The sequence below is a fragment of the Lactuca serriola genome, chromosome 6 (genome assembly GCF_051521515.1).
Source record: "Lactuca serriola cultivar US96UC23 chromosome 6, Lser_US96UC23_V15, whole genome shotgun sequence".
Classification (NCBI taxonomy): domain Eukaryota; kingdom Viridiplantae; phylum Streptophyta; class Magnoliopsida; order Asterales; family Asteraceae; genus Lactuca; species Lactuca serriola.
The window spans coordinates 74,815,903-74,887,991 of record NC_136413.1 but is presented as its reverse complement, the minus strand read 5'-3'; the positions used below and the strand labels follow the sequence as shown (position 1 = coordinate 74,887,991).

The following is a 72,089-nucleotide window of genomic DNA, read 5'->3' as shown; positions in this document are numbered from 1 at the left end:
ATTAGACAACAAAATCACCTTTCAATCGTTCTTGTGAAAAAGGTGAAGGTTTGTTGCACTTCATACACAAATGTGTGTGGGCCCTTCAAATCCACCGCAAGGGCTGCTAATCGATTTTATGTGACTTTTACTAATGGTTTTAGCAAATATGGTTATATCTACTTAATCAAGCATAAGTTAGAAACGATTGAAAAGTTCAAGGAGTTTAAGCATGACACCTCCTAGGACACCACAACCTATTGGTGTGGCTGAGGGGCACAACCGAACCTTATTAGACATGGTTCGTTCCATGATGAGTCGAGTTTCTCCTATAATTTCATTCTTGGGTATGCCTTAGAGATTGTTGCCTATATTCTCAATCTTTTCCTAACTAAGAAGGTTGCCAAAACACTTCACAAGATGTAGACAGGGAAAGTTCCCTCATTAGCGCATATGAAGGTTTAGGGTTGTGAAGGTTTTGTTAGACAATAGACTCACGACAAGATTGAACCTCGAAGTGAGAGATGTATTTTCATCGGCTATCCAAAAAACTCCTTTGGATATTTGTTCTACAAACCTAGTGAGAATGTAGTCTTTGTAGCACGAAGGGGAGTCTTGAGAGAGAGAGAGAGAGAGAGAGTGAGAGAGAGAGAGAGATCATATGCAAATAGGACAGTGGGAGTACAATTAATCTTGAAGAGATTCAAGAATCAAAATGATGAAGGAACCTCTAAAGACGATTGGGTCAACCAGAGGAAGAAATTTCAGTTAAACCAGTTGACAAGTCATTACCTCTTAGGAATTCTAGTAGATTTAGAATGCCAACTGAATTCTATGGTTTCCATATAACTTTAAATCGTGATATGTTAATCAGTTATAATAGATTGGTAAATTTGGATGAACAGACTAACTACAAGGAAGGATGGAAGGCCTTGAGGCAGCCTAATGGAAAGAGCCAAGGGACAACGAGATCAAGTCCATGTATGAAAACCGAGTTTGGAATTTGGTTGATAATGTACTAGCTCGTAAGACAGTTGGGTGCAAATGGATCTTCAAGATGAAGACCGACATGGATGGAAAGGTACACACTTTTAAGGCTCGTCTGGTTGAGAAGGGCTATACTTAAACCCATAGGTTGACTATGATGATACTTTTTCACCAGTGGCGAAGATAAAATCTATTAGGATAATGGTTGCCATAGTTGCATTTTATGACTGCTTTCCTTAATGGGAAGTTGACTGAGGATATTTACATGAGTCAGCCAGATGGTTATATTGATGCAAAGGTTCCCAATAGAGCGTGTAAGATTGAGAAATCAATCTATGGTTCAAAACAAGCTTCTTGTAGATGGGATCTTGGCTTTGGCGAGATGGTCAAGGAGTTTGGCTTCTATTGAACTACAAATAGGTCCTATATATATGTCAAATCAAGTGGGAGTATAGTAACCTTCCTGGTATTGTATATTTATGACATACTTAATATAGGAAACGATATTCCAACTTTTCTAGAGGTTATGTCTTGGCTTGGAAAGTGTTTTTCCATTGAAGGATATGGGAGAGGCTGCTTATATTTTGGGGATAAGCATTCTTAGAGATATGAGTAAATGACTAATTAGACTCAGTCAGAGTACATACTTCGAAAAGGTGGTAAAACGTTTTAACATGGAGAATTCAAAGAAAGGAGAACTGCCTATGCAGAGTAATACTAAATCGAGTAAGACTCAAAGCCCGAGTACTGATGTTGAGAGAGCAGAAATGATTAAAGATCCATACGCTTCCGCCGTTAGATCTATCATGTATACTATGAAATCTACTCGCCCCGATGTGGCCTTTGCTTTGAGCATGGTTAGTCGTTATCAGGTAATTATAGGTAGAGCTCATTGGATAGCATTTAAGAATATTCTCATGTATCTGCGATGGACTAAGGACTGGCTCCTAGTACTTCATGGCATCGATACTGTAACGCCCGTAGATCCGGGCTAGTCACTTTAGAGACAATGAGCATCAAAAATGACTTTTTAATGCAACATTATTTACAATAAATAATCATAACCAAGTTATAGTATATGTCACAAAGGTTCTGTACATATAAAGAACGCCGAAATCCGAGTTATAACGAAAAACTTATGATCTGTTGAAGTTTTATGGCAAAACCGGCGTGACACCGAGAATCGTAAAAAAAGTGAATTTACGGCAAAATACTTTTAGACTTAGCGAGCTAGATGAAATTTGTATTATATGTTAAACTCAAAGCGTGCATAAAAAGAACGTTTAAATCTGACTTCGTATGAGGAAGTTATGATTTTTTTAAGATTTAGCATAGTAGTGAACAACCAGAAATTCGAATTTTAGATTGGTCGATTTTCAGTCAAAATAATCTAAAAGAGAAATGAAGATATCATTAATAGGAGTTAAACGATAAAAAGACAGATGAAAATGGAGGTCGTATGCTAAAGATATGGACGAAGCTTAGTCTCTACTCTTTGAGCGCAGTGAATTCGATACATTTTTGTAATTTCGAGATAGACTGAGAATTAACCAACGATGTCTAAATGAAAGTTGTAGTACTCATAAATACAAACATGTGGATATAAATAACGTTGAAAATGAAGCTCGTATGCAAAATATGGACGAAGCTTAGTCTCTACTTTTCGAGCGCGACAAATTCGAATACAGTTTTTTAAATCTAAGATACAATGAGAATTAGCCGACAGGGTCTGAATGAAAGTTGTAGTACTCGTAAATACTACCGCATGGATATAAATAACGTAGAAAACAAAGCTCGTACGTGGAAGATATGGACGAAGCTTAGAGACTACTCTATGATAAAATCGCTATAAATAAAGGATGCATCCTTCATATTTTCTTCACACTATAACCTCTCTTTCTCTCTCTAACTTTTTTCTGGCCCCCATAAACTCCTCCCAAATCTTGGGAACTTCGCTAGCACGAGAAGGAAGCCCCGGAGAGCCCGACGGCTCCGAGAAGAAAAGTGTTTGACTCGGAAATGTGGCTCCAGTAAATCCCCGTTTTTTAATAAAAATTCGATGTTTCGTCGAAGAAAATTATATTGTTAAGAAGTGAAGCGTTGTCCGAGTTTGGAATCATCACTTTAACAAGTGAATGCATGGTCCATTTCATCTTACACATAGATACGAAGTATTTAATATATACTACGTGTTGTGTGTGCATAGTTACTTTCATCTTACACAAAGATATGAAGTATTTTATATAAATTACGTGCCATGTCTGCATTTTATCTAGATACTTGCTGTCTATGTTGGATGAATGATTTTATATATGTTTTAAATGATTTAAACTATATATTTATTTTATATCTACAAATATGTTGGGATAAAACATGGGTAGATGAAATAGTTGATGTGTGATGAAATAAAGTGATGAGAGATAGGTGATGATAATTAGGTGAGGATAGATAGGTGATGATGAATCGGTGATGTAGGATGAAAGATACTATAACCCTGTCCGGCAATATGGAGATGTAGTCATCTACCAGAGTATAGATGGCGACCATGGACTATTATAGAAAACCCCATGGAAACACCAGTGGGCTCATAACTTGTCGGTGATCAATTACGAGTTCAGGAGATGTTGTAACTACGTATTCATATGATGATACTCTGACCCCTTACTATGAATTACGAGTTTAGGAGATGTTGTAACTACGTATTCATGCAATGATACCCTAACCCTTCTTGGGCAAGTATTGAGGGAGTAATCCCTGAATCAATATTGTCTATGCGATGTAGCCGATGATCCTTAGGGAGAGTCCTTAAGAACAAACATATAAGGAAATGCGATGTAAGGAGATGAGAGGTAAATATGATGTAGGAGACGACGCTTAGGATAAATCCTTAGGGAAGGTACTTATGAATAAAGAAGATAATGGGGATGAGTAATTGGGTTAATTGTTTGATGATTACACATAATAATTATATTATTGTGGATTGAAAACCCTATGTACTCACCAGGTTTGCCAACTTGATCCACACAATTTACTTGTATCACAGGTGACGATGTGAAGTTACATTACACTGAGAGATTAAGGAGGTATAAATCACTAGTGTAAATGAATATAAGTTCTGTTTATGCTTATGTTTCTGTATTGACAATGACATCCCAAATGTTTTAAAAGGAATAAAAATACGTTTCTTTGGAACTGCTCTGATAATGAAATTATCATGTTTTTCTGGGAACAAATTCTGCAACGTTTTTATTGAAAGAGATACTATGATTTTTATAAAGCATAAAAAAGACCGATCTTTTCTTGCTGTGAAAATGGGGATATCATAGTTGGTATCAGAGCGTTAGTTAAAGCGAACTAGGAATATGAATTTATTTCTAGAGTTAAACTTAGAATGCTAAGCAATGATTGTGAGGAGTGTGTCTTAGGTAATACACTTGAATAGACACAAGCACTAGCTTATTTAGGGAAAAATGCCTAACATGCTTTTATGTGCTAAATGATTTATGATATGCATTATATGATTGGATCTACGGTCTATTGCCGACCGGATCTGGAAACTTTATGTGTTCAGGTTTCTAAACATTTAATTACGGTATTAGAACTGACATATAACTTTCTGGGGAGATAAGGGGATTTATACGTCAATCATAGATAAAATATTCCATATTTTAATTCTCGTCATTACACACCGACCATCTGATTTGGTGTATATATCGAAAACGAAAGAACCCAAAGTTGAGTCAGGAAATCGAATGGAAATAGGAATCAACAACCCCCAGTGATTGAACAAATACCTGTTGTAGTAACCGCACCTAAGCCAATCACCATGGTCGGGGTACAAGCGATGATCCAAATGATGTTGGATCATCAAATGGAGGAAACAAGGCATTTACCTCAACAAAATCGAGAGAAACTTATGATGCCTATTAAACAACCCGAGATGAATGATGGGCAGTCAAAAGAAGGGAACTACAGTGGGACGGTTGGTCAAGACAACCCACCGATAGTTAGACGAAACAATCAGGATGGAGGAAATGATGAACGTGGATGCAAGTACAAGGATTTCATGGCATCCAAACCCCTGAGTCTTTCTGGAAGCCCATCATCAGTGGAAGTTATGGATTGGATCTCCGAGATGGAGACAATGTTTGAGTGTTGCGAGTGTAGCAACCAACAAAAGACCGCCCTTGCGGTCCTTCTATTAAATTCTGGAGTACTGAGCTGGTGGAAGCTACTAGCTAACACGATGCCCAAGAGAAGAAAGCAAGATGTCTTGGGAAGATTTCCTAGTGCAATTAAAGATGCAGTACAACTCTGAGCAGGATCTTCTAGAGATCTACAAAGAATTCCAGAATCTGAAGAAGGGGAGGACGAGTGACACCGAGTATGCTGCAAGTTTTACGGAGAATATGAAGCTCTTTCCTTATCTAGTTCCAACTGAGCTCTCCAAGGTCAACAAGTTTGCCCATAAATTACCAACAGACTTTGATCCAATGGTCAAGCAACCAACCACTCTGAAAGCCGCCATATGGGCTGCTAAGAATGTGGAGACCCAGATAAGTGAAAAGGGTTTGGAGAGAGCTGAAGTTGGCGAGAAAAGGAAGCATGAAGGGTCTTCAAGGTCCAACAAGGATAGAAAATTCCCGAAGTCTGGAGGAGGAGGAGGTGAAGCAATATGGTGTGAGAAGTGCAAAAAGAATCACTTCGAAAGATGTGATGGAGAAGTGACGTGCTATAAATGTGGTAGGACCGGTCACTATTCCAGAGATTATACATTCGACAACAATAAGTGCTAAGAATGTGGAAATGATGGGCATATTTTGAAGAACTATCCAAAGAAGAACGAAGCTACAAGGCAAAATGTGCCGCTAAAGCCAAAAGCAAGAGCATTCCAAATGATCGTTGACGAAGTAGATGGCAATGCAATGAATCAGGAGTGAGGATGGATATCTGAGGATCAAGTTATAAAGAAGCCAAGTGGATAGTATCAGGAGGTGTAGCCTATTAGAGGCATAGTATTAGTTGAACTTGAACACCTATGTAATCGTTACAAGGAATAATATAAAACCTTCGTTTCGTTATCTGATGTGTCAATTTGATATGTGATTTTTTTATGGTTAATTGGAAAACTGCGAGACAATACTTGGGATGAGTATGAGTAGGTGTGAAAGGTAGTAGATGAATATACTACCGGAAGCACAGGACTCACGCTTGGATGAGGAGAAGTCACAAGGTTACCAAGAAGCTAGTAATTGAGTCCATTTTATTCAAGTATGTCGTTACTACTATTTCGGTAATGACTAAAAAGATGATTGTTATTCCGACCCTAGTGGTCATATCAAATTGAGTTCGACTAAGAGGAGTATGTTAGATGTTTCAGAGAACCAAGTCCGATGTAGCATCTGACTTAAGATCGAAGCTAGAAGGGAAATACAATCAAAGCGATTAGTAGAGGTATTGCGATAGTTGCTTGTAGCTAGGAATACTACCTTCTAATATGTGATTATATCACATTAGAACATGAAGGAAGGTATATGACACATCAATCCATTGTAGTAACATAAGAACTTATCTTAAGTTTGTTAAGAAGAAGAAGGAGTCTCCACTAAAGATCGAGATTGTGACTTGTAGGTCATAATTTGGAGTCTAACGTGAGATAGGGAGCAGGTGCAAGATCGAGCACTGCCTACAGTCTGGGAGTCCAAGAGTTAGATACTCGTTCTAAGCGACATAGAAGTTACGGTTATTACCTAAGATGAAGAGATAATGTATGGAGTCATTATACAACCCTATTTCGTTGATGATTCCGGGACGTAATCATCCTAAGGGGGAGATAATTGTAACTCCTGTAGATCCGGGCTAGTCACTTTAGAGACAATGAGTGTCAAAAATGACTTTTTGATAGAACATTATTTAGAATAAATAATCTTAACCTAGTAATAGTATATGTCACAAAGGTTCTGTACATATAAAGAATGCTGAAATCCGAGTTATAACGAAGAAGCTATGACCCATCGAAGTTTTACGGCAAAACTGACGCGACACTAAGAATCGTAAAAAATGTGAATTTACGACATAATACTTTCTAGCCTTAGCGATCTAGACGAAAGTTGTAGTATATACTAAATTGAGCGTGTGCATAAAAAGAACGTCCAAATCTGATTTCGTATGAGGCAGTTATGATTTTTCTAAGATTTAGCATAGCAGTGCAAAGCCCGGGATTCGAATTTTAGATCGGTCGATTTTTAGCCAAAATAATCTAAATGAGAAATGAAGATATCATTAATAGGAGTTAAACGATAAAAAGACAGATGAAACCGGAGCGTGTATGCGAAAGATATGGACGAAGCTTAGTCTCTACTCTTCGAGCACGGCGAATTCGATATAGTTTTATAAATCCGAGATAGAATGAGAATTAGCCAACGATGTCTAAATGAAAGTTGTAGTATTCGTAAATACCAACACGTGGATATAAATATCGTTGAAAACGAAGCTCGTATGTGAAAGATATGGAAGAAACTTAGTCTCTACATTTCGAGAGCGGCGAATTCGAATACAGTTTTGTAAATATAACATACAAATGAAAGTTTTAGTACTCGTAAATCCCAACGTGTGGATATAAATAACGTAGAAAATGCAGCTCATACACAGAAGATACGAACGAAGCTTAGAGACTACTTTACGATAAAATCGCTATAAATAAAGGATGAATCCTTCATATTTTCTTCACACCATAACCTCTTTTTCTATCTCTAACTTCTCTCTAGCCTCCTTAAACCCCTCCCAAGTCTAGGGAGCCTCGCTAGCACGATAAGGAAGCCCCGGAGCTCCTGACGGCTCCGAGAAGAAAAGTTTTCGGCTCGAAAACGTTGCTCTAGCGAAACCCGGTTTTTTAATAAAAATCTGATGTTTCGTCGAAGGAAATTATATTGTTAAGAAGCGAAGCGCTGTCCGAGTTTGGAATCATCACTTTAACAAGTGAATGCATGGTCCATTTCATTTTACACATAGATCTGAAGTATTTTATATAAATTATGTGCCATGTGTGCATATTACCTAGATACTTGTTGTCTATGCTGGATGAATAATTTTACACATGTTTTAAATGACTTAAACTATATGTTTATTTTATATCTACAAATATGTTGGGATAAAACATGGGTAGATGAAATAGTTTATGTGGGATGAAATAAAGTGATGAGAGATAGGTGATGATAATTAGGTGAGGATAATTAGGTGATGATGAATCAGCGACGTAGGATGAAAGATACTATAACCTTGTCCGACAATATGGAGATGTAGTCATCTACCAGAGTATAGATGGCGACCACGAACTATTATAGACAACCCCGTGGAAACACCAATAGGCTCATAACCTGTAGGTGATAAATTATGAGTTCAAGTAATGTTATCACTATGTATCCATGCGATGATACTCTAACCTTCTACTATGAATTATGAGTTCAGGCGATGTTGTAACTACATATTCAGGCGATGATACCCTAACCCTTGTTAGGTACGTATTGAGGGAGTAATCCCTAAATCAATATTGTCTATGCGATGTAGGCAATGATCCTTAGGGAGAGTCCTTAGGAACACACATATAAGGAAATGCGATGTAAGGAGATGAGAGGTAAATATGATGTAGGAGACGACCCTTAGGGTAAATCGTTAGGGAAGGTACTTAGGAATAAAGAAGATAATGGGGATGGATAATTGGCTTAATTGTTTGATGATTAAACATAATAATTATATTATTGTGGGTTGAAAATTCTATGTACTCACCAGGTTTGCCAACCTAACGCACTCAATTTACTTGTATCACAAGTGACGATGTGAAGTTACATTACACTGAGAGATTAAGGAGGTATAGATCAGTAGTGTAAATGAATGTAAGTTTTGTTTATGCTTATGTTTCTGTATTGACAATGACATCCCAAATGTTTTAAAAAGAATAAAAATACATTTCTTTGGAAATGCTCTGATAATGAAATTATCATGTTTTTCTGGGAACAAATTCTGCAACGTTTTTATCGAAAGAGATACTCTGATTTTTATAAATCAAAAACAGAATCGGTCTTTTCTGGCCGTGAAAATGGGGATGTCACAGATACATTAAGAGTCTCTGTTTATAATGATGCCAATTTTCGAACAGACCTAGATAACTTCCATTCCTAATCTGGCTCGGTGCTTACCTTAAACGTGTCACACCCCCAAACCAAGGATGGTAGAAACGTCCGGGGGTGGAGGACTTCATGTATAGTATCACAACAACGAGTATAATAACACTTAAAGTAATTACAACCATTATAAATATAATCGAGAAATTTACATGATTTCACAAGTTACATGTTTCGAAATCAACTACAATATAATGACAATATTTGGATTTACGCTGAGGCATTCCATCCTCAAAAGTTGGTAGTCATCAATTTCTATTGATTACCTGAGAATACAAGTAAATTTTGAAAGAGTGTCAACAATTAACTTGGTGAGTGCATAAGCTTTTATATATAGAGTAGATATCCTTTCTTTGAAAATGTAAAGTATGCACAAGAAAAATACCATATTTTCCTTATAAAATGGTTTGTAGCCTTAATACCCAAAGGCTGAAATGTACAAGTATTTCACCATAGTTATAGTAGTATATGCAGTTTTCTAAAATAAAACCGCTTTTTAAATTCGGAAATTCCCATAAACTATATGTGTCGTTATCTCCTTATGTGAGTCATTATAATCATACTATGAAATAGTAGAGCTGCTGCGACGTTCTTCAGGTGTCAGAAACTGTTATGAAATTTGTCATCTCCGACAGGCCGGTCGGGCTGTTGCAAGCTGTTTGGGTGTGGGCTATCAATCCCAATATAGATCTATATACAACTATCATGCTCTCCCTACAAGAGTCTCTGGTTATAACTTATAGTATTTTTAACCCGTACTCTAAGAGTACAACGGAGTAGTGTCTCAAAAATTATGTTAACGAGTTTACGTGTAGAGTGAATGAAAAACCTTTTTCTGTAGTGTAACTGAACCCCTTTCATTAGTGTATTTGTAGTGTAAGGAAACATAAACTGTAACTATTATACTTTATCGTGAGAGTTTGTGGTAATGAAAAACCTATTTGAAGTGTGATTTGGACCTTTTCTTAGAGAATGACATTGTAGCAACTCATGAACTATACACGATATAGTTCATCTTGTATGTTTGTAATGACTAATAACCCATGTAATGAATGTATATTTCTGTTATTTAGATGGAACTTAACCGAAAACATAAGTAAATAAGTAGTCATCTTAGATAAATACTTTGCTGAACACATTACAAAGTGTAAATAACTTAAAAACTATTGGTTATAAATTTTTACGTTTGTCCACGTTTTTGTAAAAGTCATAGAAAAATCACAGTTTTTATTATGATTTTTAATGATTTCTAACTGGTGTCAAAATGACCATTTTCACTGGCTGGTCCGAAATCTTAGGTACAGTGATAGACAGTTTTGTAAAAATAACCATATATTGTAGAAAACTCGTATGAACATGTACAAGTAGTCATTTTAAAGGTATTAGCCTATGTATTTGCATATTGAACAGTATTGTAAGTTATGGAGCTTAAAATGGCCAAAACAGTTCGTGATTGAGTCATAACGTTTCTGTTGAATGATGTCATTTGAGTTTAAGCATGTTTTTGATGTTGTGACTTCTATTCTCCCCTATAAAACAAGATAAAACATGAAAGGAAGGGGGTATGAACTCACTTTGAGAGATTTCCAAAGATGGATGGTTGGAGAAAAGGGGGTTTCCAAGTCAAGAACACTTGGAGAATACTTAAGGATTTGATGCTCCTAAAAACAAATATGACGATATTTGTATATGACATCCATGTTTTGAGTTAAAGAGTGAAGAATATTTAGGAGTAATAATGAAAACATACCAAGACTGAAAGAAGAACTCAAAACTTGTTGGAAGTTTGAGTTACATAGAGAAGGGAAATGGAAGAAACAGAGAGAATGTTTGAGTTTCTGATAAAGCAATTGAGACTTTCTTGGGTGGATTGATTTAAGGAAATCCTAATGGAGTGTTGAGATGGGTTGAAAAAGGACAATGATTTGACTAGGTAAGGTGTGAATAGTGGCGTAAAGTGGGTGATTACCTTATGAATAAAATAATGAGTCTTAGACATTATTCATAAAAAAATGTGATCTAACTCCTCAAGGTTGGCATAAAATAGGAATTTAGAGGGTTTTAGCCACAATACAGACGAGTTTGAGGGTGTTTCCAACGTCAAATACTCCTAAAAGTGCTAAAAGGTCCGGAATATTCAATATTCGAAATAGGTTTCGGACATGCGAGGGTTCCGGAGTCAAAAACTCCTTTCCGGGGAAAAAAGGGAGGAGTTTTGTATTCAGTCTACAACTTCCGGAGTCAATTAGCTAATTTTGGAGTCAAAAACAAAAATTCTGAAGCTCATCCTCAGTTCCGGAGTGGAGGTGCGGAGTCAGCAGCTTCCGTAGTGGCCTTAGTCTTCCGAGTCTGTGAAGCTCGTCTGGTGTGAATCCTTTCGGTTCTACTAGACTTTCTGGAGCTGGGAGGGCTTCCAGAGTAGGCGAGATTTCTTGGTTCTTCTTAGATGATCCAAAGTCAAACATGTTCGGAACTTAAAAGGCTTCGGACCAAGAGGGTCCTTTTGGGTTTTCTCTTTTAATTTTGTGTTGTTTTCAATAAACAAAAGGGTTGGGATGGTACGGATGTTTAACAAAAAGTTTAAATAGATCTGAGAGAGATTTGGGAGAGATTTGGGAGAGATTTGGGAGAGATTTGAGATATAACGAGATACTTGGAAGAGAGATAGAGTTTGAGAGATTGAGAGAGACTTTGTTTGTGACCTTTTATTGTGTATGGCCCTGTAATGCAAGGTTTGTAAACCCCATTATGGCTCGCAATGAGTGTTTTATGCACCTGAATGGTGTGCAATGGTGCTTTATAGAGTCGTTACATCACTCAGCCTGGTTAGGGTTAGAATTTCTAAACAATTGAAACTTTTGAGTGATACTTTGTATGATGATAGAAATTTGTACATAAGAACACTTGGAATATACCCCTATCATACAAGCACTAAATGAGTTTATCAATTTGACATGTTGACTTTCGTTGACTTTGGCTTGACCAGAATTTGACGGTTGTCACATCATCCCCCCGTTAGTAGGAATTTTGTCCCAAAATTAGTGTTTTGATTGGGACTTCAAGAGTTAGGGAAAAGATGCTGCTATTTTTGTTTCATCTGGTCTTTGCGCTCATAGGTGAACTCTGGTCCTCGCTTAGAATTCCATCAGACCTTCACAATAGGGGTGCAAGTTTCTTTTGTTCTTTTGATATCTCGGTCCATGATTTCTACCGGTTCCTCCACGAAGTGTAGACTCTCGTTGATTTCAATTTTTTCAAGAGGGGTAACAAGAGTCTCATCGGACAAGCAATTCTTTAAGTTGGACACATAGAAGGTAGGATGTACGTTTTTGAGTTCTTTCACTAGTCGAAACTTGTATGCTATCGGGCCAATCCTAGCGAGGATCTTGAATGGCCCGATGTACCTCAGATTCAGTTTCCCTCGTTTACCGAAACATATCAAGGCTTTCCAAGGCGAGACCTTTAACAACAATCGATCTCAGACTTGGAATTCCAAAGGTTTTTGTCTGTTATCTGTGTAACTTTTCTGTCTGTCTCTAGAAGCATTTAACCATTCCCGGATTTGGGAAATCATTTTGGTAGTTTTTCTTATGATTTCCGGGCCAGTGAAGGTGCTGTTAGGAACTTGCCACTTTGCTAGTTTCATGTCACCAACTTCAACCTAGCACAACAGTGATCTGCACTTCCGACCATAGAGGGCTTCAAATGGGGCGACCTAATGCTAGTGTGATAATTGTTATTGTATGAGAATTCGATAAGTGATAAATGGGTATCCCAAGCTTTACCAAAGTCTATCACACATGTTCTAAGCATGTCTTCTAGCTTTTAAATTGTCCTCTCACTTTACCCATCGGTTTGTGGGTGATAAGCTGTACTCATGTCCAACCTACTTCCCAAACATTTTTGGAGTGACTTCCAGAACCGTGAGGTAAATCGACTATCCCTGTCCGAGATAATTGACTTTAGCACCCCATGCAACCACACAATTTCCTTGATGTATATCTTGCTTAGCTTCTCCTTTTTGTAGGTCTCCTTCATTGGTAGGAAATGTGCGGACTTGGTTAGCCTGTCAACGATCACCCAAATGGTATTGAGACCACCCGTTGTCTTAGGAAGTTTGGTTATGATGTCCATTGTGATCCGTTCCCATTTCCACTTGGGTATTTCCATTTGTTGCAACAGACCCGATGGTTTTTTGTATTCGACCTTGACTTTGGTGCTAGTCAGGCACTTACTCACGAAGGCAGCAATTTTGGCTTTTATGTTCAGGCACCCATAGAGTTTCTTGAGGTCCAGGTACATCTTGTCTGAACCGGGATGAACGGAGTAGCGAGTTTTGTGTGCTTCGTTCATGACGACGTCCCTGAATCCCCCAAACTTGGGTGTCCAGATGCGATACATGAAATAGCATATTTTGTTGCCCTTGATTTCTAGGTTCTTATCCATTCCTCTTAGGACTTCACCTGTTACGTTTTCTGGTTTCAGGACTTCTAGTTGAGCCTCTTTAATTTGCATAGACATGTGTGAATGGATTGACATGGTTTATGACCTTACTCGACGGCCCGAGTTCCCTTCGGCTGAGGGCGTCAACTACTACATTGGCTTTGCCCGGGTGATAACAAATTTCACATTCGTAGTCATTTAGTAGCTCCACCCATCGTCTCTGTCTCATGTTGAGCTCCTTTGGATTGAGGATGTGCTGAAGGCTTTTATGATCGATGAAGATGGTACACTTCGTCTTGTAGAGGTTGTGTCTCCAGATCTTTAGAGCAAACACCACTGCCCCCAGTTCGAGGTCATGCATGGCATAGTTGACCTCGTGTGTTTTTAGCTATCTTGATGTGTAGGCTACGAACTTTCCTCTTTGCATCAACACACACCCGAGTCCTTGGTTTGATGTATTGCAGAATACCATGAAGTCTTCGTTTCGTTCTGGTAGGGATAGAATTGGAGCACTGCATAGAGCCTACTTTAGTGTTTGTAACGCAACTTCTTGCTTTTCTCCCCACTAGAAGGTTACTCCCTTCTGAGTCAAGGTGGTAAGCAGTTTAGCGATTTTGCAGAAGCTTTAGATGAACCTCCTATAGTAGCTGGCGAGGCCTAAGAACTGACGAATTTCTGTGGGCATCCTTGGTGCCGACCAGTTTTCAATTGCCTTAAATTTGGAAGGATCCACGTGTATCCCTTCCTTGCTAATAGCATGACCGATGAAACTCACCTCTCGAATCTAGAACTTGCACTTTGAAAATTTCGCATACAGTTTCTCTGCCCTTAGAGTCTCCAATACTTGTCGTAGGTGTTGTCCGTGTTCTTCCTTACTCCTCGGGTAGACCAAGATGTCATCTATGAAGACAATTGTGAACTTGTCTAAGTAAGGCCGACACACCCGGTTCATTAAATCCATGAACACATCGAGTGTGTTTGTTAGTCCGAAGGGCATCACTACGAACTCGTAGTGACCGTACCGGGTTCTAAACGTCGTTTTATGAATATCCTCCTCCTGGACTCGTAGTTGATGGTATCCCGACCTCAGATCGATCTTTGAGAAGTATGTCGCTCCTTGAAGTTGGTCGAACAAGTCGTCGATTCGGGGCAGAGGGTATCGGTTTTTGATGGTAAGTTTGTTCAACTCGCGATAATCGATGCACATGCGGAACAATCCATCCTTCTTATTAATGAACATGACTGGTGCTCCCCAAGGCGAGAAACTCGGTCGGATGAATCCTTTGCTTAGCAATCCGTTTAGTTGACTGGACAGTTCCTGCATCACGGCTGGCGCTAAGCGGTATGGCGCCTTGGCTACGAGGCTAGCCCCAGGGATTAAATCGATTCAGAAATCAACCTGTCGTGCAGGTGGGACTCCGGGAAGGTATTCTGGAAATACGTCAGAGAAGTTACAGACCTCCGAAATGTCGTTGATGTCTTTCTCCTCTTGCTCTTTATCGACTACGTGGGATAAGAAAGCGTGGTATTCCTTGCGGAGGTACTTTTGTTCTTTAACGTAAGAGATGATTTGTAAGTTCTCACTAGGTTTGCCGTCGTAGACGAAGAGAGTTTCGCCACTTGGCAGATTAAGGTGAATGACCCTTTCGTAGCACATAATGTCAGCATGATTTAAGCTTAACCAATCCATGCCAACGATGATGTTAAAGCCTTTTGTTGAGACCGACAATAGATCGATCTTGAATGAGTGATTTTATAGAGTGAGGGTACACCCTGAGTATATGTCGTTAGTGCTTTCTGTCTTTCCATTTTCCATTTCTATGACGTATGTATCTTTTTGTGATTGGGGATTTTGTTTTAATAATTGTTTGAATTTGTGGCTAACGAAACTCCTCTCTGCTCCACTATCGAGAAATATGCATGCATATGAGTTATTAAGGAGAAACGTATTGGTAACCACCGTGGGATCTTCCATTACTTCCCTTTGCCCTAAGGCCAAAACCCTTCCAACACCGCCAGTGTTTGTGTTTCTAGATTTTGGGCAGTCCCTCTTGTAGTGCCCACTTTCCCTGTAGCTGTAATAGGTTCGACTTGCTCCAGCGTTGGCAGATGGGTTTGCTTGTTGGGCAGTCACCCTGTAGAAACGGGCTGTATGCCCTTTCTTGTTACAGTGGTTGCAGTGCATCTCACGAAAAGGGCCAATGTGATGAAAGTTGCGCTTGTTTCATTTGGGGAGATTTCTAGCGTACTGCCTCAGGAGAGTTGGAGCGGCGCTGGTAGTGGTAGCACGAACCGCCACTACCTGATGCTTCTTGGTAGGTTCCTTGGTCGGTTGATTTTTCTTATTGTTGTAGAATTTCCTTTGTTGTTTCCCCTTTTTGCTTGCTCAGAGGTGGCCACCAGTGTGCGTTGGCTGGCATGGTGGTCGATGAGTTGTTGTACTAATTGCTTGGCACTGTCAAAAGTAGTCGGCGTTGATGCCAACACATTTCCTTGAACCTGGGGTGTTAATCCCCAAATGAATTTTTCCACCTTTTTGCTTTCCAGGGTGACCAAACCGGGACATAGTATGGCCAGATCGTTGAATCTGGCTGTGTAGGATGCGATTTCAGATCCCGTCATTTTATGCCCCAAAGTTCTTGTTCCAATTTTTTAATTTCTCCCCATGGGCAATATTACGCTATCATATGGACCTTCAGATCATCCCATCTCATTGCATACACTATCAAGAGAGTTAAAGATTTCACATGACTGTTACACCAGGTAAGGGCTCGGTCAGTGAAGGTGCAAGCTGCAAATTTAACTTTGCTTGCTTTAGGACAAGCACATATTTCGAAGACTTATTCAGTCTTCTCAAGCCACTGCATAAGAGCGATGATGCCCCCGGTTCCGTTGAAAGATTTGGGTTTGCCATTCGAAAAATCTTTATAGGAACACTCCTTCGAACTTCCCTAACTGTCCCCCTGATTGGAGGTAGTAACACCATTTCATGAACCACCGGCGCCGTTTATACCAATTTGTGACATGGCACAAATTGCCGAGGGGTTAAACAGTGGAGGTGCTAGTGGAGATGGTGGCAGAGGGGGTGGTATGTTGTGAGACGGCCTGGGATTTTTCCGCGGAGGCATAATTCTGCCATAAATTTGAAAATTTTGGTAAGTCTTTAATAGTAGTGAATAGTCGATTTTTATTGAACTAAGAATTGTCTGCGTTATAATTCGCTTGCTAAACTAATTGTAAGTAACTCATGTTGGAGAGTTCATATGATTTTGATCCCATGAATTTAGTAGTGTCTGAGTGCAAAATTGTGACTTGATCCATGCCAGTTTGTCACACCCCGCTAAAGCAGAAACACGAGGCGTGGCAGTATAAAGGGTTTCATAGCAAAACTTTAAAGACAACACCAACCATAGTATTAAAAATCATTATAAATTTACAATGGATTGGAACAACTTTTAAATGAAATTACAATTTAAATTGAAATAAAACACATGCGAATGCTCCTAAAAGTGATGTGTCCCTAAGTGTCACTTACTCGATGATTCCTAAAAAAACATGTAAAACGAGCGTCAACTTTAAAAATAGTTGGTGAGTACTCAGATATTAAAAATAATATTGGTTTCAAGAATCGAAATAAATGATTTGATAAAAGTTTCCATAAATAAAAGTATATGCTAAAATGAGTTTTCAAGAATCGAAATAAAATTTTTGATAAAAGTTTCCATAAATAAAAGTATATTACTAAAACGAGTTTTCAAGAATCGAAATAATATTCGTTGTTACCAGGAGCAAACAATTTCATTGCTAAAACAAGTATATAAGTTTTCAGTAATAAAGGTTCGTTGCTATAATGAGAAACAAAGTTCATTGCTATAATAAGCATAAAAGTTTTGTTGCTAAAATAATGTATTCAAGTTTCATTGCTAAAATAAGTATACAAGTGTCGTTGCTAACATGAGAATACAAGTTTCAAATGTGCATAAAGATTCCATTCATGAGTTCACAACCCAAGCCTAATGACCGAATCGTGCACTATTGACTACTATGTGTATCGCAAACATAGTGTATAAAATGGTAAAATGCACTCAAACGAATCATGCGAGTGAGGAGTTGTCTACCTCCTGATAGCGTAATGAGTTGTGTCAAGAGATTCTAGGGACTTAACCGCGATAAAACTCTCATGAATTAAAGTAACATACACATACATACAAAATATAACAACAAAGTTTCATACGAGTCAAAATAAATAAAACGAACATAAATAGTTTAGGACATGCTTTTCCACCCCAAAACAGTAAAAAACCGAAAATAAGGGGAGTCGTGAATACTCACAATATGCATTGAGATGATGCAATTGCTGCCTTGAACTACGCTCCACTCGTACCACTATCGATTCCTACAATAATGGTATTTGCTAGTGAGTCTCTAATCGAAATGTAACACTAGTATACTTACTACTAACATAGAATTATGCCAATGTTTTGTCAAAATTAAATATTGATAAGTTACAAACATTTTTCATAAATGGTGAAATTTTATAGCTCATGGGATTAAGATAATTTTGGATATAAATTTCTAGATTTTTCTAATCTTAATTGAGGGTATTTCAACACATTTAAAAGTGTTTTAAGCTCCTAAAAATCTAAAATATCATCAAAAAGTTTCCAAAAACTATCGAACTGTGGATTTTCATTCTAAATACAATAGAGTTCTTCGAGACATTTTCCCTTGAATTTTTGATGTGATTAATTATTTTTCTAAATTTTTAAGCCTTCATAACAATATAAATTCATGAAAACTAGCATTCAAAGGATAAAAATTCCCAAACTTTTTATAATACTGCCATTAGATATACTTCAGTTGGGAAAAATATAAAAAAGGTCTTCTAAAATGTTTAACCTAATTTTATTATTTTTGTGTATTTATTCTAATAAAAATTGAAATAAATAGAAAAGAGTTTCCAAAATTACCCAAACTTTTTGTATTACTGTTATTAAACATTATTAAGCTGGGAAAATTATAAGAATAGATTTTGAAACTGTTTAACCCAATATTATGATTTTTGTGCATTTATTCTAATAAAAATTGGGTTTAAGTGTATTTAATCTTGGGAAAATAGAAGAAAAATAGTATACAGAAGAGAAAATGCATAAAATTTTTTTTGTAGCCTCTTAACGTACTAGAAGGTGTTCTGGTAAATTTTCATGAATTGTGGATGAGCGGAACTAATGTTTATGTTTTTAGGCTATTATAAATACACAAATCGGGGAAAATAGGAATACATTATGAAAAATTCTGAAAATATGTTTCTGAGACTTACACATCTGTTAGAAACTGCAAAAATTGTTAGATATCATTTTCAACTTCACTATAAGGGTTTTATAATTTATTGTGACTAAACAAAAAGAAGATTCAAAACCACACTAAAAAGTAACAAAAGTAGATGAAACTTAGTGAGAGATCATTATGTAGCATAGGGATCATCCACGAGGGTACCTAGGATTTATAGACCTCATAAAGTATTTTATATGATTTATTGCCCTATTTTCTTTCATTAATTATAATAATTCGAGATAAATGAATTATTTTCTGGAAATTTACAGATCATCTTATTTTGTTGATGGGAATCTGGGAAAAATCGGATTTATTAGAAAAGGAGTTTTAGATACTTATTTGGAAATAAATCATTCATGAACATATTTGAAAGACTTTAACAACAAACTTTGATCATCAAACATCTAAGCTTTAATATCATCACATGCATGTTGGTTTGAAAACCAATCATTTGTTTGAAATGTTCAAAAGTCGTTTTTAAAAGAAAACTTAGAGTGCATGTGGTGTTTTTCGACCAAAACGTGTAGAAAAGTGCATTTCCATGGTTTTGACTTAGGTTTAGGTCATGGATCTTCACCATTTTGTAACATGCAAGGTTTTTTGGTGAAAATCTACCACCATCATCATCAAAACTGAAGTGAATGAATATTCACACAAATTTTCTAAGAGAAAGGTCTAGAAGAAGAAGGAAATGCAAGAAAAACCTTGAAAACTTGAAGGAAAATGAAAGGAAATCATGTTCTACCTTAATAAACACCACTAGATGATGAATATTTTGAGTTTGTGGTGTGTTCTTGGACTTATTTTTTGGAAAATTTTGTGGGTATATAGAGAGGAAGAGAGAAAATGGAATGGTGAAGGTAGAGAGAAATGAGAGAGTAAGTGGAGTGTGAGAGAGAAAGAAGTGATTATGTGTTTTGGGAAGAGGGGAGTGTCTTGGGAAGAGGGTGGCCGATTTTGGGGGATAAGAAAGGGCTCCCCTCTCTTCTATTTCATAAAATTCAAATCTTTTATAAAAATATGAAAATCTTTTATAAAATGTACACTAAATTCAAGTTTTTATTCATAAACGTTAATTTTTTATTCATAAATTAAGGGTAAATGTAAATGAGTTAAATTTTATTATTTTCTTGAATGCATTTTCATAATTCTAATTATTATAAGAACATATTATAAGGTTCATAACTATTTTTATAGACTTTTTAAGGTTAAATTTTATAAATTTAGGTTTTTGGGCATTTAAGGGTTTTTGAGAGTTTGTAAATCTTTGGATATCAAAATAAATCGAATCTTTGAGACTTAATTTTTTTTTTTTGAGTTTCATAACTTTTATTCAAATTAGAAATAATGTTTCTAATTTATTTTTACCGATTTATTGGCATTCTATGTAGTGTTTCCGAGATTCAAGCAAAATTGAGGAATCAAGTATACTAGTCCTAGTCTTCAACTTTGACTTAAGTTTCTATGAGACTTTGACCTAACTTCAACTTCTACGTCAAGTGCATGATGTGTGTATATGATTCATGAAAAGGAGTTCGAGTCAAAGAGTGACCCAAATATGGATAGTCACTACAATTAAGTAGTAGTACAATTCACATATCAATGTGAAATCTAAGTACACTATCCTTCAATTCTACTTGTTTCCGAGTTTCTAGTACATTATAATTTAGCTTCTAGTTACAAAGTCTAGTATGTGTCGTACCTATATGTGAAACTAAGTTTAGTTAAATCTAGAACCGACTCGAATTTTGGTGGTAGTTACACAGGTCCTTTTACATCTGCTTGGAGTATGCTTGTTATATGCAATTAAGATAGGATAGATCATTGAATCTAATAGGTCTGCCCTAAGTCCACAACCAAACAAGGAACAGGACCTAAAGCGCAACCACCATTTCTAAACCGATAGAATCTTAATCGTATACAACTTTATTGCCTACACCTAGTAGCTTTAGACTCACCATAAGCAACGACATGTATTGTTTATGAATTTAGTGATAACATTGCCAATGAAATATAATATCCATGCTAATTTTTAATTGATATGATTTTGTACATATAATTTGGAAAAATTGACCTTGACGCAGGTCAACATGACATCATTAAAAAAAGAAGTTTTTGAAGGCATTAAGCTTCTTCGATCAGTGTAACCACATAATCGAAGGGTTGTACATACACATAGAAGAGAGTAGCAACAACGCATACTCATAAACCTAACTTGTAAATATTTGTGAGTAGTGTGGACAATACTTACGGCGACTAGTCCCTTGCGGGCCTTGAGATGAGGTTGAGGCTCCTTGTAGCTCTGCTAATCGAGGCTCGGCTATGATTACTCTCTCCTTGAGAGCTAGCTTCCTTTCTTGATATTCCCTTACCTCCACTAGTGCGGTGGCAAGGTCCTCCATAAGTCGGTCCCTGGGATAGTTGTCCGCTTCCAAGTTTCAAGTGAACACGTTGGCAACTTCTACAGTGACAGTCAACTCCGAAACACAGTTGGCAGATTCCCTGTTCTATTTCCCAAGGTTCGTGACTTGTTGGATCACGACTGGGGGGGGGGGGGGCTTGTCAGTCGGTCCTCCATGGTTGAGGTCGTGGTAACCTTGTTGATCGCCAAATGATGACCGTTGTTGCTGTTGCTGACTCCACCTTTCGATTTCTGTTGCCCAATAGGGCTGAGGTCTGTTGTAACCAAATCAGTTTGCGGGAACCCTGGATATGTAAAGAGGTTTGATGACCTCCGGTTCCTCCTCCGACTCCTCCTCACCTTCTTCGTCCCCCAATTTTGCTTCGAGTTCTTCTTCGTCAATTTCTTATTCTTCTTTGGCCTCTATGGGGTCTTCCTTAGGTTCCTCCTCAAACACTTCTTCGGGATCTTCTTTCGGGTCTTCTTCTATCCAACCACCTTTTCCTTGATTCGGAAAGTAGGGGTCTCCAGGTAAATGAAATCCTGTCATGACGTCTGTACGAGAATGGGAGTGTAAGAGGCATATAATGAATCTAGAGGTATTGTATTATAGTAACATAAATACTCCTATAGTATTTTAAATGTTTTATTTGATTCTTAATGTAGTTATTGTATGAGTGTTGGTAGGTTGATTGACTTGTTTCCCACAACAACTATCCCCTGACATATGCTAGTTACTTCTCGGACGAATATAGTTGATCAAGCTATATTCCTCCCAGACTTGGTTACATATCCCAAGGCATAATGTTTGTGTATAACTCATCCATTTTTACTTTTCGTGATTTTCCTAGATATGACACTATACCAGTATGCATGTATATACTTATACTTTTCATAAAATAATGTTTTTTTTAAAGTATAATTGTATGAAAACGGTTTAATCAGAGAACCTTAGTCCCATTTGATGTATAGTTTGTATATCTTATATGATTTAATATACTGAGTTCACTACAAACAATGCTCTGATACTAATCTGTCACACCCCCAAACCAAAGATGGAGGAAACATCCGGGGGCGGAGGACTTCATGTATAGTATCACAACAACGAGTATAATAGTGCTCAAAGTAATTACAACCATTATAAATATAATCGAGAAAGTTACATGATTTCACAAGTTACATGTTTCAAAATTGATTACAATATAATGAAAAAATGTTTTGATTTACGTCGAAGCGCTCCATCCTCAAAAGCGGGTAGTCACCAATTTCTATTGATTACCTGAGAATACAAGTAAATTTTGAAAGAGTGTCAACAATTAAGTTGGTGAGTGCATAAGCTTTAGTATATAGAGTAGAAATCATTTCTTTTAAAATGTAAAGTATGCACAAGAAAATTTCCATATATTACTTATAAAATCGTTTGTAGCCTTATACCCAAAGGCTGAAATGTACAAGTATTTTACCATACTTATAATAGTGTATGCAGTTTTATAAAATAAAACCCCTTTTAAAATATGAAAATTCAGTAAACAATATGTGTCGGTATCTCCCTATGTGATTCGTTATAACCATACTATGACATAGTAGACCTGCTGTGACGTTCTTCAGGTGTCAGAAACTGTTATGACATTTGTCACCCCTGACAGGCCGGTCGGGCTATTGCAAGCTGCTTGGGTGTGGGTTGTCAATCCCAATATAGATATATATACAACTATCATGCTCTCCCTACAAGAGACTCTGGTTATAACTTATAGGATTTTTAACTCGTACTCTAAGAGTACAACGAAGTAGTGTCTCACAAATTACGTTAACGAGTTTACGTGTAGAGTGAATGAAAAACCTTATTATGTAGTGTAACTGAAACCCTTTTATTAATGTATTTGTAATGTAAGGAAACATAAACTATACCTATTATAGTTTAGCGTGAAAGTGTGTGATAATGAAAAACCCATTTGTAGTGTGATTTGAACATTCTCTTAAAGAATGACATTGTAGCATGTCATGAACTATACATCATATAATTCATCTATTATGTTTGTAATGACTAATAACCCATGTACTGAATGTATATTTCTGTTATTTAGATGCAACTGAACATAAAGCATAAGTAAATATGTAGTCATCTTAGATAAACACTTTGCTCAACACATTATAAAGTGTTAATAACTTGAAAACTGTTGGTTATAAATTTTTACGTTTCTTTCCCTGTTTTTCTAGAAATCACAGAAAAATCGTCGTGAGTCGAAATATAAATCCGTAGACTCTGGAAGTTCAGAAATATGTCTAGTATACTCAAAATTTTTATTATGAGTTTTAATGATTTCTAACTAGTGTCAAAATGACCATTTTAACTGACTGGTTCGAAATCTTAGCTGCAATGATAGACAGTTTTTGTAAAAATCACCATAAATTGTAGAAAAATCATATCAATATGTACAAGTAGTCATTTTAAAGGTATAAAACCGAGATATTGGCATATTGAACAATATTGAGAATTATGGAGTTTAATATGGTCAAAACAGTTCGTGATTGAGCCATAACTTTTCTGTTGAAAGCCATCATTTGAGTTTAAGCATGTTTTTGATGTTGTGATTTGTATTCTCCCCCATAAAACTAGATAAAAACGTGAAAAGAAGTGGGTATGAACTCACATTGAGAGATTTCATGAGATGGATGGTTGTTGAAAAATGGTTTCCAAGTCAAGAACATTTGAAGAATGCTTAAGGATTTGATGGTTATAAGAACAAATATGACGATATTTGTATAATAAATCCATGTTTTGAGTGAAGGAGTGAAGAATATTTAGGAGTAATAATGAAAACTTACCAACAGTGAAAGAAGAACTCAAAATCCATTGGAAGTTTGAGTTATAGATAGAAAGAAAATGGAAGAGATAAAGAATGTTTAAGTTTATGACAAAGCAATTGAGACTTTCTTGGGTGGATAGGGTTAAGGACAATGATTTGAATAGGTAAGGTGTGAATAGTGTCATAAAGTGGGTAAGTACCTTATGAATAAAATAATGAGTCTTAGAAATTAATCATAAAAAAAATGTTATCTAACTCCTCAAGGTTCACATAAAATAGGAGTTTAGAGGGTTTTAGCCATGAGAAATATGAGTTTGAGGGTGTTTCCGGTGTCAAATACTCCTAAAATTGCTAAAAGGTCTGGAATAGTTAATATCCGAAATGGGTTTCGGACCTGCTAGGCTTCCAGAGTGAAGAAGTCCTTTCCGGGGCAAAAAAGGAGGTGTTCCGAAGTCAGTCTTCAACTTCCAGAGTCAATCATCCAATTCCAGAGTCAAAAATAAAAATTATGAAGCTCATCCTCAATTCCGAATTGGAGGTGCGGAGTTAGCAGCTTTCGAAGTGGCTTTGTTCTTCCGAGACTGCGAAGCTCGTCTGGTGCGAATCCTTCTGGAGATGCAAGACTTTCCGAAGCTTGGAGGGATTCCGGAGTAGACGAGATTTCCCGGTTCTCCTTATATGATCCAAAGTCAAACATGTTAGGGACTTAGAAGGATTCGGACTAAGAGGGTCCATTGATTATGTTTGGCCCCGTAATGCAAGGTTTGTAAACCCCATTATGGCTCACTATGAGTGTTTTATGCACCCGAAGGGTGTGTAATGGAGCTTTATAGATTCGTTAGATCACTCACCCTGGTTAGGGTTAGAATTTCTAAACATTTGAAACTTTTGAGTGATACTTTATAAGATGATAGAAAGTAGTACATAAGAACACTTAGAATATAACCTATCATACAAGCACTAAACGATTTATTTATTTGACCTGTTGACTTTCGTTGACTTTCGCTTCACCAGAATTTGACAGTTGTCAGAAAACATAGGAGCGGTAACCTAGAAAACTTCCAGTCAAGTGATAATGGCTTAGTCTATCTGTGAATCAGAGTACATAGTGGCAAATGAAGCATCAAAGGAGGCAATTTGGTTTAAGAGCTTCATTAGAGACCTTAGATTTGTTCCAGCTATCAAGGAGCTATTGGAAATTTTCTATAATCACGAAGGAGTAGTTGTATTGACAAAGGAACCAAGAGATCATGGCAGATCAGGACATATCGACATAAAATACCATTTCGTCAGACATAAAGTAGAAGAAGGTCACCTCGTAGTGAATAGGGTATCATCAGAAGTGAATCCTATAAATCCTCTAACAAAGGGTCTGAGTAGGGTTAAACATATTTAGCATGCGAAGAGGATTAGTCTGAGAGATGATATTAGTTTTAGTAGTTAGACAGTTAGTTGAAACTTGTAACAAAGTAAATGCAATTGACTTTTGCTGATTAAATAACAGAGAATTATTTATTACTTTGTTTACTACATTTTGTCAATTGTTTATTATTGTGTTTTCATTTTTGTATGTTTTACGTCTCTGAATAATTCGATTATTCAAACTCCATAGTCGATTATACTTTTGGAAGTAGTGAATTAAGAGTATCATGCATAGATTGCAGATTGACTAAAGAGTTTTAGACATAGTGATGGTATTGCTGTAATGTTCATGAGTACTTTAAAAATGGAGATTTTAGTATCGGTTTAACCCACACTCAAAGAATTACTTCATGTAATTTATCACATTTAATTATGTGATGACAACATATTATAATCTTGAAACGGAAATATATGAGTTCTGGTTTATGAATCAGTTGTGCGCTGATGATATGAAAACACATCAGTAAAATAAAGTTATAAAACGTATTTTTGTGCATGCTTTGATGAGTAAATGGTGCAAGAATATATGTCAAACTTTATTCATTCCTTTTACCATAACAAGAAAAAGCGATATCTTTGGGACCCTCGGTGATTTGGTGTTGACTTATTGTGGAAAGTTCCAACCAGGACTAAATTGATGTGTTTTATTAGAAGTTCTATGTCACTACAAATCAAAAATCAAGAAACAAAGTATTGGAAAATGATATTGATTCTATTCCATGTCTCGTGTCCGGATGATATCTTGCAAAACAAAGGATTATATTAGCACTTATCTTAGGACACGTAACTGACTGGGTCAGAGTTAGCCAATAGATTTTGGAAGCCATAATTTGCTGATCAGTTTAGAAGTTATACTGCCAATTATATTACAAACTTATCCAAGTGAGAGACTGTTAGGTTAAGTGGCTAAGCCGATAACTATAATTGGTATAAACTTGAATTAATGGTAGCACGGTCCTTTTGGGTTGCCCATCAAACCTAGAAATTGGACATGATATATTTGAAAGAAAGGTTGATTTATTATTTGCTTAATAATTAACATAAATAATGTATTAATATATTATGAAAATATTAGTTTAATTAGAAATAGTGATATTTAATTAATATTTAATCATAAATTAATAGAAATTAATATTGTGATTAAAAAATTAACTAAAAGCGTAGGGACTAAAGTGTGATTGTTCAATTGTTTAACAAGATGCATTCTAGAACATTCCTAAAGCCTTCGACGATTTTAGGAGGGTTTTAGGAGTTTTGGAATTATCCTTGGAGGATAATCAGGAAGTCGGATAATTATCGATTCAAGATAATATTATTATATTGGGTTTGGGCTTATTTAGGGTTTTTTGAGGGCACTATATAAAGGCTCCGAGGCCTTTCATTTTAGGAACTCATTCCTTATAAGAGCTAGGCCGAAATTCTGATCTCCTCCCTCCTCTCTCCTCTATATCCTTCTTGCTTTTGCAGGGTGGAACCACTAGAGACACGACGCTTATGGTGAATGCTTCCAAAAGATCAACAAAAGGATTCTTGGTTGTTTACTTCAACAATCAATAAGGTATGTATTCGTACTAATGAATTCAAGTTTGAATATAAAAATTGTAGTTTGATGGTTCATAGGATGTTGCCTTTATGTGAAAGACATAAATCCTTCTTAGGTTGCATCTGCCCTAATTATTTAATTGTTAAATATTTTTCTTCATAGAGAATTCTTTTTGTAACATCCATTACCTATTACCCCATTGGTGCCAGTCAACTACTGCATGAATACCATTAAATGCCACATAACCCATGCAACACTCTAACCGTTGGATTCAGACAAGAGCTACACAATAGGACCAAATCCTCCACTCTAAATTTTTTTTAACCCATGCAACATGTGAGTTAACATATTCAGTTAACTGTTACTTCACACCCCAAATATTCCTACAACAATAAGCAAGAGGGCTCTATTGGAAATAAGGCATCATACATAAGGCAATTCAATCATGCAATTCTTGAAAATCCCTATCCTACAACTAGCATGCTCTTCTACCATATCATAACAAATAACAGTGTTGGTAACTTGGGGTATACTTTCTTGCTTCGGCTGATAGTACATATCACACCCTTCCTTGATTGTTTTTTAAAACAACATTTTTTTTTGTTTTTAGAAAACGATTTAAAAACTTTTGCAGTTCCCTAGTTTGAGTCTGGATTCACACAAATGTTCATCCAAGTCTTTGAAAACAAGGCTCTGATACAAACTTGTAACACTCCAAAAATAAAAGAAATTTAAAATTTTCAAAATCAACCATTGACCAACATTGTTTAAAAAATAGTAATTGTTCCAAAAGCATTATTTCAAAATTAGAGTTTTCCTAAGACCCAGTGACATAAAACCCGAAGATGTGGACGATCACGCCTTTGCTTTCCCACGATCCTCAGATGTATCTGAAATGATGAACTGAAAACTATAAGCCATGCTTAGAGAGTTTTCCCAAAGTACCAACACACCTCATAGCAAACCAGCGTACAAATATGTTCAACTAGCCTGACACGACCGCCTCCTAAAGTTTACAACCTATATGGACCGCTCTACAGGCTACCGGCCTGACTAAACCACCTTGCATGGACTATAGCCTACCTTGTCATCCCTAGGTGTCTTGGCCTATAGCAAAAAGTAGGACTGCCTCAAGCCAACATAACATTTCGACATATACAACAGAGCTAACAAATATAGATAATCACATGAATCTACTGAACAACTACAAAGTATCATAACATTATATTGACCTGGATAAATAATCTAGTGGGCTGACATTAGTGCCTTCGACCCACGGGTACAATGAGGAAAACTCATATTGCAATATGATAAATAGTTGAACAATACAATACTTCGAATATCGACTCAACAAGTCACACATTCAACAGATAGAGACCAAGGCTTAAGTATAGCTCAAAATACCTAAAATACCCTTAAGTCAAACTTGGTCAACCATTATCAAAGTGAAAGTTATCGGTTATGTTCCAAAAGTCAATATTCATTCCTTGCGGAGTACACCCTGCGTACCAAGAGAGTATGCCCAACATACTTTGATGTTAAACAAGAGCAGGGCACTGACTGCGTACGTGTAACGTACCTCCAAGTACGCCCGACGTACGTTGCCTAGTCCTAAAACTCCATAAAGAGCTTATTCCATCAAGCCCTTCCATCAAAAACTCAGTCCCAAGCCTAAAATGATGTCATAAGTCATAAAGTTTCCAACTTTATGACTTTGCATGGCTATAAAGTGCTTAATGTCCAAAACCCAATGTTCTTAACCCAAGAAGTCCATCTAACATATTCAAGGGTTGCATCCAACACTCAAGATCATATTTTTATGCACAACAACACTCTAAAATCTCTAAAAGGACGACTGAAATGACTTAGAGTAGCCCATACTCAAAATGCCAAGCTAATGGGACCAAAATGTTCACAACTTCAAGGCTGACAAGATCTTAAACAAAGCATCATCATGTTCAGAGCTTTTTACCTTAAAATGATGCCAAATGGTGATGAGAGTCTAGATCTAAGGTGCTTCACTTTTCCAAGGTGGCCCTTTCTGCTTCTTATTCCTTCGTAATAACCAAAAGTACCCACAAAAGCTCAAGAACACTCTCAAAGTGTAATAGGTTTTAGTTGGAGAAAATGGCAAGTGGGGGATAAATAAGGAATGAGAAAAGAGGAGTTAATGAGGTTTATATATGACCAAACCATAAAAGTTAGGGTTTGAGGATCCTTCACATATGCCTTGCGTACGCGGTGTACACCTAGCATACCAAGACCCGTGCATGTATGCCTAACGTACACAACGTACGCCCAGCGTACTCACCCGTAGCCTGATTTTATGAATATGCCACTATAGGCCATCTTGCAAGATTTCTCATACACAAGTGTTAAAAATCATAAACCTTCATACTTAAGAGCTCATTTAGAAATTCATTGTCAGGATGCTACACATTTCACATACAAATATACTTATAAAAAATATTCACATTCAATTTTTCATACATACAAATATATGTCATATACGAATACTGTAACAACCATAAATTTTACGCCAAATTTAAACTTTTTCAATCATAAATAAAAACCACATAGCATTGTTTACAAAATGTTTTCAAATCATTTTCCATCAGAGTGTCCCAAAGATCATAACATAAGGATGAGGAGCGATATGGTCACGCCTTCACCTTTCCACGATCTCCTGAAGTACCTGAAACAATAAGCTGAAAACTGTAAGCCCAAGGGCTTAGTGAGCTACCCCCAAAATACCAATACCACACTGACAATGCAACAACAGAAATAATCTATTCAATCAACATGCATATACCTACATTTCATATACATATACCTACATTTCATATACATACATTTTCACATGCATTTTTTCATATATATATATATATATATATATAGGCAAGTATTTGACCCGGTTGCGCATGGTCCTTTTAGGTTGCCTTCACCATAGCAACTTGATAGGATGATTTATTAAGAGAGAGTAAATATTATTAGTATATTATGAGAATAATATATTGTTATTTGATTAATATAAGTCATAGAATTAATTGGAATTAATTTGGTGACTTACAGAGATTAATTAAATAAGAGGGTATGAACTGTCAATTGTTTGATAGTTAAACTTTAGACTGTAAATCCATATAGATATGGATTGGGCGGATTCTAGGAGCTAAAGGATAGCTCAAATCGTCCAATACTTATCTAAGGAATGGATTTGGATAGCCTTAAGAGAAGACTATCCAATTAGGGTTTAGGTTGTAACCCTTAAGGAGTCTACAAGTATAAATAGACCCTATGGCTAAAGGAAATCGGTACTTCACCAAAAGTAGAGAAGCCCTGGCCAAATTCCTCCCCTCTCCTCTCTCCCAAATCATCCTCCTTGCTATTTGGTGTTTGTAAGCCATTAGAGGAGTGACAATTGTGACTCTAGAAGCTCCAAGACAACAAAATCAACAAGGAATTCAAAGGTATGATTCTAGATCTGGTTTATCATTGTTCTTACTCCTAAATAGTCATTAGATGTCTTGGATTCAAAGCATGTTTAATTAGAAAGCCTAGATCCAAGCATTAGGGTTTTGCATGCGCACATAGGAAAGTTCTTATGGCTAAAACCCATCAGCGGTATCAGAGCCTAGCTTGGTTTTCATTAAATTGTTGCTTAATTGTCTGAAACTAAACTGCAAAATTCGATTTTTGTGTTTCTGAGTCATGGACTCGGCGAGTTCCAAAGTGGAATCGGCGAGTTGATCTGACTCGGCGAGTCCCTTTGTGCACTCGGCGAGTCCAAGCGTCAGGAATGGCCAGATTCGGGATTTCTTCATAATTATCTTATGGAAACTTACCTTAATCATATTAGATCAACCCTAATCCGATTTTTTGATATATATGACTATAATCTTAATCTAATTAAAGATATTTATCAACTAATAAAATATTTAATTTCCTTATATGATAATTAATTAATTATTTTGATTATTTTGGTAATTATCTTAAAAGAAATCTTGAATAAATCAAATATAGATAATGAGGAAATTAATTGTTAATTGAAATTATTTGTTATTTGATCCTACATGTTTTAAAATGTTTAAAACTTGTCCTCAAGTTTTGAAATTTATATTTTGTGATTAAAAGTTTTAATTTAGACAACTTAAATTTCAAACCCTCGATTTTAAAAGGTTTAAAATGCAACCCTATACTAATATAATATTACAAGAGTAATATATATATATATATATATATATATATATATATATATATATATATATGTATAACTAAAATGCTAGTCTTACCGTTAGTAGGCCTCATTCACGAAGCCGATCTATAAGGTGGGTATAAGGTTGCGGCCTATAAAATGGCGCTTAATGGGTGTACACTCACACCCACCGCTTGCTTGATCAGTGGAGGGTCGTTAGCCGAACGGGTAGGATAGGGCAACCTCATCCTCTCATTAAAAGTATAATAAGTAATACAAAGTAACTACACATTTTTAAAACTTCCCAATCTTAGTTACTTTAGGAAAAGTGAATTGATGCAATCCCATGAAATTACACTTTGCACCCTTGCTAAGAAGTTAGTGGAGCGTGTGTGGTTTACCGGCACACTAATTGGTTCTAAGCAAAGGTGGAAAAGGGTGATTCATTGTTTATCATAGTTCGATGGAGCATGTGTGGTTTACCGGCACATCGAATAGGTGATCGTTACAATGAAGGCACCATGTGAATTTGCATGGTAATTCACACCCGCTTTGTGATCCTCGGTATCCCAGTCACAAACAAGAGGGGCATATCGAGATTTAAACATGCCATTGAATAGTTTCAATGAATCTCATCCGAACCTATGAATTCTCAATACATTTAGGACTAATAGTTAAGTTTTTGAAATGGAGAATTAGTGAATCGTCATTCACTTACCTTCAATTTATTTGCATGTTGGATTACGGCATCCCTTTTCTAATATGTAAATGTTATTGTTGGATCTTAGCCCTAATTTTTCTTATTAGGTGATAATTAGGGATTCTTATTCTATTCTATCTTTGTCCTTTCTTCTTTTGTAGATGTCGAACGCAAACAACGCTGCTGCTAGTTCTTTCACGTTGATGAGCCTTTTCCAAAAGGTCGCCTTCGATGGAACGAACTTTAGCGAATGGATAAGATACATTCGCACCATTCTTACTATGAGGATAAGGAGTATGTCCTCGATGAGAAGCTCGAGAAGATCAACCCTAAAATCGCTACTCCGGCTGAAATTACCACTTTTGAAACTCATGAGCGAGATGCAACGAAGGTACATTGCATCATGATAACCACCATGAACTCCGAATTCCAAAAGTCCTACGAGGACATGTACCCGTACGAGATGCATCAAGACTTATTGGAGAGATACCACCAGAACGCGAGACAAGAGCGTTATGAGATTTTCACCAACATGATTTCCGCTATGATGAGTCATGGATAATCTCTTACCGTGCACCTGCAAAAGATGCAAAGGTATGTCGACCGCCTTCGCAAGTTAAATGTTGACTTTGGGGAAGACTTGGCGATCGACATGGTGCTTCACTCTTTGCCTCCGATGTACAATCAATTTAGGATGACCTACCACATGAACAAAGAGGAGGTCACCTTAAGCAAACTCCAAGGTCTATTGAGGGTCGCTGAGAGCAACTTCAAAGACAAGTCTATTGCACCAACTCCCAATCCACCTGATGCTCCTGTCTTGGCTATTGGTTAAGGAAAGGGAAAGAAGAGGAAGGCTTCGTCTAAGAACTATCGCAAGGTTAAAGCCCGAGATGGTGCCTCTTCTAGTGGGACCAAAGTTGATCCCGCTAAGCCCTGCCCTAAGCCTAAGGAGGCAGAGTGCCACCACTGCCACAAGATAGGACATTGGAAAAGAAGGTGCCCAGAGTACCTGCAAGCAATCAAAGAGGGAAAGATCGAGCCATCTTTCGCAGGTATATATATACAATTAAATCTAACGATTCTAATCATGCTATTTCTTGGGTTCTTGATACCGGTTGTGGTTACCACATTTGTTCTAATGTGCAGGGACTAAGAAGAAGTAGGGATGTGGAGCAAGGAAGGATTAATCTAATCATGGAGAATAGAAGATCATCGCCTGTAACCAAGATTGGAGTGTATTCTTTAGTGCTTAGGAATAACTTGTGTTTAGATTTGAACAATTGTTGCTATTCGCCAGAAATGGCTAGAAACATCATTTCATTTCATGGTTTCTTTAGACAAGGTTTTAGATTTTTTTTTAATAATGAGAATGGTTCTATTTTGGCTTATCTAAATGGTGTCTTTTACTTTGAAGCTATACCATGTAATGGAATTTATGAAACTGTTATGATTGTTGATAACTTAGGAAATGATGTTTTGAATATAAATTCTTCCACTAGTATGGATAAAGCATCCTTGTGGCATTGTCGTCTTGGACATGTCAACAAGAAACGCATAGCCCAACTCCAAAAGGATGGAGTGTTGGAGTCATTCGACCTTAGGGAAGATGACACATGCGAGTCTTGTTTACTTGGAAGGATGACTAAGTCACCCTTCACGAGTACGTGTGAAAGGGGTGAGGGTCTATTGGACTTAATACATACCGATGTATGTGGACCATTTAGATAAACCACGAAGGATGGTAACCGCTTCTACATGACTTTTACCAATGATTATAGTAGATATGGGTATATCTATTTAATCAAGCAAAAGTCAGAAACCTTTGAAAAGTTCAAAGAGTTCAAGAATGAAGTGGAGAATCAATTAGGAAGGAAAATCAAGAAGCTTCGATCCGATCGAGGAGGAGAGTACCTAAGTCTTGAATTCCACAATTATCTCAAGGAGTGTGGAATAGTTTCGCAATTGACGCCTCCTAGGACACCGCAGTTGAATGGTGTGGCAGAAAGGCGTAATCGAACCCTATTGGATATGGTTCGCTCTATGATGAGTCGTGCTTCACTACCTATCTCTTTTTGGGGGTATGCCTTAGAGACTGCCACCCATATCCTTAACCGAGTCCCTACTAAGAAGGTTGCCAAAACGCCTCACGAGATGTGGATAGGGAAAGCTCCCTCGTTGGCACATATCAAGGTTTGGGGTTGCGAGGCTTTCGTAAGACGAGATACTCACGAAAAGCTCGAACCTCGAAGTGAGCGATGTATTTTCATCGGCTACCCGCAGACATCCTTTGGATATCTCTTCTATAGACCGAAGGACAATGTTGTCTTTGTTGGAAGGAGAGGAGTTTTCCGAGAACGAGAACTCATAGGCCAAGGAGACAGTGGGAGGAAAATCGAGCTTGAAGAGATTCAAGAGTCGATAGATGAAGGAACCTCTACTGCTGACACTCAACCCAAGGAGGAAACTCCGGTTGAACCGATTGACGAATCCTTACCTCTTAGATGTTCCGATAGAGTTAGAGTTCATCCCCAGTTTTATGGTTTTCATATTACTACCGAAGGGGACACGTATATTAGTTATCATACACTAATAAATCTTGATGAACCTAATAGCTATAAGGAAGCCATGGCAGGCCCGGAGTCTGCGAAATGGAAAGAGGCAATGGATAGCGAGATCCAATCCATGTATGATAACCAAGTTTGGAATTTGGTTGATTATGTGCCTAGACGTAAGACCGTTGGGTGCAAATGGATCTTCAAGAAGAAGGCCGACGTGGATGGAAACGTACACACATATAAAGCGCGATTGGTTGCGAAGGGCTTTACTCAAACTCCCGGAGTTAACTATGATGAGACCTTCTCACCAGTTGGAAAGATAAAATCTATTAGAGTGATGCTAGCTATTGCCGCATTTCATGATTATGAGATTTGGCAAATGGATGTCAAGACCGCTTTCCTTAACGGAAAGTTGGCTGAGGATGTTTACATAGCTCAGCCAGAGGGGTTTGTGGATCCGAAGCATCCGAATAGAGTGTGTAAGCTTGAGAAGTCCATTTATGGACTTAAGCAAGCGTCTCGCAGATGGAATCTTTGCTTCGATGAGAAAGTCAAAGAGTTTGGATTTGTACGAAGCGAAGATGAATCATGTGTATATGTCAAAGCCAGTGGGAGTGTAGTTAGCTTCCTCGTTCTATATGTCGATGACATATTACTCATAGGAAACGACATCCCGACTCTGCAGGAGGTTAAGACCTGGCTTGGGAAGTGCTTCGCTATGAAGGACCTCAGAGAGGCTTCTTACATTTTGGGAATAAGGATAGTAAGAGAAAGAAGTAAGAGACTAATTGGACTTAGTCAGAATACTTACTTAGAGAAGGTACTGAAACGTTTTAGTATGGAAAACTCAAAGAAGGGAGAATTACCGATACAAAGTAATGCCAAGTTGAGTAAGACTCAAAGTCGAGTACCAAAGCTGAGATAGCAGAAATGAGCCGAGTACCATACGCTTCCGCAGTTGGCTCAATCATGTACGCTATGACTTGTACTCGCCCTGATGTAGCCTTCGCTTTGAGCATGGTTAGCAGATATCAAGGGAATCCTAGCAGAGCACATTGGATTGCGGTGAAGAATATCCTTAAGTACCTTCGGAGGACGAAGGAATGGTTCTTAGTCCTCGGAGGGAGTGATGACTTGAAGGTGCGAGGGTATAGTGACGCCAGTTTTCAGACCGACAGGGACAACTACCGTTCGCAGTCGGGCTGGGTTTTTACCCTAAATGGAGGAGCAGTGACATGGAAGAGTTCCAAGTAGGAAACCATAGCTGATTCAACGTGCGAATCAGAGTACGTTGCAGCGAGCGAAGCGTCGAAGGAGGCAATATGGCTGAAGAACTTCATCGGTGATCTTGGAGTTGTACCTGTCATAAAGGAGCCCATGGAGATTTTCTGTGATAATGAAGGAGCGGTTGCCTTGACCAAGGAACCGAGGGATCATGGTAGATCAAGACATATCGACAGAAAATATCACTTCATTAGACATCGTGAAGAAGAAGGACAACTCGTAGTGAAGAGGATATCATAAGAAGATAACCCAGCAGATCCGCTTACGAAGGGACTGAGTAGGGTTAAGCACTTGCAGCATGCTAGGAGTATTGGGCTGAAGGATGATATTAGCATAGATTAGATAGTATTAGAAATGTGTAATAGATAAATGTAATTAACATTTGATGATTCAATAAAGGAGTTTTATTTATGAGTAATGTTACTATCTTATGTTAATTGTTTAACTATTGTTTCACTTTGCATGTTTTGACTTCCAAAATAATTCAGTTTATTAGGAATAATCGAATTGTTCAAATTGTCCATAATCGTTCATATGTTGGAAGTAGATATGAATGAAGATTGTCATGAATTGGTGAGTAGATTGTCTAAATGGTGTTACACATAGCAAAGGGTTGCTGCAATGTTCATGAGTGCTTATGAACTAGTTTTGAGCATTGGAACAAACCCGCGCTTGCTGGAATCACCTTATGGAATATGATATAAAAGGGTGATCGCAAGACGATAATATCATATAGTCTTAAAACCTAGATATATGGTTTGTTATTTGTTAATTGATTGTACATTGATAATGCGAAAACGCATCAGTAACTCGGTGTTATAAAACGCATTGTTGTGTATAGTTGGTTAATGAATAAGTAAATGCATATAAGTCGAAGTTTATCTGTAACTTTTATCTAAGAAGGTAAAAGCGATATCTCGGCCGCTCGATGATTTGATTTGACTTATGTGTCGGGCCCGGTCAGAATTGAATTGATGTGTTCGATTAAGTTCTATGTCAAATAAATCAGAGATTGAGAAACCTAAATGCTTGACTAACAATTCCATAGGATTGTCAGCATGATATCTAACAGAGGACCGTACGATCCCTTATCTAAAGGGCAAAGTTGATTAGATCAGAGTTTGATAGCGTCTTTGAGAGCTACGATTGCAAACCGAATTGTACTTGTGCATATAGTTACTAGACTTATCCAAGTGGGAGACTGTTGGAATAGTGTCTAAGGCTGCAACTACATTAGACAAGTATTTGACCCGGTTGTGCATGGTCCTTTTGGGTTGCCTTCACCATAGCAACTTGATAGGATGATTTATTAAGAGAGAGTAAATATTATTAGTATATTATGAGAATAATATAAAGAATAATATATTGTTATTTGATTAATATAAGTCATAGAATTAATTGGAATTAATTTGGTGACTTAAAGAGATTAATTAAATAAGAGGGTATAAATTGTCAATTGTTTGATAGTTAAACTTTAGACTGTAAATCCATATATATATATATATATATATATATATATATATATATATATATATATATATGGATTGGGGGGATTCTAGGAGCTAAAGGATAGCTCAAATCGTCCAAGACTTATCTAAGGAATGGATTTGGATAGCATTAAGAGAAGATTATCCAATTATGGTTTAGGTTGTAACGCTTAAGGAGTCTACAAGTATAAATAGACCCTATGGCTAAAGGAAATCGGTACTTCACCAAAAGTAGAGAAGCCCTGGCCGAAATCCTCCCCTCTCCTCTCTCCCAAATAATCCTCCTTGCTATTTGGTGTTTGTAAGCCATTAGAAGAGTGACAATTGTGACTCTAGAAGCTCCAAGACAACAAGATCAACAAGGAATTCAAAGGTACGATTCTAGATCTGGTTTATCATTGTTCTTACTCCTAAATAGTCATTAGAAGTCTTGGATTCAAAGCATGTTTAATTAGAAAGCCTAGATCCAAGCATTAGGGTTTTGCATGCGCACATAGGAAAGTTCTTAGCCTTTAGTGGCAACACTAGGGAACAACGACATCAGGGAGGAAAACATACATGCCTTCTGCCGTGATTATTAACCGTCATATCCCAAAATAATCGGGCGGCCAAGATGTCGTTCATGCGGATCGCCATCATTAGTGATGACATGTCGTCACAATTGGGGTCGCCTCTTTTACTTGCTACAAGACTAAACCCTAACCAATGGATTAGTTTAAAAGCAAACGGTCATGATACAATTTCGTGTGGGACCACACGATCGCCGGTGAATCCTTTAGCAATGTCGGCTTTAGCGACGTCAGGCACCTTTAGCAGCAACAAAAGGCGTGTTTGTCGGATGTCATCACTAAATGTGTGTCTTCGCCAGGGGGTGTCGCTATGGGCTTATTTCTTTTTTGTAACCAACTTTTACTCTTGAACCAAAAGAAATATTATATCATGAGTTGTTGCTAACAGGATGACGAATGTGTCATTAAAAATAGAAACAGAAAATGAAATGTACCTAACCGTTGTTGAAATATTTGAATATAAGGTTTCACACGGTTTTGACTTTCGGATGATAAGGAAAAAATATGGATCATATATATATATATATATATATATATATATATATATATATATATATATATATATATATATATATATATATATATATATAAAATAAATTTTACATTTTTTATTTGTTTAATTTAAGCCATCGCTTGGGCTTTAAATCCTGCAGAGTGATTTTGTTTGATGGTATTCACATTCACTATTTTCAAAATATGACAGACCTCGGCGACCAGGGTTCATCACGGTGGTCGGAACTGCTGGGCAGCAACAAAGATCACCTTACTCTTGCAGTAGTTGCCACCATTTCAGTAATGAGCCTTGCTATTTTATGGCGGAGATGGAAGTCTTCAAACTCTTCAGGTGCACCATCATTGCCACCAGGTCCTCGTTCCTTGCCAATTGTAGGCTACCTTCCATTTCTTGGTCGTGACTTACACAAACAATTCCGTAACATGGCTCACACTTACGGACCGATTTTCAAGTTTCACTTGGGAAGCAAACTTCATGTCGTCATAAATACACCTGACCTCGTAAAGGCTGTGGTCCGTGAGCAAGATGACATATTTGCTAACCGCAATCCAACAGTAGCTGCCTTAGCAACTTCCTATGGAGGCGTAGATGTAGTATGGTCTGATAACAGCTCATATTGGCGTAACCTTCGTAAGATATTTGCCCATGAAGTTCTAAGTAACAAGAATCTTGAGGCGTGCAGGTTTTTTCGAAGGGATGAAGTTAGGAAAACTATAAAAAACATTTATAGTAAAATTGGGACGGCAATTGACATTAGCGAGATTGCTTTCTCAACAGAGGCTAACGTCCTGACAAGCATGGTTTGGGAAAACACTTCAGATCCAAACGCAAAAGGTAGCCATTTTGGAGCAGAGTTGAAGAGGATTTCTTCAAATATCGTTGAGACTCTCGGACAGCCGAATCTCTCTGATATCTTCCCTAGTCTTGCATGGCTTGATCTACAGGGCATCTTAAGGAAGTCGAAGAGGCACCTACATCAGTTGGATCAAATTTTCACAAGCATTATCGACGATCGGATCATATCTAACTCCAAAAAGCCGAAGGATTCAGTTGGGCATGAAGGAAAGAAAGATCTTTTGCAGATCTTATTAGAGCTTGAGGACCAAAAAGATGCATCATCGATTAGCATCACCCAGATTAAGGCGTTTCTCCTGGTAATTAATATTCTTTAAAATTACTTCGAAAGGTAGGTTTAATACTTTTCCGAATAATTTTGCATTGCTCATATATCTAGGTCAAACCTAGCCAGGAATTAAGAAAGATCCATCTAAATGAATACGAAATAGCTTGAGGATTTTCCTTTATGTTAGACTGCAAAAATTACAATTTGGTTGAACTTTTGTTGTATCAGGACATTATGGTTGCAGGAACAGAAACAACGACAACGCTGATAGAATGGGCAATGGCAGAGATCATGCAAAATCATGACATAATGAAAAGGATTCAAAAAGAATTAGCAGATATTGTGGGAGTTGATAACATTGTCGAAGAATCTCATCTCCCCAAACTACAATACCTAGATGCAACAATTAAAGAAACATTTCGGTTGCACCCTGTAGTCCCTCTCATACTCCCAAGATCACCAAGCCAGGATTGTATAGTCGGTGGATACACGATTCCAAAAGGTTGTACCGTGTTTCTGAATGTTTGGTCAATCCATCGGGACCCTCTGTATTGGGACAATCCGTTAGAATTCAGTCCACAAAGGTTCTTAACAAACAAATATGATTTCAAAGGAAGCAATTTACACTTCATCCCATTTGGGGCAGGAAGGAGATTATGTCCAGGTGTTCCATTGGCGGAGAAAATGCAAATGTATATCTTGGCATCCCTCTTACACTCATTCGACTGGCGCTTGCCGGAGGGTGAAAAGCATGACCTCTCTGAAAAATTTGGAATTACACTAAAGAAAAGAAAACCACTCATCGTTGTTCCTTCACAAAGGTTGCCAAACGAGAACCTCTATATGTGATATAAGTTTGAATTCCGCTCTTGAACGGTTTGTTGGTGACATTTCATATATGGTTCCTTCAGAAAGAGCATATGTATATTTATTGTTATGTTGATCGAATGTGTATGAATTTCTAGTTTGAGCAATTTTTGCGTTTATGACTTAATTAGGTAACGTTTGGTATTGTACTGTAAGTCTATAGACCTAAAATTAATGATAATCTAATCTACAATTAGACAAATTTTTCTAAATGTGTTAGGTAATGTCGATGATATAACCTTAGAGGACGTTACAATTACCAAATTATCTTTAATACAGAATAACCAAAATCATTTCGATCTATTGAAAATTGTAAAAAAAATGTCTTCAATATATAATATACATATAACATAATTGCCCTCCAAGAAAAAGACCTTGTAAAAAAAACCTTTTTTTTTTCTTTTTTTAAGTATTATCCCAAAAAATTTAGAACTATTGTTTTGATATGAAGCAGTTACTTCCAAAAGTTATTTATGAAATTATTAGGTTTATGGTATAGTTGATTAATCTATTGCTAAAGTACAATGATGAAATGGTAAAGTACAATGTTGAAATTGATTAAATGTTAATGAAATGGTCCGATGCAAAGTATAATACTATAACGATAAAGGCAAATGATCCATATTTACATTGCTGAAATTGGTTAAATGTTAATGCAATTGGTCTAATGCAAAATACAATGCTCTAATGACAAAGACAAATAATCCATAAGTACAAAGCCGAAATTGGTAAATGTTAATGCAAATGGTCGAATGCAAAGTATAATGTTGTAATGATAAAGGAAAATGAACCATAATATAAACATAACAAACATACCATAATCTAAAGATAATATACCATAATGGGGGGGATTTAATACATCATCCAAGGTCCATTACAAAAGATTATATAATAAATGATAAACTAACTGTACCATCCATCCATTTGTACCAAATTCCTTGAACTATATTTCAGAAAGGAAACCCCAACGGTACATGAGAATAACTGGATTAAACGTGCACTTAGTGGCAATGTGAATTGAGATGTACAAAATGTACCAAAAAGGCATTCCTATATAAATGTCTAAGTGTACTTCCCCACCTGACCCCTACACCAACCTAACTACTTCAAAATCACTAGATTTGAACATGTGGAACCACCCACATCTTTGTCAAACATTGTCTTTTTATGCTTCAGTTTACTGATCCTCTCAGAAGGATTTCTTTTCCTCATCTTAGGCATTACCAGATGACCTTCATCATTAGCCTCATTACCATCATTTAGAACATTACATTCTCTATCTTTCAGAACATCATGTACTCCATTATTTACAACATCACCTTCACCTTCAATTACAACATCACATTCAACCTTTTGTAAGAACAACACCTTTCACCGTCACCATCATTTAGAACACCTTCACCTTCACTGCCATTTAAAATGTCATTAATAGTCACCTTTAACTTCATTTTCATTAAGTTCAGGCTCCTCGAAAAGAACATCATCAGCATACCCAACATATGAAAGTTTTCGAAACTTATTTAACTCCTTTAGCAAGGAATAAGAAACATATATTAAAAGACAAAACATAAACTAAAGAAAGCAACAATTTCCAACTCATACACTGTAACAACCCAAAAATTAAGATACAGATTTTCATTTAATAATTAGAAAATATCATTCATATTTGTTTTTACAAAATTCCATTACATAAACACATTGCTCAAAAGATTAGAGTGTCCAAAACACCTAGTGTGAAAATACTAGAGAGTTCACGCTACGTCATCAAGTCGGGCTCTTGGCCTTACAATCTGAAGTACCTAAAACACCCAACAAAATTGTAAGCACACACTTAGTGAGTTTCCCAAAATACACAAAACACATAATCACATAAAGTCATGCACATATATACATAGATTCGCCATGGACTCCCTCCATGGTATTTAATGGGAATACCATGGGCTACCCCCATGGTTTTACATCCAAGAGTCATGGGCTCCCCTCATGGTCTTAGCAAGTGTCATGCCCCCCCTGGTCTTCACATTAGCCAATACATATAAAATCACAAAACCATTATATTTTCAACTATTAACATCTCATATCAAGTAATGGGCTGGCATTGGTGCCTTCGACCCATTGATATAGTGAAAAGACTTACCTCAGTCTACTGAAAACAATCATTACTCAACTACCAACTAAAATCTTCACTGGAAAAATATACAAATACCCTAATTAGGATTATAACTCAACCTAATGAAATAGCCCAGAAATCTAAGTCCAAGTCCCTCCATAAGGGCCCAAAGGTTATTCCTTCACTAATGGGCCCAACATCAAAGTCCTACTCTATATTGGGCCGTAAGGCCCAATAGGCCCAAACATTCCAACATTGGTCCAAAGATCAATTCAGGCCCAAGCACCAGCAAGTCCAGGCCCAAAATCCTTAGGGCCCAAAGGTCCGAAGTTCGCCAAGGCCCACAGTTTCCTGAGAGGGTATGTCCGGCCTACCCCTTCTCTACGCTTATTGTACTGGGCTAAGGAGATGTACGTGCAGCGTAGAACATAGTACGCCCAACGTATAAACCGATCATGCACAAAAATCCATTAAATGCTTAATGCATGTAGGCTCTTCACTCAAAATCAAGATCTTGGTCAATTTAATGATCGTAAGGCAGAAAGTTGGCAACCTTTTGCCTTTGCATGCTATATAATATCCCAAGAACTTAATCTACCACATTAAGACCTTTCCAAAGGTCTTGACTCTTCCATGGAGCCATAGAAGACATCAAGTTTCTATTTTTGTACTATAAACAAGTCCAAGATTCTCAGATCCAACCTTCCTAACCTCTGGAGTTGTCCAAACTCCCTAGAGATGATTTATGGACACAAAAGTGGTCTCTAGAAAATCATAACTCAACAAGCAAGGAGGATAGACAAGATGTAAGCTTTTTACATTCAAAAGCTCTCCAAGATGCTCTAGATGCAGGATCCAAAGGCTCCTTTCTTGATCAATAATTTAACACCACCTGCTTCTTCTTATACACCCTCTTGAAAGACTAATAAACACACCTTTAATGTCAAATCTCACACTTTCTTGCAAAAATAGAGTTTAAGGACGAAATGAGGCTATAGAGGCTGATTTGGGTTTTTTCCAAGTGATATAAGGTTGTTTAAATAGGGTGAAAGTCATGAAATTAGGGCTTTTGATCTATGGCGTCGTACGCCCCGTGTACATGCTCGTACGCCCCGCATACAAGGCTCAACTCTACGATGCATTCCTAAGCGGACACATATTTATGCCCAACATACAGAAGGTCCTCATTTTCCAAAAAGAAATACTTCAAGGGTTAAAATGGAATACCTAGATTAGAGTGTTACAACTCTCCCCCACTTGAACTAGACTTCGTCCTCGAAGTCCACTATCGCAAATAGATCTGGATAATGCTCTCGTATCTCATCCTCCGGCTCCCAAGTCCATTCAGAGCGCTTCCGGTGCTGCCATTTTACCTTCACTAGTTTCACCACCATGTTACAAAGAGCATTAGTTTTTCTATCCAAGACTACAATGGGCTTCTTTACATAGTTCAGGCTCCTATCCACTTGAATATCATCAAAAAAATTTAATTTTGGCTTCATCTGCCATACACTTCCGGAGATGAGATACGTGGAAGGTGTTATGGATCTGACTAAGCTCATATAGAAGATCCAACTGATAAGAAACCCTACCAAATCAGGAAAAAACCCTAAATGGACCAATGAAACAGGGACCCAACTTGCCCTCTTCAGAAACTAGATGACACCTTTCCAAGGTGACACCTTCAGTAAAACAAAATCTCCCACCTAAAACTTGAGATTCGATCGGCGCCGGTCAGCAGAGCTTTTCTGACAGCCATTCGCAATCCGCATCTATCACACACTTGTTGAATCAATTCAGTGGTCCTAAGAATCACTTCGATGCTTCCCATAATTCAATGGCCAGCCTCCCCCCAACAAATCGGAGTCCTATAACTCCACCTATACAACATCTTGAATGGAGGTCGGTTAATACTAGCATGGTAACTATTGCTGTAAGAGAACTCTGCTAGTGAAGGTAAGTATCCCAACTCCCTCCAAAGTCTAAAACATATTCCCGAAGCATAACCTCAAGCTTCTGGGTCGTCCGCTCGCTCTACCAATCATTCGGGGGGGGGGGGGGGGTAAGTTATGCTGAAAAGTAGCTGAGTACCCAACTACTCATGGAACTTCCTCCAGATCCTGTAAGTGAATCGTACATCGCGGTCCGAGACCATAGATACCAGTATTCTGTGCCTAACCACCACCTACCACACATAAATATCAGCTAATTTCTTGGCAGAGATACCCTCGGAAATTGAAATAAAATTAGTACTCTTGGTCAACCTCTCCATAATAACCCGAATGGAATCAACACCCCGCGCTGTCCTAGGAAACTTCATGATAAATTCCATGATGATCTCCTCCCATTTCCAGATGGGGATGGGTAATGGTTGAACCTTGTCATGAGGCATCTGATGCTCGACTTTGACCTTCATTCAAGTCGAACACCGCTAAACAAAATAAGCAACTTCCCACTACATGCAGGGGGAAATTGCTCGATCTCAGGTCTAAGTAAATCTTCGCGGCCACCAGATGGATAGAAAACTTAGATTTATATGCCTCCTCCAAAATCTTTTATCCTCACTCCCTAAAGCGCAGAACACAAACTTTGCCATACTAAGTCACTAACCTCCGACTGTCTCGAACAAACAACGAAATCTGCCCTCGAATGCGCTCAGTCTTCTAATTCTCCTTTTTCAATCCCTCCACATGTGCCTCCTTGATCAAATCCATCAAATGTGAGGTAATCGTCATCCTCAAGCAAACATCTCGGATCGGAGCGTCTGCCATCTTACAGCTCAAAGCATCGGCCACCACATTGGCCTTCTTCGGATGATATAGAATCTCGCAGTCATATCTTTCACCACATCTAACCATTTCCTTAGCAGCATATTCAGATTTAACTGATCCATAAAATATTTCAAACTCTTGTGATCAGTGAAAATGGTGCATTGAACCCAATATAAGTAATGCCTCCAAATCTTGAGCGAAAACACAACCGCCCCCAATTCCAAGTCATGAATGGGGTAATTTGCCTCATGAGGCTTCAGCTGCCTCGAGGTGTAAGCAATCACATGACCCCTCTAAATCAGAACGGATCCCAAACCCGAAATAGATGTGTCACAATACACCACAAAATCATCTAATCCCTCGGGTAGTGCCAGAATCGTGGCTTCGCGTAATTTTTGTTTCAAAGTCTCAAATGCCATTTGCTAATTTGAGCCCCACCGAAAGGTCACACTCTTCTTGGTCAAGCGGGTCAAAGGTACAACAATGTTGGAGAAATCTTGGATAAATCTCCGATAGTACCCCGCTAGACCCAAAAAACTCTAGATCTCGGATGCTTTCTTCGGAAGCTCCCAATGCATTACCGCCTCAATCTTGGCCGGATCCAGCAAGATACCCTTTTGATTGATGATGTGTCCCAGAAACTGCACCTTATACAACCAAAGCTCACATTTGGAAAATTTGGCATATAGCCACTCCCTCCTCAACGTCTCCAACACATCCCTCAAATACTTCTTCTGCTGCTCCTTGGTCATAGAATAGACCAAAATATATTCAGTCAAAACAATCATAGACCGATCCAGTATCATTCTGTAAACCCGGTTTATGAGATCCATAAACATTGCTAGAGCATTGGTGAGCCCAAATGGCATGACCAGAAACTTGTAATGACCATAACAAATTCTGAAAGCCGTCTTCAGTATATCCTCATCCTTGATAGTTATCTGATGTGTGAGTACTAGAATCAATGCGCAAGGACAAGGTTTTAAAACTCAAACCTTGAGTTAATATTAAAGATCATTGTTTGCTCTTAATTGAGGTTCCAGTCAAGTCTGGTAAAACCAATCAAAACTTGAAGTTAATATTTAACAAACTACACAAGTATTAAATGAAGAAACTATAAGTATGATAAATGAACAAGAGGAATGTAGTGAAGGTTTTGACATGAGAGAAAGGTGAGAGAAAGTTACAAGAAATATTTGCTGTCTTTGGAAGTACAATCCATAGTCTTTCTTGTCAATAAATCACTCCTTATATAGGAAAAAGAGGTACATCGTATAAGCCACATTTCGTTCTTAGGACTGGATAATAAATATCTTCTGACAACTGATTATCCAATTGATACAAAAAGCTAAGTCCTATGAAACGTTACATCATACAAAAGAAAAAAAAATGTATAAGTAGACTGTCAATATAAGATCTTTGCTCCATCTCAGAATTGTCTTCACCCCAGACTCCATCTTACTTCGGAACATACTAACTTTGGATCTTCAATACTTGTGAATTCTTGAGGTTCACTTTCAGGTTCCAATAATCTCCGCTAAGTGAACTTCGCAATCTAGTAAGCTAGTTAGCTTCTTCTTGAATAAACACATGAGTTATTAACAACCAATCTTAGACTTCAAGATACCATTGAAGTTGGCTTATGAAATAAAGCTAGATTGGTGGTTCGCGGGTTTCGACAAGTCGAGGGTCTTGATTACACTGAGGTTTATGCTCCAGTAGCTCACTTGGAGGCTATTCGTATCTTCCTGGCATATGCCTCTTACATGAACTTCACTGTTTACCAAATGGACGTCAAGACAGCCTTCTTGTATGGAAAGGTGAAGGAAGAAATCTATGTTGATCAGCCCCATGGGTTCGTTGACTCGAAGTTTCCTAATCATGTCTACAAGTTGGACAAGGCATTGTATGGGTTACATCAACCTCCTCGAGCATGGTATGCGACTCTAGTAAAGCATTTGCTCGAGCATGAATACTCTCGTGGAACTATCGATCAAACTTTGTTTACCAAGCATGTCGGTAATGATCAGATTCTAGTTCAAATCTATGTTAACGACATTATTTTTGGGTCGACCAGTCCGCAGCTTTGCAAAGAATTCGAAGGTGTTATGAAAAAGAGGTTCGAGATGAGTTCGTTGGGGGAAATGCCCATGTTTTTGGGGCTTCAAGTCAAACAAAATTCAATCGGAATCCTGCTACATCAAGCCAAGTATGTGGAAGATATTTTTGAGAAGTTCGGGTTTCACGACGCGAAATCTGCATCGACGCCAATGGTTGAAAGACCTCTTCTGGCTCCAGATACTGATGGCGATTCCGTAGATCAGACTCTCTATAGATCGATGATCGGATCGCTGATGTATCTTACTGCAAGCCGTCCAGACATCATGTTTGCAATTTGTCTATGCGCACGTTATCAGGCTAATCCTAAACTTTCACATCTTATTGCTGTCAAAAGAAAATTTCGATATATCAAAGGCAGCCCAAAATTGGGTCTTTGGTATCCAAAGAATTCAGAATTTGATTTATATGCTTTTGCTGACAGTAATTATGGAGGCTGTGAGCTTGGACAGGAAATCTACTTCAGGAGGGTGTCAATATCTTGGTGATAGGCTTGTGTCATGGCAGTGCAAGAAGCAACACCCTGTCTGAACCTCAACAACGAAGGCAGAATACTTTGCTGCATCTGCCTGTTGTTCTCAAGTTATCTGGATCCAACATCAGCTGTTGGACTACATTTTAAATTACATAGAAACCCCCATTTACTGTGATAATGAGGCCGCAATTAAAATTGCCAAAAATCCTGTCCAACATTCTAAAACCAAGCATATCGATATTAAAAGTCATTTCATCATATATTGTTATAAACGTTCACTTATCCGACTGGAGCAGGTTCCCACTACTAATAATGTGGCGGATCTGTTCACTAAGCCTTTTAACAAAGTTCACTTCGATGTGCTTGTGGGATTTCTAAAAATGATTCGTTTTGAGGATTAAGTTTTTCAGTTTTATTTTTTTAAGTTTTCTTAATTCTCCTTAATTTTTTTAAATTTGTTTTTGTTTTTATAGGTAGGTTAGTTTAAATTTGTGCATCTTATTTCATTTTATTTTCATTCTCACCCATGTACAAATTTAGGTGGAGAAAAATCCAAAAATCCAAAAACAATAAAAAATCCAAAAATCCAAAAACAATAAAAATCCAGAAAATAAAAAATTGCTGACAGTTTTGATTGTAGGTGTTGTGACAGGAAATGATATTATTAAGTGATAACGGACAATCTAAATATGCGTAACGTACCTAAATTGAATTGTCTATGCTCTGTGTTCAATGCGATGGTAGGCACGAAAGATTTTAAATGGACTTGACTAGGAAGAGTTGGACTTAAGGAATTCAAGGACTTGACAAACATTGACCTAGTTAGACCTGTTTAGTCAGACATTACGACGCTCGGATAGGTTGAGCAGGGAGATATACGTGAGAATCTACCGGTCACATTAAAAGACTGTGGATTAACTTTTCCTCAATGTGCGGATTTTGTCCTTAATTCCAGTTTTGATGGGGTGACTGGGGAATTCTGATAAACTAGGTCTGTAGACGGTTATTTTCTTGCTTTCTGTCTGTTAGTCATATGTTGCCTCCTCTGCGTGATCGAGAGATCCGACCTGGACTATAACATATGCAACTCTATCTCTCTGCATCTTCTCTTGATGCAATTCTTTCTATCTGTTAGCCACATACTATCTCCTCTGCGTGACTCATAATCCGACCTGGTACACAGTATATGCAAAATTCTCTTCTCAATCCCTCTAAAACTTCAGTTAGTCATATGTTTCATCCTCTGCGTGATTGGAAGAGATCCAACCTGGATGTATAGCATATGTATTCTAAATCTATCTTTTCTCTTAATAATTGTCTGCTCACCCGGTGTAAGGAGTATTCTAGAAGTCCTTGATGGATGGTGCATATCAGGAAGCGAGAAACACGTTCTAGTACAATTTAAAATTGAACACATACAGATTGTCTGTAGACCTCGCTGCTCAATTTAGGTGGACAACAATATCCCTGGTTATAGTCAGTTAAATGATCACAAGGAAATTTATTTAAGAGTAAGGCTAAAAATGTCATGTCATTGGTAAATTGTCCAAATTCTGTCACAAATGTTTCGTGCTTAAGTGGACCACAATACTGGCGGTCGATCAGACGAAGACGTGAAAATAAGGGTACTGACAAGTGGAATATAAATTTTTAAGTTGTATATTTTATTTGATTTGATTTTTATTTTTATTTTTATTTTTATTTTTATTTTTATTTTTAAATTTTAAATTTTATTTTTTATTAATTGTTAAAATTTAACTGTTAATTTTAATTTTTAGGTTTTGCAGATTAATTTTATTTTATTTTATTTTATTTTATTTCAGCTTTAATTTTAATCCTCAAAAGGTTTTGTTTTTGAAAAATTTTGAAAAATTGGATTGTGCCTTATACTGTGTGGTCAGCAGGTAAAAGGATTGAGGGTATTTAAGGAGTTTACAGCCGGAATCCTCCTCATTTCTCTATTTCCGGCCGCAAACTCTCCTCCTCTCTCTCTCTCTCCTCGAAATTTTTTTCGTGTTGTTTTTTGCGAAATTATTCCGATAGCTTTGAAGGTATCACATTTTCGACCAGGGATATGAGTTTGTTTCAGCAATTAGATGATTTTTGAGCCTAAAATCGACGAAAAAGGGTTTCTCGGAGTTTACGGCCCAAGCTTACAGCCGTGAAGAGTTTACGGCCATAAACTCCGTTTTCCGCCATAAGCTTACGGTCACGAGTTTACGGCCGTAAACACTCGTTGACCGCAAACTCCATTTTCACTTAAGATTTAATTTTAATAATTTATTAATTCATATTTGGGCTCAAAGTTAAATCATTAAAATATTACTTGCTCAATTTTCTCTCTTGTTTTACTTGGTATGTTTTAGTGCAGATAAAATGGTGGCTTTAAAATTTGCAGATATACACAACCTGGCGATGGTTCTTGCTGATCCTCCAGTGGCTCATGCTGACTTCAATTCATGGATTCATGGATTACGAGAATGCTATTTGGCCTCTGCAATCACTATGAACACCGCTGTATACCAAAAAAAATCATACATGACTTCAGGCAGACTACCAAAATGACGAGAGATGACGATGGAGCTATGACTGTGGACGCAACTGTTAAAGGATGCAAAATTGTGATCAATGAGTAGTTCATCAGAGAAACATTGCTGATCAACGACCTTCCGAGCTTTCCCTCGGAGATTGGTATTGAAGATGCTCAGAAGATATTAAAGAAGATGAGGTATGAAGGTGATTCTCCTCCTACTATGAAGAAGCTTATGCCGCCCTATCGGAAATTCTAGCCCATGTGTTCGTGAGCTGCATCTCCAGCAAAAGGTCCGGTGCAGATGAAATATCCCTGCGAAACACTAGGGCTATTGTTTCTCTTTCTGCGGGGACTGGCTTCAATTTTTCTAGGTTTATCCTAGACTAGTTTGTGGTCAACATTAATGCCACCACTCGGGATACCTTCCTAATGTACGCTCACTTCGTTCAGCTCTTCATCAATAAACAATTTCCTGACTTGGTAAAGGAGGGAGAAATGCTCGATATGAAGTCCTTGGGCCCGCACACTATTGGGCTCATTAAACAAAACCGTAAAGGGAAGGTGATCATTCAAGGACTGTGTTCTTTGGTTAAATTCGGATGATTCACTAAGCAGGATGAAGCAACAGAGTCCCACGAATCTTCGGATAAGATATCATCAGAGCACACTTCGTCAGAAAAGGTGATCTCGGAAGGAGATGTGATCACCGTATCAGATCAAGAAGGGGAAGAGACTGTTGCTCCTGCTATATCAGTAGTTGAGGAGTGTGACCCACAAACAGTCCAAGCTGAAAGAGATTACAATGAAGGGTCTTCCAAGAATACTGTTGAGCCTGATCAATATGAAGACCTTGATCTCACAGGTTTCGATAGAGATGAGATTCAAACTAATTTTGGAACTAATGATGACTTTCTGTCAAATGTCAACCTCAACTCGCTGCTTGATAATCTCAGTGAAGTTGCTCAGACGACAATGGAGAGAAGGAATACAGAAGACGTTCTTGACTCAACATCCATCTCTAAAGAGTAAGTGGTTGGTTCTACGACTCCTATGGTGATAATGTCAGGGATTCCTCCCCTTGACAGTGCTTCGCCTACTTCTGAACCACTTCAGGGTAATCACTCAACAGACCAGACCTTGCAGCCTCCATCCAAAAGAAGACGACGAGATCCTAGGTTCGGGCCTATGGATTCTAGCTTGTCTCAGGGCTTTCCAATTTCTACAACTACAACTCCTGCTATTGTAACTATAGAACCTTTGTGTGAAGGCCGTAGCACCAATTTTGAAACCGGTGGCTCCTCTGTTCCACCAAGATTTTCTCCTCCAAGGACAGATCTTGATGAGGCCTCTATGTGTTTGGCCTTGCATCTTGCTCAAGAACAAACCGCTGCACCTTCTTCTAAGGGCAAAGGAATTGCTTTTAGGGAAGGTCAGTCAAGAGAAGATGATTCTCTGATTGATGAACTTCAGAAGAGGGTGAATGTATTGGATCAGAAAAACATTAAGCTCAGTATTCGAGTTGAAGATCTCTTGAGTGAGAATACAAATTTAAAGATTCAAGTTTTTGATTTCCAAGAAGATAGGGCGAAAAAGTCAAATCAGATCTCTGATCTTCATGACCATTTCAATCTCCTGACCTCCAGCTATTTTGAGTTGAAGAAAAAGCTTGAAAGTGATCTTGGTGAGAAATACCAAACATCTGCAGATGAGTATAGGATTAACCTACATGCTCAAGCTTTTCCTGTTACCATGCCTACCGCTCAGACTTCGCGGGTTGTTAATCGTGTCGAAGAAGAGCCCATTGATGCTCCCCATGTTGAGGCAATCATGCGTGAAAGACAAGCTGAAGCTGCTGAGAAAGAACAACCCTTGTTCAAGGGGAGTTCTGACAAGAATGTACCTACGGATCAAGCAAAAATCACTGTTATGGATCTTGGAGCTATTCGCTTTAGCGATACGTATGGTGATAGATCTAGGATTATTTCTTGGGGATTTCATGATCCTCTTAATATGTGGATTGTTCGAAGAAAGAGTGGCCATACCGAGCTCTACAAAGACAGTCATGATTTTAATTCATGGACTATGGTGGATTTATCAGAGTTGTCATGATCTCATTTTTCAAATCCCTCGGATAATCTACAGGAAACTAAGTTCAAATACTTTCTGGAAGACCAAGGGAAAAGGGGTTTTCCGTCGATGAAGATTGTTGAGTCTGTTATCAAGCATTACCCAGATGTCATCGATAATAAGACTGGTCATCCTCTTCAAGTGGTGATGTGGCATGCAACCAATCAGGTCAAACAAATCCCTGTACTTCAAAGTTACTCATATGGATCTCTAAGCTCCATGGAGTATTGGATTTTCGACGAGACTACGGCGTCTGCTGTTATCAAGCTTAAAAATGGGTGCATTCGTCTGTATGATCGAAGGGATTTGTTCCAGTTCGGGAGGTAGGACATTCATCACCTGAGTGCTTTTCAAATAGTAGTTGTCGAGGAACTTTTTGAACAAGCAGCAAAAGAGTACACGTCTATGGTTGCTGAGATTATCAATAAGCGCATGTGGAACGGGGCAATGGGATAGGCAGATGTGATGGTGGTCAACAAAGATTAACTTCAAGCTAGCACCAAACCAAGGGGAGATTGAAGGGTCCAGTTAATGGTTTGGTCTAGGCTTTCATTTGTAATAGGTTCTTTTCTACAAATATGCATTTTTCGTAGTCTGTGTATGAGTTTACGGCCGTAAGCCTGTTTACGGCCATAAACCCAAGGCCGGCCCAGGTCCACTATATATAGATGCTAGCTAGGTCGTTTTTATGGTTGTTGATGCCTTAGAGTTTCGGCCGCTATTCCACAAGTTGTACCAGATGTTTTTGCTAATAGAAGCGTGTGCAAGCTTGTTCAGATTCTTGTTTCTACTCTATTATTATTATTATTATCGATTGTGTTTATTGTTTGATCACTGGTAAGATCCGTTTCAGGACCTTACATACATATCTCTCAAGTTTATTCCAAGTGCATTTGATGTTGTGTGAGACATTTGAGGCATCACACTTGGGGTGCTAAGCTCGTAAGGTTTCAAGGAATCCAAATCACTTCATGGTATGTATTTCTAGCAAACTTTTATGATTAAAGTTCCCCATGCATGCTAGATAGGATTATGAACCTTGGAAAATCAATTTTGCATGTATTTTAGACAAACATAGATCCAATGTTTCTAGGGTTGCATGTACACCTTAGGGGTGTCAATATGCGCAAAACCTTAAAGTATTTGCTATAAAATACGTGCTATGTGTTTATATGTTTTTTGTTTACTTGAGATGGTTGTTTAATGAATTTTATACATGTTTTTAAATGATTGAAACTATATATGTAACTTATATGTACAAATATGTTGGGTATAACATGCGTAGATGAAATAGTTGGTGTGTGATGAAAGATAAGTTTGAGGATAAGAAGAAAGATGATATATATCATGAGGTGAGGGTGACAGGTGAAAAATGAGTGAAACCTTTACCCAAACGATGGCCCCCGTCATTCAGGAGAGTAAGGATGACAACTACGGACTATTCTACACAGTCCTGTGGAACACTAGCAGGCTTGCAAGTTGTAGGTGTTGTGGACTTCATGTTTACCAGTGTACTCTAAAAACCCATTGATATGTATTGCTAGAGGAGTCTCGGAACCAATACTATCAATAAATGAGATAAACCCCAGTGACTATGGAGTTAGCGTTTGGTAAATACAGATATAGTGTTTCATGAGAAAACCCTGGCAACGATGGATTTCATGCCGATTCCTTAGGATAATCCTTAGGAATATATGAACGAGGAATAGTTGATTCTTAGGCTAATCTTTAAGAAATAAAAAGGAGATAACGGGGTGGGTAATTGGGTTGATTGTGTGATGATTAAATATAATATAATATTTTATTGTGGGTTGAAAACCCTATATGCTCACCAGACTCCCAAACCTGACCCACTCAGTTTTCTTTGTATTACAGGTATCGATACGAAGACATATTTTACTGAGAGATTAAAGGAGATGTAAATCATTAGTGCAAAATAATGTAAGTTTTGTTTATGCTTATGTGTATGTATTGACCAGGACATCCCAAATGTTTTAAAATGAATAAATTGCATTTCTTCGGAAATGCTTTGATAATGAATTTATCATGTTTTCTGGGAAAAAATTCCGCAACACTTTTAAGCAAAGGATTACTCTGATTTTATAAAACAAAGCATAAATAAATCAGTATTTTATGGCCGTGAATTTGGGGTTGTCATATCACCCACTTCTTCCTTGACTAGTGAAGGGTCGTTAGCTGAACGGGTAGGACAGGACTATAATTCTCCCTTCATTGTAAGTATAATGATAAATATAAAGTAACTAAACCTTTTGTAAATTCCCAATCTTAGTTACTTTAGGAAAATGTGAATTTGGTGCTAACCCATGAAATTACACTTTGCACTTTGCTTATGTCGGTAGTGGAGCGCATGTGGTTAACCGGCACACTAGCTTGGATTTAACAAGGTAGGCAAATGGTAACTTAATGTTTATCCTAGGATCGGTAGAGCACGTGTGGTTAACCAGCACATCGAATAAGTGATAAATATTAAGGGTACCAAGTATATTTGCATGGTTATTCACACCTTATATGTGATCCTCAGCATCCCAGTGACAAACTTGAGAGGGCACAATCGAGATTGAAACATGCCATTGAAAAGTTCAATGAATCTCAAAAGATCTAGGAGCTTCAAATCCAATTAAAACCTGATAAATTGTTTCGTTTTTCATGGTGGAATTTGGTGAAGCGTCATTTGCATACCTTCAAATATTTTATAGCTTGGATTACTGCATCCCTCTTCCAAGTTATAAAATATTGTGTTGGGTCCTAGCCTTAATATTTCATATTGAGTGTTATATTAAGGACTTAAATCAACTAACTTGAATTTCTCCCATTGTAGATGCCTGGTTCAGACAACTATGGTCTTCCAAAATCTCATGGAAATCATACTTCTCTTCCTCCACCTCCTCCAATTATTCTCCCTGACCCACAAGTTCTTGAATAGTTCAAGGTCACTCAAGCCCTATTGGCAAGCAAAGTCTATGTGTGCTCACATCTTGGAGATGAAGTCACATATTGACAAGCCGGGAGAGTTAGGTTTCAAAGTCTTGAGGAAGTTGGTTATTGACTAAGTTCTTCAATCACTTTCTATGTCACATAATGAGTTCTTTAAGGACTACTATGTAACAGACTATGACATGACCTTAATGATCTTACCTATTTGATTGATGCTGCTGAATCAGGAATGATTTGGAGCACTGGTAATGCAAATTTGATTAGAAGATCAACTTCCCACATTTCAATGGACATTAACAATGGTAACATTGCATGTCCAGAAAAGCTTTGTCTTCCCAATGGAAAGGGATCGACCATAGTCAACTCGGTTGACCAAATGGTAAAGAGAAAGGCTAAGACTGAGATATTCCCATGTACCATTACCAAAGAGTCCATATGTTTCTATTGCTAAAGGAAGGGGCATTGGTTACGAAGCTGCCCTGGCTACCTGAATGATCTGAGAGAAGGAAGAATCAAAAAGTTTTACTCTGCTTCAGGTAAGTCCACTATCTAACTCTGTTAAGTTCCTAATTGATGATTCTTATACAAAATGTGACTCGGTTACATTTTGATGTTTGGCAGCATCAAGCAAAGGGAAGGAAACTTAAAGAAAGTGTATGTTGAATCTGATCGCGAAGATGGATTTCAATCGCATGCTTTGAAGATCGGATTCTTGAGCTACTACTTAGGAGTTATGATAGATTGCTATAAAATATGTAATAGCATAGTCAAGTGGAGGACTCAGGGACCGAGTACACATTCTTGTGCACTGAGCAAGTCCACCACAAAAGATCCATAAGACTATTCATTATGATTTACTAAAGTTTAGTAAATATGGTTATGCTTACAAGTTCAAGTATAATTCTGAGGTATTGGAAAAGTTTCGATGTATGGAAGAACGAATGAGAAGAATCAAATTTGGCAGAAAGATAAAAGTTTCTTAAATCTGAAAAGATGGGAGAGTACTTTAGTATCATGTTTTATGATTATCTTAATGATTGTGAGACAATATCATAATTCGTCCTCTAAGGACATCTTAGTGCATTCTTATGGCTAAGAAGAGGATTCATGAATTGTTGAAGTGGTTAAATCAAGAAGATGAGTCATACTTCGTTCCAAAACAATTCTTAGAGTCATACTCCAAGATTGTAACTTGGGTGACATATCTTAAAGAAAGGTTTATAACACTTGTCAAATGTAAGAGTAAAATGTGTTCTACTCTTGTACATTTGAAATTGGTAAGTTGTGATGTTTTGGATAAAACAAAGACCAACTAAGGCCAATTGTGTGAAGTGTTTGTCTTGATTAAGAATCCACACTATCTCTTGAATATTTGGCAAGAGAGTCTTATATGTGAAAAGGAAAGTGGGAGTCTTAAAGATCCTGAAAAAATTTCAAGATCTAATCATGAATAAAACCTGTAGTTTATCACTAGCACACGACCTGAGGTTTATAACCTATCGTGTTGACAAATTCCTATTTTTGTGCCCATTCCAGTTAAAGTTGGCTTTACATGAGTTCTCAGAGTTCTCAATTAGTTGCATAACAACTTGGATGCAATGGTAGGCCCTTGTGCCGCCAGGTGGCATGAAGTGCAGACTACAAAAGTTCCATCCATATGAGTTTAAATTTGTCACTAACCTGTCTTGTGATTATCGTTTTGATAAATTCACATGGATAGGAACATATACACCATAAAATCTAAGTGTCATAAGGTTTATCTCCGATTCATGAAAATGATGGTGAGGAAACGCTTTCACTAAGTGATTTTAAGTAGATAGCAATTGTGATATTTTCATTCTCAAAGTCATTAGTGGAGCGTGTGTGGTTAACCGACACACTAACGTGTACTTGTGAGGAATGGAAAAGGTCTAAGCAATTGAGACTATGATTATGGCATCCCTTTTCATAGTTCTAAAATTTTTTAGACACACATGTGTGCTATCTAAGGAAAGGTGTATGATTTTGATAAAGTTTTATCAAAGCATCTCGTATCAGAAATCTAAACTTTGGTAAGAAAGTCAATAAAGTATTGATTTCTAGAAGTCCAACTAATTTCTGGATACATGTCAAGGCTAGTGGGAGTATAAGTGTTATGCTAATAATCATCATGTTAGTGGGAGCATGATAATTATGACAAGTGCTGCAAGTTAGCAATGTTAATTAAAGAAAACAAAAAGTTTCAATTGGAAAAAAGTTGTTTTGCTATAATTAAGGGGGAGGAAATTATACTTTATTTCAAATCTAAGAGCTTAGATCGTAAGATTTTAATCAAATTTAGTCAAATATATATATATATATATATATATATATATATGAATTTTATGTTGGAATGGTTCAACATAAGGAAATTCTATATATGGGAACATTATTTGCGTTCTAAAATTCGATTGTGATTACGGCATCCCTTTTCATAATCTGAATTATGATAACATGGCAAATAGAAATAGAAATATTATAGCAAAAGACTGGTCTAGTATCATGTCTTTATGTGAGACATCATGAATTGATTGCATGTGCTATAATATTCATCTGTTCTAATTTTTTCCAAATGCCTAGGGCATCAAGAGGAAAAAAAATACTAGAACTGGATATGACTAATTTGATTAAGCAATTGTCGAGGACAATCTGAGGTTTACCAAAGATTGGTTGCTCAGGGATAGTTGGAAGTATGGTGTAAATTTTTGGAAAGGACCATATTGACATATTCTGAAAAGAGGCTACTGTTGTTCAGATTAATAGTCAGAATGGGAATATGGAAATGTTCCATAGGTGGAAGTTATCCATTAAATCTGTGTAAGATTAGGAAATTTAATGCAAGAAGGATGTTCAAAGCAATGTACTTTGAATTTGAGACTTCTTTTCAATGGAATGATCTCCATTGGAATACTTTGTAATGTATGTTGCCAAGTCTTTGTGACTTTGTGCATTTTCATTACGAGAGGATCAATGCATATAAGTTTAGAATCTAACAGATTTCGGTAAATGGCAAGAATTTGGAATTCTTACATTTACGGTAAGGATTTGGGATTGTGAAATGAGAATCATTGAAGTTATGTTTAATTGATCTATTCCACAAAGTAAGGATCATAGAAAACTGTAGTGTGCATACTTGGTATATGGCATAACTATAGTTTGGGTAAACATAGTGTGCATGCTTAGAGCATGACATGATTGTTGTTTTTTAATTCAAGTATAAAGTTGATGATTTGAAACATTATGCAATGAATAATGTGTAATGAATATGGTGATAAATAAAAGGTGTTCTACTTATATTCATAAGCTTTGAGACCATATTGAATTTGATTATTCTTGTGTTTCAATTTGAATGTTTTGACTTCCAGAATGACTAAGTTATTCAAACCATCCATAGTCGATAATATGTTGGAAGTAGATATTAAGGTAAGACTGTCATGAAGTTGGCTTTTAGATGTCTAAGGTGTTAGACATAGCAAGAGTTGCTACAACATTCATGAGTGCTCATAAGTTCTGAGTATTGGATTAAACCTATGCTCATTTTAATCTCTTCATGGATTTTATCACGAGTGATCATGAGACGATAATATCTTATATTATTCAAACCTAGAGATATGAGTTGTTGACTATGAGTTGGTTATACATGGGTTGCACGAAAACGCATTGGTAACTTGATGTTATAAAACGTGCCTTTGTGTATGATTCAACAAGTAGTAGAACAAGCATATGAGTCAAAGTTTATCCATTCCTTTTAACCTTAGAGGGATAAGAATGATATCTATGGGCCCCTCAATGATTTAGTGATGACACCCCTAAGTGCTTGGCCATTCCTGGACTGATGTGATTTGTTCAATTAGTCGGTCATCATAAATCGGAAATCGGGAAACAACAAATGGACAAAAAGAATGATTATAATCCATGTCTCAGTCCATATGATATCTAGAATGGAGGAATATATGATCCCTTATTTAATTGACAAGTCATTGACTAGGTCAGATTTTGACAACGGCTTTAAGAGCTCTGATTGCTAGTCGGGTTTCGGAGTCATATGCAATAATAGTTTTAGACTTATCCAAGTGGAAGACTATTGGATTAGTGTCTAAGTCCATAACTATAATTGGTATGTACTTGATCCGATTTGGTATGGTCCATTTGGCTTGCATGGCATCGGAACAATTGGATAGACAAAATGAGAAAAATGATACTAGTGATTTATATTAATATATTATAAGTTCTAATATATTAATATGAAATCGTATTATTTAATTAGTATTGATCAAGAATTAATTTAAAATTAATTTCGTGATCAAAAGGAACTAATTAAATATAAATATGGACTCTTAAATATATGGTGGGCCAAGTTCATTTAGGTTGGGCTAAGCTTGCATGGATAGTCCATGGAGTTTTTAACCCATGGATCCTATGGAAATGAAAGGTCATGGATATTAGGGTTTACACGAATATAATCCTAATCCTCCACACTATATAAAGAGGTCTATGGTTCATGAAATGTGGGTTAGGCACTAGTGTATAGTACACAAGAGGGCAAAACTGATTTGGTGCAAGTATCATTATTCTCAAGTTATTCCAAGAGTTCTTGATATTGTGTGAACCATTTGAGGTGTAACATTTGAGGCACTAGGCTCTTAAAGGTTTAAGACTTCAAGCTCCATCAAAAGGTATGTCATTCTACTACTTTCTTGTAGTATAGTTGCTTCATATTATGCTAGTTTTGATGAAAGCTTGGAATATCAAATATTTGCATGTATAATAGAGAAATGTAGATTCAATGTTTATAGGGTTGCATGTACACCATAGGAGTGTTAGAATGCTCAAAACCCATGACAATTCACCATCCAAGGCCCATTAGGGCAAGCCTAGCAAGGCAAGCCCAACCAGAAGTCCATTACTCTAAAATCCTTAGTCCATTATGAGCCCAAACCAAAGGATAAGTCCAAGACCAAACTAGCAAACATTCAAGGAGTCCAAAACTTACACAGGAGGTTCTCATGTCGTGAGCACCTTATTCTCACATCCTGAGGTCGCGACTTTGGCACAAAAGCTTCCTCGAATGCGTTCTCAAGTTGTGAGGCTTCATTCCTCACGTCGTGAGTCCATTTCTTACCAAAAATGAGCATTAAGCTCCTAATCCATTAAGGCTTAACATGGGAAAGTATAGAGTGTCTTCCTTGACCTAAAGGACCATAAAAATCGAAGCTTTTTAGTTATATATGTCCAATAAATGACTTAAATACTAGTTAGGTCAAAAGATGAGTATAAACATCAAGATTCAAACATGGAGCCCATAACTTGCACCAAAATCCAGATCTAAGGGTTGTAGCATAGCAAATGACTCAATGGTCCATAAAGTTGCCAACTTTATGGACCTCATGCATGATAATCCAAGATTTATGCAAAGAAGGTAACCATAACCTAAATCTAGCAAGATTAGAAGAGAAAGGTAGGATGATTGAGACTTACAAGGGCTTATAAGCTCAGAGGTGCCATAAGGAGGAGCTTATCTTGCCAAAAAGGAATCACCACAAGAGCTTCTTCTTCTTCTTCAAGGAAATCAAAACACCCATAGCACAACAAAACCATCAACGATAGCTCAAGAGGGTCGAATCTAGGGTTTTTTAGTGACTTAATAGTGGAAGAGACTGGGGAGAAGCAACCCTATTCATCCCATACCTTCAAATACCCGAAAATTAGGGTTTTGGTGCATCAGGTGCGTCTCACGGCGTGATCACTTAACGCTCACGTGGTGAACCTTAAATGAGCTTGGTCAACAAGTCAACGATCACTCGCGCAAACCACTCCAACTTCAAACGGCCACAACTTCTTCATTTCATCACCGTTTTTTACGCTCTTTATATCCACTAAAAAAGGTGGAGAGAAGCTTTGCACATCTATCAACTTATCCTCACTTCAAAAACTTCTGAACGAAAATCTAAAATTCATAAAGAGCTCGAAATGCCACTTTACCGATTTACTCCTTGACTCCAAGACACAACCCAAACTCCCGGATCACCTCAATTAATTATTTATATGTAAATGGGTCTAGATCTCTCTTTTCCAAAGGCCCTAAGCCTTATGATAACCTATCCAGGCCATAGTCCCAAATTAGGAAAGCGATTCAGAACAGGGCATTACAACCCGATTCGTGAGATATCTACACACATGAAATGCACACATGAAACGGTTGAATCGAAAATGATAATCTACAATTTTGGATAAATTATAATTGAAAAAATGAAGAATTCATTGAAAAAGACCGGTAGAAGAAAGATTTTGTATCTCCAAACCTTAAACGTATATGTGATTCTCAATGGCAAAAGGGTGATCGGATGGTTCTTTCGGTGGTTCATAGTGGTGAAGAGCTGAGTAGAGGTGATTCTGGATGGGAAGGAAAGACCGAACGAGTGGTTGTTCTTGTGACTGGATTGATCGGTGGTGTAAACCAATGATGGCTATGCTTTTGATTGTTAATCGAATGGAGAGAGGGGGGGGGGGGGGGGGGGGGGGGGGGAATGTGAACACAATGTTCATTGGAGAGGAAGGTGTGTGGTGTAATGGATGAGGTGAGGTGGATGGGTAAGAGTGGTGTGGGACATTTTTATGTTTCTATTATAAAATATTATAAGGGAAAATTTCATTTATATCATTCTAAACTTTAAATATTACTTGGATATGCTTGTAAAAATAAAAATTACTTCTATATCCTTATAAATGCATAAAATACACATCCATATCAAAACTCATAATTTTATTAGGTTTATATTAATTTAATATAAAAAAGTTATCAAGAAATCAAAATTCCATGTGATTGTACTAAAATACCCTTTCCTATTTAAGATTAGCATCAAATCAAATTAATTAATATTAAACATAATTAAATATTACAAAGGTTCTGCACGTCATTTACTTGCTGTCGCAAATTTATTCCTCATCGCATGTATGCATGTACGCTTAAACAGGTGTATCAATTCTTTATATCATCAACAACACATCTCCTCCATAATATAATCTTAACCGAAAATAGCCATGTAATACATTTGAAAACAACCATGATTTAATTAAGCTTCAACAACAAATCTCCTCCATTAACCAGCATCAAGAGCAGTTCAAACAACAAGCAATTAGAGCATCAGAATTTGAGAGCAATCCTCAAAGTAACATCCAACTCTCAAACTTATGAAACAAATGATGCTGAATTCTCCAAGCAGCAATCAGAATAATCTATACCATCATGATCGAGAAAACATCCCAGAATTTAAACTTGCATCCAAAATATCAAAGATGTTAGTATCTCCCAAAACAATATAAAGCTGCAATAATACCAACGCCATAAACCCAATCGTTGAATACATCTTTAATTTTGTTCTGATCGCTCCTTCATCTCGCCGACCCGACTTGAACATTGGACCCCCTTCATTATCTCTATATGTGTTGAATGCTCAATTCCTCATCGTCACAGTCGAATTTTAGAGTCCCTCGGCACCAACTCAATGGGAATTTGCAAATCTAGAGATCTTACGACTTACACATATTACTCAGTCCCAAATAACAAAAACCAAATATAAGATCAATAGACACCACATGCATAGAGCTACAAACCAAATTTAAAAATGAGAGTGAATGTAGAGATGTTTAACGTTCAATAAAGATGATATGTGGATATACAAGATACTTAGCCTAATCTTTAATTTGAGATTTCGCTTGGGAAGTGTATTTTGGAAAATTCAATAAAATTTTAAGGTTTAAATAAGTTTTTTAATATTAAATTGATATAATTCAAATTAAAATTTAAGTTTTGATATAAATATAAATTTTATAATTTGATTAGGATACAGAAGCAATTTGATTTTTACAAATATAAATATAAGAATATAGAAGTAATTTTGATAAGGATAAATATAAAATTTAATAATTTGATAAGGATATAGAAGTAACTTTGATATAGAAGTAATTTTGGATATAAGTAATTTTGATTTTTATAAGGATGTAGAAATAATATTTGAAGTTTAAAAGGATATGAATGAAATTTTATCTAATTAAAAAAAAAAAAAAAAAAAAAAAAAAAAAAAAAAAAAAAAATGAAAGATATAAAAGTGTTTTTATATGCATGAGGGACCAACACTTTTAATTTCTTCATAACACAAATACAAGATCTATCAACATTGCAAATATTTGACCAAGTATCAAATCTAAGTATGGACCAAAACTATAATTCACTCAAATATAAAACATAAGGCTTTAAATAATGGAATTGACATTTTGAATTTCCTGATAAATAATTTAAGAAATTATTAACCTTGAACAAAAAAAATTATTATATCATGATATGTCGCTAACAGGATGACGAATGTGTCATTCAAAATAGAAACAGAAAATGAATGGTACCTAACCGTTTCTGAAATAATAGATAAATAGAATTTAAGGTTTCACACGGTTCTGACTTTCCGATAATAAGTAATAAATATGGATCACACATATACATTCTTAAATGTATTTTCTTTTCAATTAAAATTTTAACATTTTTGGTTTGTATAATTTAAGCTGTCGCTTGGGGTTTAAATCCAGCAGGCGATTTTGTTTTATGGTCTTCACATTCATCATATTCAAAAAAAAAATGGAAGAACTCAGCAACCAGGGTTCATCATGGAGGTGGGAACGAAGCAACAAAGACCACCTTACTCTTGCAGTTGCCACCAGGTCCTCGTTCAGGTGCACCATCATTGCCACCAGGTCCTCGTTCCTTGCCAATTGTAGGCTACCTTCCATTTCTTAGTCGTGACTTACACAAACAATTCCGTAACATGTCGCACATTTACGGACCCATTTTCAAGTTTCACTTGGGAAGCAAACTGCATGTCGTCATAAATACACCTGACCTAGTAAAAGCAGTGGTCCGTGAGCAAGATGACATATTTGCTAACCGCAATCCATCAATAGCTGCGTTAGCAATCTCCTATGGAGGTGTAGATGTAGTATGGTCTGATAACAGCTCACATTCGTAAGATATTTGCTCATGAGGTTCTAAGCAACAAGAATCTTGAAGCGTGCAGGTTTTTTCGAAGGGATGAAGTTAGGAAAACTATAAAGAATATTTATGGTAAAGTTGGGAGTGCAATTGACATTAGCCAGATTGCTTTCTCAACTGAGGGTAGCGTCCTTACAAGCATGGTTTGGGAAAACACTTCGGATCCAAACGCAAAAGGTAGCCATTTTGGAGCGGAGTTGCAGAGGATTTCTTCAAATATCGTTGAGATTCTCGGACAGCCGAATCTCTCTGATATTTTCCCTAGTCTTGCATGGCTTGATCTACAGGGCATCTTAAGGAAGTCCAAGAGGCAACTTCATCAGTTGGATCGAATTTTCACAAGCATTATCGACGATCGGATCATATCTAACTCCAAAAAGCCGAAGGATGCAGTTGGGCATGAAGGAAAGAAAGATCTTTTACAGATCTTATTAGAGCTCGAGGACCAAAAAGATGCAACATCGATTAGCATCACCCAGATTAAGGCGCTTCTCCTGGTAATTAATATTCTTTAAAATTACTTCTAAAGGTAGGGATAATACTTTCCAAATAATTTTGCATAGTTCATATATCGTAGGTCACACCTATCCAGTAATTGAGAAAGATCCATCTGCATGAATACGAAATAGCCTCATGATTTTCCTTTAAGTTAGACTGCAAAACTTACAATTTGGTTGAACTTTTGTTGTATCAGGACATTATGGTTGCAGGAACAGAAACAACGACAACGCTGATAGAATGGGCAATGGCAGAGATCATGCAAAATAATTACATAATGAAAAGGCTTCAAGAAGAATTAGCAGAAATCGTAGGACTTGACAACATTGTCGAAGAATCTCATCTCCCTAAACTAAAATACCTAGATGCAACAATTAAAGAAACGTTTCGGTTGCACCCTATAGTCCCTCTCATACTCCCAAGATTACCAAGCCAGGATTGTATTGTCGGTGGATACACCATTCCAAAAGGTTGTACAGTGTTTCTGAATGTTTGGTCAATCCATCGGGACCCTCAGTATTGGGACAATCCGTTAGAATTCAATCCAGAAAGGTTCTTGACAAACAAATATGATTTCAAAGGAAGCAATTTAAATTTCATCCCATTTGGGTCAGGAAGGAGATTGTGTCCAGGTGTTCCATTGGCGGAGAAAATGCAAATGTATATCATGGCATCGCTCTTACACTCATTCGACTGGAGCTTGCCGGAAGGTGAAAAGCATGACCTCTCTGAAAAATTTGGAATTACATTGAAGAAAAGAGAACCACTCATCGTTGTCCCTTCACAAAGGTTGCCAAACGAGAACCTCTATATGTGATATAAGTTTGAATTCCGCTCCTGAACGGTTTGTTGGCGACATTTCATATATGGTTCCTTTAGAAAGAGTGAAAGAGCATATGTATATATATTGTTATGTTGATCGAATGTGTATGAATTTCTAGTTTGTGCAATTTTTGCGTTTATGACTTAATTACGTAAGGTTTGGTAATGTCGAGGATAGTCTATAGACCTGAAAGTAATGATAGTCTAATCTACAACTAGACAAATTTTCTAAATGTGTTAGGTAATGTCGAGGATATAACCTTAGAGGACATTACAATTACCAAATTATCTTTAATATAGAATAACCAACATGGTTTCGATCTATTGAAAATTGTAAAAAACTAACTTTAATATATAATATACATATAAGTCAACTGCCCTCAAAGAAAAAAAAAACTTGTAAAAAAACCTATTTTTTTTCTCTTAATAAGTGTTATCCCAAAAATTTTAAAACTATTGTTTTGGTATGAAGCAGTTACTTGCAGAAGTTATTTATCATATATTTATTAAATTATTATGTTTATGGTATGGTTGATTACTCTAATGCTAAAGTACAATGATGAAATGGTAAAGTACAATGTTGAAATTTATTAAATGTTAATGCTAATGGTCTGATGCAAAGTATAATGCTATAACGATAAAGGCAATTGATCCATATGTAAAATGCTGAAATTTGTTAAATGTTAATGCAATTGGTCCGATGCAAAATCTAATGCTCTAACGACAAAGGCAAATAATCCATAAGTACAATGTTAAAATTGGTTAAATGTTAATCCAAATCGTCCAATGCAAAGTATAATATTATAATGATAAAGGCAAATGATCCGTAAATACAATGTTGAAATTGGTTAAATGTTAATGCAAATGGTCTAATGCAATGTCTAATGCTGTAATGATAAAGGAAAATAAACCATAATATAAACATACCAAACATAACAAAAGATGAACTAACATGTACCATCCAACCACTTGTACCAAATTGCGTGAAATATATGTCAAAAAGGAAACCCCAAAGGTACATGAAAACAACCGGATGAAATGTGCACTTAGTGGCTATGTAAAGTAAGATGTACAAAATGTACCAAAAAGGCATTCCTATATAAATGCCTTATTATACTTCCTCACCTAACCCCTATACCAACCTAACTACTTCAAAGCCACTAGATTTGAACATGTGGAACCACCCACATCTTTGTCAAACAATGCCTTTTTATGCTTTAGTTTAGTGATCGTCTCATATGGAATTCTTTTTCTCATCTTAGGCACTATCAGATGGACTTCATTATTAGCCTAATTACCATCATGTAGAACATCACCTTCTCTATCATTTACAACATCATCCTCTCCTTTATTTACAACATCACCTTCACCTTCAATTACGACATAACATTCGGCTTCTGTAAGAACAACACCTTCACCGTCACCTTCATCTAGAACACCTTCACCTTCACTACCTTTCAAAATATCATCAATAAATTCGCCTTCAACTTCACCTTCATTAAGATCAAGCTCCTCCAAAAGAACATCATCAACATATCTAACATATGGAAGCTTTCCAAACTTATTTGACTCCTTTAGCAATCAATAAGGAACATATATCAAAGGACAAAAATATAAACTAATGAAAGCAACCATTTCCAACTCATGCACAATTGCAACCATTATTAGGAAAAGAAAGCAATTAACGAAGGTGATTGCAACTATTTCTTCTCATAAAGACCATGATCAAGGACCGTAATGCCTTACATCCTCAAAAATCCTCTTATCATAACAATGGTTTAAAACCCTAGCTTTAGACAACGAAAATTCTTGAAAACATGATAACTTCCTTCACTATAGAGAGTTTACACGTTTGAGCTTCATTCATATGTAAAAGTAGCATGGGAGGGTGGCAGGATGTGTGTCTCAATGTTCATGGAGTGTCTTTGTTAACGGAAGAAAAAGTTCACTCGTTATCGTTGCAAGGTTACCGGTTGCCAAATTTCCAAACCGGTTAAAAGAATTAAATGAAACCAAATGGCAAATTGTGAGGCATCTGTGGCAAAAAAATGACGTTGGGCATAACCGTTTTTTTTTTTTTTTTTTTTTTGTTGAAAATTGGGGGCTTTATGGGAAAAACTTTTTTTTTTAAATTAACAACGTCTCATAATAACTATTCTTTGGAAATAAAAGTACATTCTATTTGAGAAAGTCAACAAAGGTCAAAGTTCAATGGGTCTTCGCGGCGTGTCAAAGTCCTCTCCGCGGTGTGGAGGTGAAGTTAGTCACCGAATATGTGGTGATTATACGAGACACGTGGCAATATATAAGACACGCATCAAACTCTTGGAGTAACGCTTGATTGTGGCATGGGCATATGTTTGCCGCAGTGTGACGAACAGACATATAAATAGCTTTTTTGTGTGTGTCATTGAGGGGTTTTCACTTTTGTCGAAGAAGTTCTGGTAGCGTTCCAGGAGGCTTACGACAGGAAGATTATACTGATATAAAAGGGTATGAGGGCTGAGCTACGAGATGACTCGAGTTACTTTTATCTGGTTTGTAAAATCTCGAAAATCAAGGGTAAAAATTTCGTTTTTAATATATATAAATTCCAACATCCATTTACATTTATGCAAGCATTAAGATCTTCAAATTAAAACAATTATCAAAGTAACTCACAAAAAATAAGTTGCGGAAAAACATAGGTGTGTGCGTTGCGATCAAGTCGGGCCCTTCCCTTTCAAATCGGAAGTACCTGAAATGATAAACCACAAATTGTAAGAACAAAGCTCAATGAGTTCCCCAAATACCACACACCATACATATCATGCAAGCCATACATGACATACATATACAATCAATCAATAAAGTGCTATGTGCCAACTATAGTATTGTCATTACGCCACGAGCCACCTCGTGGTCTTCCTTGCCAGGCTGAGGGCCAAAACCCTGGGTCTTACAGACAAGTGCCAGGAGCCACCTTCGGGTCTTCCATTCAAGCATCATAAAGACAACCAGCATACAATCTACACTACTTAACTAATTAACTACCATAGTTCAGACTCTGGTCTTGTATACAGTTTGCCAGGAGCCGCCTCCTAGTCTTTCATACAAATTGAAAAGGGTTACCCCCAAGTTTTCCTACTATACATAAACCAAATAGGCCGGCATTGGTGCCTTCGACCCATAGAACAGTGAGGAGACTCCTCTCAAATGCAGAAGCTCACTGAAAGAAACCCCTAGTTATTGCCCTGATGACTCCTCCGAGCTATCAATACCAAAATAACACCCAATTAGAAATTGGGTTCCAAACTCTTACCCATAATCCATACTTGGGGTAAAATGACTACTCTACCCCTGATCCAACATGAACCAAAACTAAGGCCCAAGCCCTAAACCAAAAAGGCCCAAAACTATAAGATCCATAAAAGCCCACTAATGGCCTAATTTTCCTAATTGGGCCCAACCCCATATGAACCTTATCCTAAAGCCCAAAAATTCCTTAGTCAACAGTAAATCTCAATTAGTGCAAAAAGGCCTAAAGAGACAAAGTGGCCCAAGGAATACGAAGCCCAAAATGCAACAACCCAAAACCCATCACTTCGACGAACATGAGGCATACGCTCAGCTACACTGGGCATACCATCAGTTACACAGGGCGTAACCGAAACTTTTCCAAAATTCAAAACACGATTTAATCCATTAAGTCCTTGCTTCAAAACCTTAGAAGACCTTCCAACTAAGCTCTTAATGCATAAATTCAGTGCCTTTATGCATTTACATGACTCAATGGGACCCAACAACCAACTTAATCCATTAAGACCCAACATACACCAACTAGAACATGCATGGACCATTTCTAACATGAAGCAAGTATTTTATTAACTCGAAACATCAGAAGAGGCAAGATCTATCATTTCAAGCTCCTGGAGTGGCTTAAACTCATAATGAGAACTTAATACACCATAAAAACCCTTAATCTTGCCCTAAACTCAAACTTGCATAAAAAGAAGTCAAGATGAGAACTTTATACCTTGAGTGAGTTGGAAATAAAGCCAAAAGTCTGGATTTAAACGTCGACCTTTGAACCAAAAGCTAGCACCAAAAAATTAGGGTTTGGAACTCTGATCATTATGTTGGGCGTACTCACACAGGCACATGCCTCAAGCCATGCACGCATGGGACTGAAATGCAAGACTTTTCCATCACGAGCCAATTGTGCAAAAATCTTTAAAATGTCATAACTTCCTCATCATAGGTCCGCTTCCAATAAACCTTATATCCACGGAAAGGTGGCGAGAAGTGCCACACTTATAACAGCACACCAAGCCCTAATACCTCCTAAAGAAAACCAAAAATCCATAAAAGACCGAGTTACCAAATTACCATTATACCCTTGACCTCCGAAGACACAATCGAACACTTGGATCACATAAACCATAACACCCACACCCGAGAAAGGCCAAATTCTTTCTTTCCAAATCCCAAAGCCTCATGACCATAGAAGATTGGGCTCTAGCCCCGAATAAAGAAGAAAATTCGAAAACCAAGTGTTACATGGTTGTTAAGTAATTATGTTTTTGTAACATTTTGTAGTAGGTTGTTAGGCCACCGAGTGTGTATCGAGATTATTGATTGGATTAACGACATACAAGTTTAAGTTGTTAGATGATATCATCTGCAAAATAAAGTAGTTTGGAGACAAATGGTTACCGAGTATAGCAAGTGATCATTAAATTGATCATTGTGGTCGATATAATAGTGAGTTGCATGTTATAATAAACATGATATTTTTGCAAATAGATCGTAACAAGTGATGAATTGGAAAGCAACATAGAGCATGAGGTTAAAATGATAGTTAGTCTTCACTAACTAATTAGGTGGATATCCACCCTTCTTTTTTGGATATATCTTATCTAGATGTATGATTATTTTTAATAATACAATATTATCATTGTTGCAAAATGGTATGTTATAGGTTTAGAAATTATATGATTATATGTGGTTTATAGTTAATGGTGAATTGGTACTATTGAACATTATAGAAAAGCATTGTTATGTGAAACAATGAGTTAGATCACCTACAATTCAGATAAACTATGTTATATTGATTAAATAGTTAATCTATATGTATTGAGGATAAGTAGTGGAATGTTGGTATAGCCGTTTATGGCTACGAGTAACGGATAATTTATATAGTGGTTTATTATGGTGGAATGTATATAGATAGCTTGGTTAATGACTATTGTACTGTAAGAGAGGATTTTTTGTAACATCCTGTTCCTGGTCATTTCTTATTTAAGGATCGTGGGCTGGAAGTTGATTGTGTAAAGCCTTTAGGCCTTAAATAGGTAAAATTTAGCCCTTACAGAAGGAGATAATGATGGTTAAGAGATTTAAACCTTGAATTGTGTTTGGGCCGAAGGGTAGAAAAAGGGAAAAGACATAGAACGGTTCTTACATCAAATATGGATTTATGTTCTCAAATTTTTTTAGTCCATGATATCTACATAATATCGTGGGGCTCTTCAATATCTTTCCCTGGATATAAAGATCCTCAAAAACTGAATTGGAATGAAGAAGTTACAACCATTCGGAGTTAGAAAGGTTTTGGGTTTAGCCTAGTACGTTGGGCATACTAACTATGGAAGATCGTGAGATTTAATATGGTACGTTGGGCTAGTACATTTGGGGTACCAAAACCATAATTTGAGGGTTTTTAGCCCTATTTAAGCTCCTTAACTTCTCTAAACCCTCTCTATTGTCAGCCTCAATCCCTTCAACATCCTACCTTAAAACCCTAACCCTATTTTGATCCTTGTAAGCTAAACAAAGAGTTTTTGAGGGCTTTGGAGTGTTCTAGGTGCATCTAGGAGAAGAAGGATGTAACACCGTAAATTTTCAAACAAAATTTTCATTTAAAAACACAATTATCTCATTTCTAAAATCAAAAAAATCCCAAAAACAATAATTTATCATAACACATGTCTCAAAACTGTTTATAACACAAATCCAGGATCCACCAAAAACATATCTCCAACTCAAGTGTGCATACAATCAAGCTAATAACTTCCCATGATCTTGAGAGGTACCTGAAACACATAACACGTAACACGGTCAGCACAAAGCTTAGTGAGTTCCCCAAAATACCACACACATCACATTAGCCACTCGAGGCTAACTCAAAATGACCCTCCGGTCAATGTGTCTCAGTGGAGACCCTCCGGTCCCTCAACTCGGGTGGACCCTC

The 72,089-nt window shown here is 37.1% G+C and overlaps 1 protein-coding gene and 1 pseudogene across 2 annotated transcripts; both read left to right on the top strand.

The window, feature by feature from the left end:
- The first annotated feature begins 38,548 nt into the window (after positions 1-38,548).
- LOC145059241 (cytochrome P450 76C1-like) lies at positions 38,549-40,497 on the top strand. Its single transcript, XM_079007088.1, has 2 exons — positions 38,549-39,554; positions 39,752-40,497. The coding sequence occupies exons 1-2, from the start codon at positions 38,583-38,585 to the stop codon at positions 40,370-40,372; spliced, it is 1,593 nt and encodes a 530-aa protein (XP_078863214.1). The 5' UTR covers positions 38,549-38,582; the 3' UTR covers positions 40,373-40,497.
- A 23,555-nt stretch (positions 40,498-64,052) lies between these two features.
- Positions 64,053-66,011, top strand: LOC145059340 (cytochrome P450 76C1-like; annotated as a pseudogene). Its single transcript, XR_013686739.1, has 2 exons — positions 64,053-65,034; positions 65,232-66,011. The product of XR_013686739.1 is annotated as a cytochrome P450 76C1-like (transcript).
- The last annotated feature ends 6,078 nt before the right edge of the window (positions 66,012-72,089 follow it).

What these genes read in the sequence shown, in the direction of transcription:
- LOC145059241 (XM_079007088.1), top strand. Translation starts at nt 38,583, where the DNA reads ATGACAGACCTCGGCGACCAGGGTTCATCACGGTGGTCGGAACTGCTG. An exon ending in AGATTAAGGCGTTTCTCCTG is followed by an intron (nt 39,555 to 39,751) that starts GTAATTAATATT and finishes TTGTTGTATCAG; the next exon opens with GACATTATGGTTGCAGGAAC.